The sequence below is a fragment of the Theropithecus gelada genome, chromosome 11, assembly GCF_003255815.1.
Source record: "Theropithecus gelada isolate Dixy chromosome 11, Tgel_1.0, whole genome shotgun sequence".
NCBI lineage: Eukaryota > Metazoa > Chordata > Mammalia > Primates > Cercopithecidae > Theropithecus > Theropithecus gelada.
In genome coordinates, this window is record NC_037679.1 from 26,267,944 (window position 1) to 26,340,032 (window position 72,089).

General features: G+C 38.4%; 1 protein-coding gene and 1 pseudogene across 4 annotated transcripts; one reads left to right on the plus strand and one right to left on the minus strand.

Moving 5' to 3' along the window:
• Positions 1-5,323: 5,323 nt before the first annotated feature.
• Positions 5,324-11,248, minus strand: LOC112634268 (annotated as a pseudogene).
• Positions 11,249-11,345: 97 nt separating this feature from the next.
• On the plus strand, positions 11,346-57,586 carry CAND1 (cullin associated and neddylation dissociated 1). Of its 4 annotated transcripts, none has more exons than XM_025401431.1 (16): positions 11,346-11,821; positions 15,818-15,945; positions 24,431-24,574; positions 35,348-35,502; positions 37,632-37,755; positions 40,307-40,563; positions 40,648-40,753; positions 41,847-41,992; positions 45,195-45,487; positions 47,458-47,599; positions 47,962-49,455; positions 50,258-50,353; positions 52,767-52,936; positions 53,018-53,182; positions 54,652-54,759; positions 55,562-57,586. In XM_025401431.1, exons 3-16 carry the CDS (start codon positions 24,435-24,437, stop codon positions 55,784-55,786), a joined length of 3,621 nt encoding a protein of 1,206 aa, XP_025257216.1. In that variant the 5' UTR covers positions 11,346-11,821; positions 15,818-15,945; positions 24,431-24,434; the 3' UTR covers positions 55,787-57,586. The 4 variants fall into 4 exon arrangements, with proteins under 4 accessions (XP_025257216.1, XP_025257217.1, XP_025257219.1 ...); XM_025401432.1 differs by having other exon boundaries at positions 15,824-15,945; XM_025401434.1 differs by lacking the exon at positions 15,818-15,945 and adding an exon at positions 34,228-34,337.
• The last annotated feature ends 14,503 nt before the right edge of the window (positions 57,587-72,089 follow it).

The window sequence follows — 72,089 nt, forward strand, 5'->3', positions numbered from 1 at the left end:
ACTACACTTGGCTAATTTTTTTTTCTTTTTATAGAGACGAGGTTTCCCCATGTTGCCCAGGCTGGTCTTAAATTCCTGGGCTCAAGCAATCTTCCCACCTCAGCCTCCCAAAGTGCTGAGATTACAGGGGCAAGCCATCATGCCTGGCCTTACGCCTTCTTCTAATCTAATTAACTCTTTAAATATTAAGTCCCTTAAAGTCCAAGAAAATAAATTTGACATTTAATGTATTAAAATTATACACAAAAAATTGTCAAGGATAAAATAGTGTTTGACTTTCTTCTTTAAGCTATAGTTATATAAATATATTGTCAATATATATTCCAAAACTATATAAAATTCCTATAATTGTTTCAATATATATCAATAATAATTATATGAACTTATTATATGCCACAAAAAAAACAAACTTTAACCATGATTATTTTAAAACTTTTGTCATCCATAATTCTTTTACTTTAATTATTTTCAAAACAATTTTATAATCAACTATAAAACTCTAATAAATATTCTTAAATACAAATATCTAATAACTTTAAAAATTATGCCAATAAAATAAAAAAAATCACGACTCCCATAAAACCTACTGTGTTCAAACATATCAAACAAAACAGAAATTAATTACATAAACTATACTACTCAAAAAACTTTGTATAACTTTTTATTTTGCAGTGAGCTGAGATCCGGCCATTGCACTCTAGCCTGGGCGACAGAGCGAGACTCTGTCTCAAAAAAAATAAAATAAAATAAAATAAAATAAAATAAAATAAAATAAAATAAAATAAAACACTGTTAATTCTTTTGTTTCACAAAATCCAAAAAACGTTTTCTTTTTAACTATTGACAACTTTCAATAGTCAGATAAAATACACTCCTACAAGGAAAATTTAAGACATATTTTTCTCTAATCTCTCCAAAATTTACAAACTATTTATAAATATACTTAATTTATAACAATATTATTATTTATATAAATTCAAAAAAATCTATTTTCTTTTATAACACAATTAAAAACACTATTTTACCAAAATTTTAATTTAAAAAACATACTTACAAACTACTTTAAAATACCAAAATTAACCTATAAAGCCAATAAAAGCCCCTTACAAAACTAACCTCATACTTTGTCTATACAGTCTCTGTACAAAATTCTTAACCTATAACAAATAAAAAGTGTCACTTTCTAACAGGCACTATAGCCCCAAGTTTTCTTGAGACCTCAAAATAAAAAATTTGCCCAATTAATACAAATATTTAAAGACACAAATAAACCCATGACTGGATCAAAACTTCAAAAGATCTAATCTAAAATTCCCTATAACAAAGTTCCAACAAAGCCAATTTTTTAAAAAGCCTATGTGACAAATAATTATTCTTACTGACTTTATACAAATAATCAAGCCAAATATAATAAAACAAACTTATTTTGCCTATAAATTTGTCCTATCATAATTTGTCTTTAATAAAAACAAAAATTTAAAGAAAGTTTCGGCTGGGCGCAGTGGCTCACGCCTGTAATCCCAGCACTTTGGGAGGCCGAGGTGGGCGGATCACGAGGTCAGGAGATCGAGACCATCCTGGCTAACACAGTGAAACCCCATCTCTACTAAAAATACAAAAAACTAGCCAGGCGTGGTGGCAGGCACCTGTAGTCCCAGCTACTCGGGAGGCTGAGGCAGGAGAATGGTGTGAACCTGGGAGGCGGAGCTTGCAGTGAGCCGAGATCCTGCTACTGCACTCCAGCCTGGGCGACAAAGTGAGACTCCGTCTCAAAAAAAAAAAAAAAAAAAGTTTCAAAAAAACCCAACTGTAGTACACCTGTAATTAAATTCTAGTCTTATCCACTGTTTCTGAGTTTTTATTATTTTCTATAATTTTAGCTAAATCCTAAATTCTTTCTAGACTACAAATTTCCAAACTAATACTTTCAATTTTTTTCTTTCATTTTTCTAACTTAAACTCAATAAAATTACTACTACCTCTTTCCTGAGGCCTTACAAACTTAAGCTTATTCCTTAAAACATGGACAAAGAAAAAGTCAAATTGCTACTGCCTTCCACCTCTATAACTAAAAGTACTTTAACATCTAAACAGTTTCCAACATTAATCTTTGCTTTTCTATTTCCATAAAAATGCCTCTTATTAAACTTTTTTCTGCCTTCATCACATAAAAAGGCCTAGCCCATGTTCAATACTACCTTTTAAATAAAACAACTAACTGAACTAATCCACCCTCAAAAACTAAACAAGACTTAAAGCCACCTTCATAAATATCCATATCCCTATTTATAGCCTATTAAATATGTATATTAGCCAACCTGTCATCACATCCAATTACAATTAACAATAAAAACCGTACATAATTAAAAATTCAAAAATGCCTCAAATAGCCCTACAAAATATACACCAAAAAATTACATCTACGTGCAACACTACATTGTCACTAAATCAATAGGGGACATTCTAATACAGGTCAGGACCATCTTAGTGACAAAAACTACTTATAACATTGGCCTGGCCAATAGGGGTAGACATATCCCTGTGTTATAAAACTTACTACTATTATACCCTCTATGTAAAACTATAAGACAGACTTTCCCCAAAACTTTCTAAACCTCAAACTATATCAGTCCAATCAATATTGTCTATAGGCCCAAATACTCATAAATATTTCCAAATCCAAATAAATCAATTCCATTTTAATACCCCCAAACTATGCCCCTTCTCAACAACAAAAAAATAGCCAAAACAATTATAGCACCCATTTTCCATACAAATAAAATAAAATTTGACAATAAAAATTACAACCAAACAGCTTAACTTCAAATTGCATTTTAAAACTTTTTTCCTTTCCAACTTTCTCCCCAGTCTCAAAATATAACTTGAAAATAAACCACAAATGTGTTTTACAACCTCAAAATGTTCTTTCCTCCCTTCTCCCAATCTCAAAATATAACTTTAGACAAACTATATATCTGCTTCCTTTCGCCTTAAAATACAGCCTCAAAATGTACTGCAAAGCGCCACTCCCCTTCTTTCCAATACTATACTCCCATGCCTTATGCATATTTATTTACTTACATCCTTGTTAAGTACATGCCATAGTCACATATCTAGTCATATATTTCCATCAAAATGTCAAAGGCCAAATCATAACACAAACCAGACACCTCCAAAATTCTCTCCCCAGTCAAAGCCAAAACTCACTCCCAGCTAAAAACTGACTACAGGCCAGATGCAAAGGCTCACACCTGTAATCCCAGCACTTTGTGAGGCCGTGGTGGGAGGACTGCCTGAGCCAGGAATTTGAGACCAGTCTGGGCAACATGGTGAAGCCCCGACTCTACCAAAAAAAATACAAAAAGTTAGCTGTGCTGGGTGGTGCATGCCTGTGGTCCCAGCCACTAGGGAGGCTGAGGTAGGAGAGGATCACCCGAGCCTGGGAGGTCGAGGCTGCATTGAGCCAAGATCACACCACTGCACTCCAGCCTGGGAGACAGAGTGAGACCCCATGTCCAAGAAAAAAAAAATTGACCACAAAATTGACTGCAATTAATATGTAACCCAATTAAGCCCAAAATGATACCAGGGCCTTCACCAAATCAAACAACAATTAACAATAAAGCCATTAAAACAAACCGTGCCTCCTCACACCCTCTTCCTCTCCTACATTCCAAACCCCTCTCTTCCTAAAAACCTCTATATTCCCTCCACAAAAGGAAGAGTGGAAATTTTAAAAAATTTCACCCATTCTTCCCCTTGCTAATACGAGTAGTAAAGTCTTGCTCTCTTTCTGTCACTTCTCATTATTATTTTGACTCCTTTCTATAAACAAATTGCCGAACTCTTTTGCCAGTTACACGTCCAGTTGTTACACTTCCATAGTGCAGATGGAAAATGAGAGGTTACTCTTTGATGTCAGCCCTCCAAGTTGGGGTATGAGGGGCACAGGAACCCTGAGGTCCAGACTAGCTAAGTGGTGGGACTAGCTGATGATCCATCGTCCTCTGATGAAGCCCACATTCTGGAAATGGAAGTCCTTGAAAACCTCTTCAATCCACTGCAGGCATTTGCCTTCTCTGACGGCATCTATATCTCCTCACCAAGGATCTGAAGACACAAGTTGCAGAGTCTGGTAGACTGAATACAACTTGGGCAAAACAAGAAGCATCTTCCATTCAAGTCCCTGCTGTTTGTCAGTCATGGGGTCTACCAGGCTGGAAATCACCCACACTGCCTCCCATTCAGTGCCTGGATCCATGATGTATTTAAGCACCAACCTCATGGCATGTGTTCCTGCAAGGTGGCACTGACCCCACAGTGATCAGCCCCTCTCTTGCACTCTCTCTTTGCTATTTCATGGCACTCATGTTGAGGCTTTGTTTTCACTTCATACCGAGCACCTTGGTTCATTCAGGTTCCCTGGGGCTCTGACCATGCACCATCATAATATCTACTGAGAATCTCCACCAAACTTTCACACAGAAACCAAATGACATCCTGATGAGAAAAGAATGGACTACAGATGGCCTGAAACAATCTGTTCTTGAAGTCTTTTGAGGATTGCCAAGGTAAACGGTGTCCTAATTGAAAGTTCTCCGGCTGCAAATCAACTCCATATTCTTTAGATCCATCAGAAACAGGAAAACATTGAAATCAAGGGAATAACCCCCTACAACATATCTCGCTGCCAACACTTCCCTTACCACCCTATTTTCTCCAGGATGTTATCTGACACATGTAGAGTGTTTGTGGGTTTTTTGTTTTTAGATGGAATTTCGCTTTTGTTGCCCAGGCTGGAGTGCAATGGTGCAATCTGGCTCACTACAACCTCTGCCTCCCAGGTTTAAGTGATTCTCCTGCCTCAGCCTCCTGAGTGGCTGGGATTACAGGTGGGCGCCACCATGCCCAGCTAATTTTTTATATTTTTAAGTAGAGATGGGGTTTCACCATGTTGGCCAAGCTGATCTCGAACTCCTGACCTCAGGTGATCCACCCGCCTTGGCCTCCCAAAGTACTAGGATTACAGGCATGAGCCACCACGCCTGGCCTGTTTCTGGCTTTGTCTTTGCCTATGACAAGTTCTTTCTGGTTTAGCTGATAGTATTTCCCCCAAATTCAGAATACATAAGAAATCACTGGGAATTTACATCTGATTACCATATATTCATCCTCTCATATTACAAGGCTCAAAGTTACAAGGAGAAATAGTATGTGATTGCGATGTTGGTGTTTCATTAATATTTTCTTAAAGTTGTTTTCTGAGGAAGTAGCCAGAATAATAATTCTCTCAAATTCAAAAAACTGTTGGCACAATTTGAAGTCAGTCATCATTTCTAACCAACGTATACTCTTTTTGCTGCCAAGATAGCTTGACAATTTTAATATCTGCATGATGGCCTATATGATAATCCCAGCAGCATTCTGGGAATAAGATCTTAGAGGGTACGTTGAGGAAAAAATACTTGTTTAGGTGGCTTTCATCATGCCACTCTGCTTCAATGTCATTTGTCCTGGAGGATTCCCTTAAAGCACTCCTGGGTGATGTTGAGAACTTGAATGGGTGTTCCACCAAAAATGGCTGCGTGATAATAAAAATCCCCCTGGCCGAATGGAATGTATGCCACCAACTCCTTCCGTCTCTCATAAGTATTCTCCTCAGGATGTTTCCCCTACCACCAGGCCTGTAGCTGAGCCACCGAGTGGCCCAGGGTCTCCACCCCAAAATTGTCTTCGAACACCTGGTCCACATCCATGCAGAAAAGGAAGTCAACTTCCTGTTGGATGTGGGCCAACATGTACTCCCTGATGGTCTTCATGCCCATCATGTTGATGACTTGCTACCTCTTCTCAGGCTTGATCTCAAACACTCTGAAGAAACACAGAGGACCCAGCTCTATCAACGGCATCCTGGAGATATTATCGGCCATGATGTAAAATATGACTTTGTGGCTGACCATAAAGTACCCATCAGCAGATGTTATGAACTCCTTCAAGTAATACTCTACATATCTTCCAACAGCAAAAACCGTCAAACCCACAGTAATTTTCTGTTTGGCATAAGAATTTTCTGGGATGTTCTAAGTGCCTTCCCACATAACCGGCGCATTCCAACTGGTCACGGTCAGCACCTCTGGGCGATTGTATGGATTAAACCAGTCCCATAGCTGAAGCTCTTTTTTTGTCATCTTCTTTTCTTTGTTCTTTCTCTTTTTCTTCGCCTATGTCTTCTTCTTCCCCTGCTTGAGGATTGTGGGTCCCATTGTTGGAGCAGCTTGGAAACCACCGGCCCTTCCGACCGCCGCTGTCAACAACTTCTGGGTGTTTTAAGTGATACATCCACAAGAGAGAGCCTTCTTGGGTGTTGATTTCCAAACCACAACAATCACAGTTGAGACAACCAGCATGGGAGGAATTACATTTCCTTTGACATTCACTATTTTCTCTTTATCATCTTTCAGCCCAGAGTAAAGGGCAAAACAACAAAGTTCTACTGAGCTCCCTTCTGCAGAAGGAAGGATTCAAGGAAGGGAAGATGCCGTGTTCCAACTCTTGACTGGCAGAACCCGGGCGCCGCCAAAGGCCGGCGTGTGGCGAGGGACCATAAGCAAGACTGTGCCTCCCTCCCCACCCAGGTGGCCCCTTAGCCGTGTCCGCCCCAGCCCGGCAAGGCATGCCGCGGAAACGCATCGGCTTTGACATTCAACTCAGAATTTTATTTCAGAAATTACCAACTAGTTGAATAAATATAGCTCTATTATTCCCTTTAACTCATTTACAACAAATGTAGAAATTGAGCACAGGCCACATGTACTTGGCAGAAGGCTGTTTTAAAAATGAACATCAAACTTATTTTCTGCCAAGACTCTCCTCCCCATCATCCATCCACTCAGCATTAGGTTCAGAAAAAACTACCTACAGAACAGTGGTTTTCAAATTATGTTTCATGGTCATGGTATTCTCATTTCTTGAGATTATACAGGTACAACTTTAAATTCTATGCTCAAATGTGTCAAGCAGCTGCATACTACATATTCCTCTTACACGCTGCCATATTAAATGTTCTGTGGGTCAGGCGCTGTGGCTGTAATCCCAGCACTTTGGGAGGCCGAGGCGGGTTGATCGTTTGAGATCGGCCTGGCCAACATGGTGAAACCCCTTTTCTACTAAAAATACAAAAATTAGCCAGGTGAGGGGGCGCACCTGTAATCCCAGCTACACAGGAGGCTGAGACAGGGAAATCACTTGAACCTGGGAGGTGAAGGTTGCAGTGAGCTGAGATTGCACCACTGCACACTCCAGCCTGGGTGACAGAGTAAGACTATGTCTCAAAAAAAAAAAAAGAAAGAAAAAAGTTCGGAGACATGGTACTATTAAGAAAACTGTTTCCTGCACTTTTTCTCTTAACCACAACCCTCCTCAGCAACAACACCCCCCTTCCCCAGCCAACACATAACCCAAGACCCAAAGAGTATTTGCTTCTACTATCAATGGAACTAGTGTTCCTAGGGTTCACAACTTGGGAAATCCTACAGCAGAGCTTCCTTGTAATAATAGGGTGGAAGAATGGAAAGCCATATAAAGCCCTGGAGGGTGTTTCTTCCCCTAAGAATTTTGATGTTTTCTTTATTTCACGCCATATCAGAATTGCTTTAGTGAAAATTTAGAGGGTTTTAATTCCATTTGCTTTTATTTCACATTCCTAGTCTCTAGTAGGAGTGACCTTTATCCAGTTACTTACCCTCTTTGTGCCTCTCATACTTAAAATGTGAAAAACACCAATCTCATAGGGCTGTTCTGAGGATTGAGTTAATACAATGCCTGACTCATAAATAAGTGCTCGGCAGGGCATGGTGGCTCACTCCTGTAATCCCAGCACTTTGGAAGGCTTAGGTGGGCAGATCACCTGAGGTCAGGAATTCAAGACTAGCCTGGCCAACATGGTGAAATCCTGCCGTCTCTATTAGAAATAAAAAAAAATTAGCCAGGTGTGGTGGCAGGCACCTGCAATCCCAGCTACTTGGGAGGCTGAGGCATGAGAATTACTTGAAGATGGGAGGCAGAGGTTGCAGTGAGCGGAGATTGTGCCACTGAACTCCAGCCTGGGCAACAGAGTGAGACTCCCTCTCAAGGAAGAAAAAAAAAAAATGCTCATAAAGGCCGGCGCAGTGGCTCACGCCTGTAATCCCAGAACTTTGGGAGGCTGAGGTGGGTGGATCACTGAGGTCAGGAGTTCATGACCAGCCTGGACAACATAGCGAATCCCTGTCTCTACCAAACATACAAAAATTAGCCGGGCGTGCTGGCGCATGCCTGAAAACCCAGATACTCTCGAGGCTGTGGCAGGAAGAATCGCTCGAACCCAGGAAGCAGAGATTGCAGTGAGCCGAGATTGCGCCATTGCACTCCAGCCTGGGCTACAGAGCAAGACTCTGTCTCAAAAAACTAAATAAATTTTAAAAATGCTCATAATTATAACAATTATTATTATATACAAGACCTTCTGTCTTTGAAGGACTCAAAACTTTAGTAGAAGCAATTTCTACATTAGAACAGTGACAGAAAGGTCAGAAAGAAAAGCTTAGGGACAAATGAAGGCCACCAACTACCAAAACATTTGGACTTTATTCTGTAATAGTCAGTCACTGAATGTTTTCAGTAAGTAAGCAGTACTGTAAAAACAATGTTTTGGACAGCTCTGAAGTGGTTGTGTAGAATGACTTGGGAATAGGGACAAATAAAAGATTAAAATAATGTGACGATAGCTAATGTTTATGCTTTTCTGGACCTTCGTTAAGTATGTAAGACATATTAGTTATAAATATTATTATGTTCTAGGAAATGTGCTAGGCACCTTATATAGGATATTTTATTTAACTCTTTTTTTTTTTTTTTGAGACGGAGTTTCGCTCTTGCTGCCCAGGCTGGAGTGCAATGGCACAATCTTGGCTTACTGCAACCTCGGCCTCCCGGGTTCAAGAGATGCTCCTTGCCTTAGCCTCCCAAGTAGCTGGGATTACAGGTGCCTGCCACGATGCCCAACTAATTTTTGTATTTTTAGTAGAGACAGTTTCACCACATTTGGCTGGGCTGGGCGTGGTGGCTCATGCCTGTAATCCCAGCACTTTGTGAAGCCGAGGCGGGTGGATCACCTGAGGTTAGGAATTATTTAACTCTTAAAACAACCCTGAGGTAATATCCTGATCATCATTTACCCATGAAGAAACTGAAGCTGAGAAAGATGAACATGAATTGCCTATGACACCAAGTAAGTGGCTGTAAACACGATGTATATTTAAGGAATCTGACTTCAAATATTATAGTTCAGCTGGAAATTCAAAAGTGAAAGAATTTACACACAGAAAAAGACAAACCATGATTTGCTTTCTGAGTGGACACAGGCTAAAGGAAAGTATTATTGATAATACCAAATGACTGAGGCCTTGAGGTCCACACATACAAAAAAAAGACCTGCTTCTTTGTGTGTGTGTGTGTGTGTGTGTGTGTGTTTTACATTAAATATGATGGAAAGGCTATTCAGAGCAAAAGGCAATTAATTGTGGCTGAAGCACTAAGGACAGTGCTTCATCACTTGATGAAAGATATATTAATCATGGCAGATGGGTAAAATAAAGAATATGGCATTACTGGGGAGAAAAAATATATTACATATATATTTATTATTATTATCATTTTAAAGACGTTGTCTCACTCTGTTGCCCAGGCTGGAGTGCGGTGGCACGATCTCGGCTCACTGCAACCTCTGCTTCCTGGGTTCAAGCAATTTTTCAGCCTCAGCTTCCTGAGTAGCTGGGACTACAGGCATGCGCCACCATGCCCAGTTAATTTTTGTATTTTTAGTAGAGATGGGGTTTCACCATATTGGCCAGGTTGGTCTCGAACTCCTGACCTCCTGATCTGCCCGCCTCGGCCTCCCAAAATGGTGGGGTTACAGGCATGAGCCACCACACCCGGCCTTTGTATTACATACATTTAAGTAAAAGGACACATGAGAGCAGATCAGAGGTATGTGTGAAATTTAGACACACATTATGAGGCTAAATCAAGTTTCATCTGTTTCATTAACTGCTATTGCCTGACTTTGAAGTACTCAGTAATAGTTGATGAATATAGAAAACAATGGTAAAGGTCAGGTAGATTTGATCAGATTTGAGGTATGTGCTAGTAGAGAGGTATTTCAAGGTTTGTTGTTGTTTTTAACAGGAGTGTCAAGTGAGATTGATTTTTCATCTCTTCACCAGGCTCTCTGTTCTTTTAGAAAGGCCTGTCAGCTGGCTCCACCCCTAACACTTTCAGGGATGTTGACCCCTACCTGGCAAAATTTGTGTTTAAAATCCCAAATATTAAGCAGATGAAAAACTTGGATAGTAAATACTTCGATAACTCCACGGATTTGTCTGTCTGACGGAACAATACACAGCTGCAGGTCTATCAAGGCTACAAAAGCTAACTACAGAGATAGTCTTTTAGCTACTTTGAAAACAGTAGGGCCTGACTACAGTCATCTGTCGCATACCCATTAGTCTTACTAAGGTCCTGTTGGCGTCAGAGAGGTGGCTCTACGATGAAGGAGTGTTGTCTGGCCAGAGAAGTGGGGAGGCTCAGCTGCCTTGAGAGGTGCAAGGAGTAGCGCTAGGAAGTCGCTGCTAGGCCTCTGGCAAGAACACCAACTGACCCGCAATGCGCCTGGCCAAACTGCGCAGCTTGCTCTACAAATAAATACCGCATAACAGAAAAACCCTGTATTGGAGAAAATAAGAATCCGCGGCAGAAACGGCGTGCGCGGCGATTCAAAGGTTTTTATCTAGCACTGCTCCCCTTCAGACTACATATCCCAGCATTCAGTCCTTCCGGGGGGGGCCAATGAGTAAGCTACAAGTTCCCGCAGCCAATCACATTATTAGCCAGTGTATCACCCGACTGAATTCTGGGATTTGTGGTTTTCACGTGGCAACATTACCCCATGGTGGTTAAGGCAATGCAGGCCACGCGTCTGATCCCAAACGAAAGCTCCCTGTTATAATTCTTATGTTGGTTCCGCAAGCTAACTCCTTAATTGTCGTTACTCCTAGGCTTTCTCTTTCTCAAAGCTCGTAATCTTTTTCTCTTAATGTCATTAAATAATCAAATTATTTTCAGATTACGGCCCACTTGCTCCACTCGTCTCCTGTCCTTTAACCGTTGCTTTAAAGTCTCGCGAGAACAGCCCCTTTTTTGTCGTTGTCATGCCTCTAAAAGGCGGGTCACGCGAAAACTGACATAGCCTTCAGCCAACCGAATTGTCTTTTAACTCTCGTCTTCATAGCGTGCGCGGGGAGGCCTCCGTGAACTCTGACCTTAGTTTTCCGTAGCGTCCCGCGTCTGCCGACCCCGCCCCCGGAGCGAGGGAGGCGGGCTTTGGCCTTTTGCCCTAGGGAGCGAGTGCGGAGCGAGTGGGAGCGAGACGGCCCTGAGTGGAAGTGTCTGGCTTCCCGTCCCGCCGCCCATGAGCTCGTTCTCCAGCGAACAGCGCCGTCGTTAGGCTGGCCCTGTAGCCTCGGCTTACCACGGGACAGGCCCACGCCTCGCCGGGGAGGGGGCAGCCCGTCGAGGCGCCTCCCTAGTCAGCGTCGGCGTCGCGCTGCGACCCTGGAAGCGGGAGCCGCCGCGAGCGAGAGGAGGAGCTCCAGTGGCGGCGGCGGCAGCGGGCAGCAGCTCCAGCAGCGCCAGCGGGCGGGATCGAGGCCGTCAACATGGCGAGCGCCTCGTACCACATTTCCAATTTGCTGGAAAAAATGACATCCAGCGACAAGGACTTTAGGTGAGGCCGAGATCCAACCCTCACCCCACCTCGGGGTTCTCGCTGCCGCGGCCCTGGCCGTCACGCAGGCCTTGCCCCACCCCTTCGGCCGTAGCCGGTAGCTTCGCTACCCCGAGGTCTCCAGCGCACCGGTCCGCTGGCCTCCCGATCCCTCCCGAGCCCCTTTCCTCTCCCCTCTTGCAACCCCACCCCCCCATTCTTTCTCCTAGGCAGTTGTCCGCCGCAATCTCTAGGCCCCGTTTGCGTCTCTAAGTGCCCCCACATCCTTCCCTGCCCCACTGGGAGGCGATTCTCGCGTCTCAGGTAGCGCGAAGGGGCGAAACCACCCACCATTGTGGAGAAGGGAGTTGCTCTAGGCCGGGAGACCGGGCGCCTGGCCTACTCTCTTGCCATCCTGCGTCGCTAGGCCGCCCTGCTCGCTGGGGCCCAAGCTGCTGCCCACTCGGGGACCCGGCGGCCTTCTCTCTGCCCGCAGGTGCGCGTGGGCCTTGCTGCATTCGGGTGGAATGGTGAACTTTTGAGCTCTTGGCTGATATATACTTCTTTTTTTGGATTATTTCTTTTCGTGAAGGTGGGAAGAAGGGGGAGGGGAGCCAGGATGGAGGAAACTTCGCTCGTAGGGTTTTCCCGCCAGCATCACTGTCAGTTCCCCTTGTCAGGTAAAACCCGCTTAGGAACTCGGGGTTTCAGTCTCATGTCCTCATATCGAAAATCACTGCCAAAGGGATGGATTGCTGGATCTTGATCATAGCAGACGGATCTTCTTCAAAAGGAAGAGATGTTTAATACGGAGCTTGTGAATATGAAGCTTTATTACAGCAGTTCTGTTCAGGAGATCTGTACTGTTGGTTCCAAATTGTTGTAATATGCGTAGTCAGGATTTGTTATATTTTTACAGGTTATCTTTGTTTTTTGTTTTTTTTTACTTGCACGCTACGGTGATTGTTGCATTCTTTCCCGCCTCCCATCGCTTCACAAATAAGTTCTCAATCTTAAAAAAAAAAAAAAAAAGGTTGCTTATTTCCTTATGCCTGTTTTGTTCTCTAATGCTTTAGTGGTTGTAATTTGGGTGCATTTTAAAGGAAAGAACAAATAGTCGTCAACTAAAATTGTGACTAAAGAGCTTGTTTGCTTGTTTCGTATGAACAATATGTGTTAACACCTGAAAATGTGTCCAAACCGTGTGGACTGGGAAGAACGTTTAGGGTTTGTGAAAGGAGAGAGCCGTGAAAAAGTAGTAATTGTGTTTCTGATTAAATTGATGTACTGGCTTATTAAAATAGTCAATGACCACAAAACCATATATTACTTAAAAAAATATTTCTACTTAGGCAGCTTTTAAGTGTTGTATTTAAAGCTTAAAAATCAGTTTGCTAATGGTAAAAATTTTAGTATTGTAACTTTTTTGAGGTGACATAAGTTTGTTTTGTGTATTTTAGATTTGTGTAGTTCTAGCGCCAAAATTAAGAATCTTGGGGGAAATAAAAGTTTTGTGTTGTTTAACGGATTGGAATGCCTTTTGATTTTGGGGGCTTTGCTTGCTTTCAATTCAAGTAATGGATAAGGTGTGTCGTGTGATTTCCTCCCCATTGCTGTCAGTTTGGCTCATCTGTAAAGGTAGTACATTTTATTCTGATTGTGGTCAATTTCAGTCTGAAGATAGCACTTTGTAATAATACAATTTTGTTCAGCTAGTCAGACTTCTGTATGGGTATAAGTTTAGAAAGGCTAAATAAATTATGTGGTGATACCATACATGTGATTATTTTTGAGATGGAGTCTCGCTCTGTTGCCCACGCTGGAGTGCAGTGGCATGATCTCCGCTCACTGCAAGCTCCGCCTCCCGGGTTCACGCCATTCTTCTGCCTCAGCCTCCCGAGTAGCTGGGACTACAGGCGTCCACCACACCGGGCTAATTTTTTGTATTTTTAGCAGAGATGGGACTTCACCGTGTTAGCCAGAATGGTCTTGATCTCCTGACCTTGTGATCCACCCGCCTCGGCCTCCCTAAGTGCTAGGATTACAGGCGTGAGCCACCACGCCCAGCCTAAAGCTTGCTTTCTTAAATTTCCTGTGAAAGAAAGATAACATATACATATCAAGGTTTTTTTTTTTTTTAAACAAAGTTAAATGAAAGAATAATGCTCTGATACTAAATGACAGTCACTGCTGAATTTGATAAAGATTATGAATTTTGGTTGTACTGAATCAAAACATTGCCTGGAGGATTAGTGTAATATTGGTATACCCCTAATAGTTGGTGAATGCTAGGTAGGATATGTTTAGGACCAGTATGTGATTTCCAGTAATTTGACATCATTAAGATATTTTTATTAACTGTCTTCTAAAAAACATTTTTATAATGCGCTGTAGCCATCTGGTTAATAGGTCTTTGGAACTAAAGCACTTTATATGTTCAGTTTAAACAGACATTTAATAATTAGAGTTTGGAGTCAAGAATTTTGAAATTTTTCCTGCATATTTTTAGTATAGGTATTTATTTTAATTTGTTCTTTTTTTAAAAATGATGCTTTGTTCTCATTAGAAGTTTATTTATTTTGGCTGAAATACCAAGAATTGTGGCTACATATTTTAAAATACCTAGCACTAGAAGGATCTTGAGGGCAAGGTTAATTAACATTATGAAATGACCAACATTTGCAAAGCACTCTGCCTGAACTAAGGACAAGAGAAGAAAACAGTGCTCCAACATGAAGAGCAAATTTTATTCTCCTCATGGTAGAATCCAAAGAGAATTTGACCTAATCACAAGATCTGGGTTCTAATCATGTGTGATTCTTTGTTATGAACTGTAAGATCTTGTGCAAGCTACTTAATTTGAGATTACATTTTCACTTCTGAGAGTCGTGGACATGACTAATTACAAAAGGTTGCTTATAGGTATAAAATTTCAGGTCTATGTAGATAATTATATAGTCCATTAATACAGAGAAGGTACAGGAATGAATGCAGGCTTAAAACTTTGGAAATGTCAGCATTTTAAAAGAATCTTTTTGTAGGACTTAATCGGCTCAATTTATTGAAAAATTGTATAATATTTGTTTTGTGTTTTAGTATTGTGCATTATTTAAAAATGGGATATTAAGACTTAGGAGAAATGGGGAAGCATTAGGATGAGAAATGCCGATGTTAGGAACTCTGATGCCATATGCAGAGTTGTTGTTGTTGTTGTTGTTGTTGTTTTTTTGAGACGGAGGCAGAGTGTTTGTCGCCAGACCTGGAGTGCAGTGGCGCCATCTCAGCTCACTCCAACCTCCGCCTCCCAGGTTCAAGCGACTCCCCTGCCTCAGCCTCCCAAGTAACTGGGATTTACAGGCACCCACCACCACGCCTGGCTAATTTTTTGTATTTTAGTCGAGATGGGGTTTCACCATGTTGGCCAAGATGGTCTCGATCTTCTGACCTTGTGATCCGCCTGCCTTGGCCTCCCAAAGTGCTAGGATTACAGGCAAGAGCCACCGTGCCCGCCCATGCAGGTTTTTTTTTTTTTTTTTAAACCCTTAAAAAAAAAAAAAAAAAGAAGACTAGGAGCTCTTTTATAAAAAAAGGAGGAGGCATTTGTGTGTCTTAATTACTAGGATATTGCCTGTTACATACTAGCCTCGGTTTAGTGAAAAGTTATTAATGAATGCTGATTCAAATAAAACCTTCAGAAGAAAAATGAAGAAACATTCCTTGGGACAGTACCTTAGAACAGTGCTTCTCATCACTTCCTCCCTAAAAAAAAAACACTTCTGGAGTGTACTGAGACTTTTATACCAGGGTATATAGTTATTTTAAGGACCTCTAGGGATGCATGTTCTATAAAGGAATAAAGAGTAAACGTTATAATTTAACCAATAGATAGGGGATTCGGTAGATACCAGAGCGAAAGCTTTAATGTGGATGAACCATGTGACACTCCATTTGTGAATATTAATATTAAATATTCGGTGGGTTGAGGTAATTAAGTTTTCTTTTTCTTTTTTTTTTTAGAGATAGGGTCTCGCTCTGTCACCCACACTGGAGTGCAGTGAGTGGCACCATCTCAGCTCACTACAGCCTCAACCTCCTGGGCTCAAGCAATCTTCCCACCTCAGCCCCCAGAGTAGCTGGGACTACAGGTGTGCACCACCACACTCGGCTAATTTTTTTTTTATAGAGACAGGCGTCACCATGTTTCCCAGGCTGGTCTCAGTTCCGGCAGTCTGCCCACCTTGGCCTCCCAAAGTGCTGGGATTACAGGCTTGAGCCACTGTGCCCAGCCAGTTCTTTTATTTTCATATGCTTCAACCACCAGTTGATTTAAAATATTCCAAAGACTCAGAACTAAAGAAAATATCATTGTCTTTCTATGTATAATAGTTAATATAAATGCTTACTGTGAGCTTGATTTTTATTTATCCTTACAACTTTAGTAAAAGAGGATAACAACAATCTCATTTACAGTTGAAGAAACTGAGATTTGGAGAGATGAAGTACTTGTTTAAGGTCAGTTAGATAGTAGGTCTGGGATTTATAGGATCTCTTTACCCCCAAAGCATGAACTCTTAACTACCCAGCTATGTCACTTCTCCAGGGTTTAGACTAGGAGATATTAAGATTCAAGCCTTAAATTTCATTTCCCTCTAAAATTAGGGTTATAAAATATTTCATGCTAGAAGATACTTTTAATAATTCCTGAGAAGAACTACAAAAAGTTTAAGATCTAGTGCTTACTTTCCCTAAATCTACATGCTTGTTGAATAGTTAAGACACTATTATAAAAAGATGAATAACCCGGGGCCGTATGTAATTGTCAGGCATTAAGTGGCAGAGAACATTAAAGAAAGAAGATTCCTGTCCATGGAGAGATCTAAGCCAGGTGTTGAAAATGAAACTCTAGGTAGAAAGAGAAAATGTAAAGCACACGATATAAAATTTCACTGGGGAAGAGGAAATAGATAACTGACTGTAGCTGGATGGATATTGTCCGCAGAACTGCTTAAGAATAGGGACCTTGTCTCACTAAACGGAATCCTTCGCTTTGTCTGGCTCTGGGCCATGTGGGTTCTCAGTAGGTGCTTGTTTAAGTAGAATTGGATTTTAGTTCGATTATATGGGATTTTAGGAACCTTCAGGAAACCATTGTAAAGTCAACTAAACTTTGTTTAAATACCACCTGATAGAATCTTCCTAAAATAATTCACTACATATAGAATGCAAGTTTTTCCCTATTTGATAAAGGTTTATATTACCAGATTTATTTATTTAAGTGTTTTGGATATTGGACGATATTTTCTTTTGGAAACTGTTTAAAATGCTTATTTAAAAAATCTCAAACCTTTTAAGGAATCATAGGTTTTCAGAGCTGGAAGGAACCTTACAGATCCTATCATATAGCTAAAAGTACGGTGTGGGCATTTACAATAACATAACAGCAAACAGTGAAATTATCTTAAGTACTTGTGCTTGAAGAAAAGCAGGCTTAATTAGAAGAAATAGATATGCAGAGATTAAGAAGGTGATTTCTGGGCACTTTTAAAATACTTAGCAGATTGATGGCAGTAACTTTCTTGATTTTACTTAGATGTTTTTATCTTGATATATACTGTACTAACTGGTTATCAGCAGTGGTTAGGGCTCACCAGTGAGAAAGAGGAAGAAGGTACCTCACAGATAAAACTGGGAAGAAAGATTAATAAAAATTAGATTTCTTTACATGAACAATATCAAGACTATTCCAATTTAGGCCTTGTGCGGTGGCTCATGCCTATAATTCTAGCACTCTGGGAGGCCAAGGCAGGCAGATCATCTGAGGTCAGGAGTTCATGACCAGCCTGGACAACATGGTGAAACCCCGTCTCTACTAAAAATACAAAAATTTGCCGAGCATGGTGGTGCACACCTGTTACTCACGAGGCTGAGGCAGAATCGCTTGAACCCGGGAGGCGGAGGTCTCCGTGAGCCAAGATTGCAGCACTGTACTCTGGCCTGGGCGACAGGGGGACTCTGTCTCAAAAAACAAAACAAAACAAAACAAAACTATTCCAATTAAATTCATAGCACTCTAAGGAATAACTGAGGAAAAATGATATAGCAGTGGTGTATGTGCAGGATCTCTGAAAGGTAATTGGTGTACTGAGTGATAAAATTGACCATATCAACTAGATTTCTGGTTGGAAACAAGAGTAAAATTGTGTTTATGTATGATGGGAGAGGCTGTGGTGAGAGTTATTGTGAGTGCAAGGTATCTATCCATCTAGTGCATACCTAGATCTAGCGTAAGTTCCAGACTTACGTGTTCCTCATCATTATGTTTGCAGAGTAGAGTTCCTTATGTTGGTGCCCTCAAAATACTTGTTGAATAAAGGAATGAGATGGCACTGCCTGCAGGTCGTATCAACCTGGAAATTCCATTGAAGTCTGAAATGTAACCATTTATCTTTTTCTTTTCCCATCTTAACGCCTTCTTTATCCTTATTTTGGCCTGTTAAATTACCATCCACTGAAAGTCACAAGCAGAAAACCTTTGATACCACTCTTCTGCTGTCTGTCTTCTTTGGTCTCCTGATGAATATTTCTCAAATTAATCTTGCTGTCTCAGGCCTCTTCCTAACCCATTGTGTTCCCTCTGGCCATTAGAATTTTCTTTCTATATACTGCAGCTGATCATTGTCTCCCTCACTGATTTCCTTTGACTACAAGATAAACTCCAGATTTCTTAGCTGTTGCCCATCTGAATTCGTAGAGACTGCTCTCCTAAAATCCCTAACAGTCTCCCTAGTCTCCTAATGTAACTCATTTAGCGGATATTTTCTTTGCTCATCTATTTGGTATATATATATTTTTTAACCACTTTTTCCTTCTTGTAATTCTGTTTTATGGGCATCCTGACACAAGTTGGGTTTTTTGTCTGTAATAATCAGGGAGAACACACACTTCAGGGTATCAAAGGATTTTAGAAGGAACCTATTCATTTGGGTAATCTGGGAAAGAGTCTAAGGAAGTGAAGCTTTGCTTTAGATTGAATGTTGTCAGAAAGAGAGGTCAATTCTATGATTTGGCCTTTTAATAAATTTTATAGGGAGGGCTGACCTAAGCAGGGGGAAAGCTGTAATTGGTAAAGAAGTACCAGTCACTCATTTAACTGGAGAGGGGAATGTTTGGTATTTTGTGTTGCTCGGTGACCTTGTCCAAAATGGATGTTCTGTGAGATTGTTTATATCCAAGGAAACAATATGCTTTAGCTGTTAAGCATCAGATCAGTTGGTAGTAACACTGAGGTTTAGGTATGAGTCTCAGATAAGTTTCTGGAATGTGGAGGCTGCTGTTTTTTTCTTTATCAGCGCCCACTTTTGGCCAAGGGCAGACAGAGTTGGGCTGCAGGACATTAATTTTTTATTTTCACATCTTCACTATGGCAGAGATTTTGTTGTTTAAGATCAGAGGAATATCCTTTCCATGTAGTTTGCAGTTTAACCAAAGGTAATCCTTTTTTCTATTGTAAGATGAGCAGTTTATTCATCTGATGTGATGGTGGCTGCAGGGTAACATTAAGAGTCTGGACAAGGATACATCAGCTGACTGCAATACCCAGTCTTGTGGTTTTCGTTTTACTTCTTTCCTCCTAGCTCATCCTTACCATCCCTACGTCTAATCCGTTTTGAAGAACTATTAATTTTAGTTTGTAAAATTCAAACCAACTATTCTCAGTATTTGTAATATGTTTTGTAACATTATCACAAACACTGAGTTAGCAAGTACTGAACCATTGCTTCTGAGGGAATTATGGAATTAGTTTCTATGAGTCCTGAGTCACATTATTTTAATCAGTTGATGAGTTTGTAACCTTGTTTTACGAGTGTTCCTTTTAAAGATGTGTTAATATATATTGCTGATTCGTTAACATTGAATTCACAGCCAGTAAAGAAGCTTATCTAACACATATGTTTTTTTCAGAAGGCACATTATAGCCTTCTTGCACTTAGGAGTGGTTGACAGCATTTTAGCACTGTGCTTGGAGGCCATATTAAACAACAAGAGCACCAACAAAAAGCACAAACATGTGAAAAACATGGGCTGAAACAGGCCAAGAAGAAGATGCTTGTTTACAGCATGAGAGCTAGAGCTAGAAGGCAGAGTGTTATTTTGTCCCACCACAGCTGGGAATGTATGTGTTGCATTACTCAAATTTTTCACCATTTGACACTCATCATCATCATCTGCAAATGACTGTGAAATAGGAAGCATTAATTTTGGCTTTACAAATAAATGTTAATAAGTAGGTGAATTTGCAAATATGGAACCTGGGAATAATGAGAATCAACTGTATGTCATTTTTTTTCCATCTTCATTGATTGCCATAACCCTAACTCAGGCTATCATAATTTCTCACTTAGTCATTTTCCTAACTAGTCTCCATTGGTATGGCCAAATGAAGATTGGTTCTCTCCAAAGTATGGTCCACAGTATAGCTGGAGTACTGTTTCTGAAATGTAAATCTGATCGTTGCATTTATTCCCCATCTATAACCCAGCTGTTTTTCAGTAGCTTCCCATTGCTCTTAGAATAAAGGCTAAAATCCTGATATGGTCTACAAATTCTTTAACTTTCTGGCCCTTGCTTACCTGGCACAAATTTTCCCTTGCTTCACCATAATTCTGCCCACTCTTTATTTTTAAGATAGAGTGTCACTCTGTTGCTCAGGCTGGGGTGCCGTGGCGTGATCTTGACTCACTGCAACCTTCACCTCCTGGGTTCAAGTGACTGCCTCCCAGGTTCAAGCATTTCCCCTGCCTCAGCCTCCCAAATAGCTGGGATTACAGGCATGTACCACCACGCCTGGCTCATTTTGTATTTTTGGTAGAGATGGGATTTCACCATGTTGACCAGGCTGGTCTCGAAATCCTGACCTCAAGTGATCCACCTGCCTAGGTCTCCCAAAGTGCTGGGATTACAGATGTGAGCCACTATGCCCAACCCCTACTCTTTAGATCAATCTTTCCTGACACAACCCCCAATTCAGTCTAGGTCATGTTACTTTGTTTATACGATAGTGTTTTCTTGTTTTGAGATGAGTCTCACTCTGTCACCCAGGCTGGAGTGCGGTGGTGCAATCTCAGCTCACTGCAACCTCTGTCTCTCAGGTTCAAGTGATTCTCCTGCATTAGCCTCCCAAGTAGCTGGGATTACAGGCGTGCACCACCACACCCAGCTAATTTTTGTAATTTTAGTAGAGACGGGATTTCACTATGTTGGCCAGGCTGGTCTCGAACTCCTGACCTCAGGAGATCTGCCTGCCTCGGCATCCCAAAGTGCTGGCATTACAGGCGTGAGCCACTGGCACCCAGCCCCGTAGTATTTTCTTGATAACACTTTCCTTCATAGCATTTATCTTAGTTCTTAGTTCTACAGGTGCTTACTCATATATGCAATTTAAAAAGTTAACATACCTCTTACTAGACTGTGATATAAGCTCCAAGACAGCAAGAATTGTGTGTGCTTTAGTTAGCCCTTCTGTCAGCAACAACTAGAACAGTACCAGATATGTAGTAGCTTCTTATTACATAGCGTATGAGTATATAACACCCTTCCCATCTTGACCTCAGCCTATATTCCCATCATCTTCCTATTAGGTTTCTGTGCTCCACATACTGAACTGTTTCCTTAGGCCTTTACTCTGAGGTGCTCTGTCCTTCCCCACCACCAAAAAAAAAAAAAAAAAAAAGTAATTTAAATCCCAAACCAATTTTTCCCACACAAACCCTCATTCATCCTTTGAGATCCTACCTAACAGTCAACTCTTTGGTGTGATAATTTCTGTATGCTCTTGAGTAGTGTTTTATAAAATGTATTGAGATTTGTGCCCTTAGCACCACACCTAAAAGAGTAAATGCTGAAGAGACATGGACATGCCATGGACAGCTTTTAAACTGGTCAACTTCCTTAATAAGATTAATAATGTAAATTTTTAATATCACATTTACAGAAGGAATAAATTATTCCCAGAACTTTGTGATTTCAGGGTCACCATTTAAAAGTAACTCTTTGTGGCCGGGCGCGGTGACTCACGCCTGTAATCCCAGCACTTTGGGAGGCCGAGGCGGTGGATCACGAGGTCAAGAGATATCCTGGCTAACATGGTGAAACCCCGTCTCTACTAAAAATACAAAGAATTAGCTGGGCGTGGTGGCGGGCACCTGTAGTCCCAGCTACTTGGGAGGCTGAGGCAGGAGAATCACTTGAGCTCGGGAGGCGGAGGTTGCAGTGAGCCGAGATCGCGCCACTGCACTCAAGCCTGGCGACAGAGTGAGACTCCATCTCAAAAAAAAAAAAAAAAAAAAAAACTCTTGGTATTATAATAATCTACTTTTTCTGCTTTTTAAAAATATCTATTGCTAATTTTGACAGTGCTCATTTTAACTTTTTAAAGTATTTAACCATTAATCATAGATTTTTGAAAATCAGTAGGCTTCTTTATTACAATATAAGCTTCTTGATGTTAGGGGGGCCAAAGTGTATTCACCTTTTATCTGTCCTTATTTCTTAGTCCAGGGTTTCTTACATAATAGACAGTGAATAAATAAACAATAAGTAAAGAATGAATTTGTGCCGGTAGAACCATACCGGACCAAAAAACAACTTTTTACTTGGAATTATGTTTTTGTGCTTAAATTGATGATCATTGTTTTCTCTGGAAGCAGATAACTGGCATTGCAGTGGTTCTTAGAGGTAATAACTATTATGATTATTTAATGGATTTTATTTAAGTAAAATGGTTAAGGTGTTTTCAGTGCTTTGTGTGCAGGAGTGCCTGCATTAATGTGTTATGCAGTTTTTTCGCTTTCCGGAATATTAATGAAAATCATGTCGTTTTAATTTTGTTTTGTCACATTATAAAATGGGTGAGGGGCTTCCAGTTAGGAGAGCTGTGTCCATTTTTTAAAAGTACATGCTTAATTGATCTTATATTGCGCCAGTGTAAATATAAGCTTTTTAAAAAATAAGCAGTTTTACAGAACGTGGTAAGAATTAAACTATTAGGTTGGTGCAAAAGTAATTGTGGTTTTTGTCATAATACATACTTGCATGTAGTGTAAAACTTTGTCAGATCAGCATTAAGCGAACATACTAGTTATTGGAGTTATCCTTAAAATTACCTTAATGTAATGCATTTCTAAATTATTAAGTTGTTTTGCCAGCTTTTATCACATAGTTTATTACCCCTGTTGCGGACTGTCTCCATAGCTGTTTATCAGTTCGGCTCCAATAGTTGTTTTTTTATTTAAACGTGGATTTTGACATTTCTCTGTAGTGTACAAAATAATATATTTTTACTAAAACTGAATCTGGTTCAAATAAAAGAAAAGAATGCTAACTAGTTATCTTAGTTGGATTGCTTCCATAAGTGGAGGGGAGCCAAGAATTATGGGACAAGTTCATTTGGCTTTTAAGGAGGTCTTAGGGCTTTATTTAAATGTGATTATCTCATATTCTGAGAAATCACTTTTAAAACAATGAATTGTTTGGTAAGGCATGTGGAGAAGAAAATCTGAGACTGTGTTTATACCTTATTGTACCTGAGACTCTATTTATCTTGTCCACTATTCACTCCTTTCATTTAAAGCGAGATTAGATGATTAATCACTCTGGGTTTTTGCCAGGCTGTTCCTTCCTTGGGCAGTGGTTCTTAAGGAGAGGGGAGGTGGGAGATGTCAGGGGGAGCTACTTTCTAGAATCACCTCTTCACTATTTTGAAAATAAGCCTGGTGGCTGGGCACGGTGGCTCATGCTTGTAATCCTAGCACTGTGGGAGGCCGAGGCAGGTGGATTACCTGTGGTCAGAAGTTCGAGACCAGCCTGGGCAACATGATGAAACCCTGTCTCTACTAAAAATACAAAAATTAGCCGGTTTGGTGACAGGCGCCTGTAATCTCAGCTACTTGAGAGGCTGAGGCAGGAAAATAGCTTGAACCTGGGAGGCAGAGGTTGCTGTCAGCTGAGATCCTGCCATTGCACCCCAGCCTGGGTGACAGAGCAAGACTCCCTCTACAAAAAAAAAATGAAAAAAAAAATAGGCCTATACCTAGTGATGGGTATTTTGGAAAATTTCCGGTAATATGTGACCACCCCCCGCAATGCAACATACTTGTTTTGAAAGTGTTTTTAATGTTTGGAAGGTGTTCTTAATGTTTGTGGTTAAGGACTTCCTAGATAGAATTCAAATCCCATGTAAAGAAAAAGTAAAGAGGAACTTTTCTTACCTAAAAGCAGTGATGCAGTTAATTTGAATGAAAGAGTGCTCACTGTAGAGTCCTGTTAGTCAGTTTGAGGTTAAGACTGACCCGGGGAAAATAATTTTGGATAATGGTACCTCATATAAAAGCATATCAGTACTTAAAAACTCTCTCACCCTCTCTCTGGATGCAATAAATTTTAAGTACATTATTGCTCTTTTTCTTGGTAGCTTTTAGATTAAATTTATGATGACTTTTTTAAAAAAGTGAATGAGTTTTATAATAAAAGATGTTCCTGTTGAGTGAATGGTATAGCACTGGATTTGAAAAATCATTATCTTTTCAAATTAATGCTCTAAAATTTTGAAATTAACAAATTTTTTTTTGATAGGTTTATGGCTACAAATGATTTGATGACGGAACTGCAGAAAGATTCCATCAAGTTGGATGATGATAGTGAAAGGAAAGTAGTGAAAATGATTTTGAAGTTACTGGAAGATAAAAATGGAGAGGTACAGAATTTAGCTGTCAAATGGTAAGTTGTTTTTTACTGGTTGAGTCTTTCTTCCTGCTCCCCCAACCCTGTTTTTAAAAACTCCATGATAAGTAGTAAATTATCTTAGCCTTGTACTATCTCTTTCTAGTGTTTGTGTTTAGAATTCTTAGGTGACTAATGTTTAGTGTTTGTATATGGTATATATAGTATATTTCCTTACAGCATATAAGTTACTAAATGGTATTTTCTTTTAATTGTTAGGAAGTACATGTAGGGTACTCCAAAAACAATGATTCTCTCATTTGTTTGACTATAGCCTACATTTTTAGCTGAGTTAAAGCCCTACTTGCTTCTGTATATCTCTGTATTCCAGTGGGGATGAAATGAAAATGAAATGATTAAGGAAAATTAAAAACTAATAATAACAACATTCTTTTTTTTTTAAGGCAGGGTCTCACCCTGTCTCCCAGGTAAGAGTGCAGTGGTGTGATGACAGCTCACTGCAGCCTTGACCTCCTGAGCTAAAATCCTCCTGCCTCATTTTTTAAAATTTTCTTGTAGTGTGGCCCAGGCTGGTCTCGAACTCCTGGACTCAAGCGATCCTCCCACCTTGGCCTCCCAAAGTGCTGGGATTATAGGCATGAGCCACCATGCCCAGCCAAAAAACTAATAATAATAAAATTCTTAATGAAGAATAGCAGCAGTTAAACCATAGTTAAAACAACACTGATGATACAATATGTATATTTTATCATCATCAGTTGATGCAATATACATATGATACAATAGTTACAGAGAGTCTTTTCTAAGAATTACGGAGATTCTGATTGTGTGTACAATGCAGTGGGGGCTTCTTGCTATGCATGACGTTGGCAGTTTGGTTTCTTATTTTTGGTAGGGTAAATAATTTGATTTCTGAATAAATTCCATTAACATACTGATTTAGTTTATGAATGTCAACTTTTAGAAATCCTTAATTTACATATTTATTAGTATAACTTTTAGCCTCATAAAAATTATGGAATTATGTCTTTTTTTTACATCATTATTTTTGGTATCGATTTAAATAAAGCATTATTCCACTGTTACTTCTTTTTAAAGGATTTTAAATTTCTTTTAGCCTAAACTTTTACATATCCCTTGTAAGAGTAAATAAAAATATGAGAACTAATTAGCATAAAATTTCCAGACATGCAATACAAATTTCTTTAACTTGGGACATTTGCAAGCTTAAAATAAAATGGGTCTTTCAAAAAATGGTGTTGTATGGGAGTGGTGGCACACACCTGTAATTCCAGCACTTTGGGAGGCCGAGGCAAGTGGATCACCTGAGGTCAGGAGTTCGAGACCAGCCTGGGCAACATGTAGAAACCCTATCTCTACTAAAATACAAAAATTAGCCAGGCATGGTGGCGCACGCCTGTAATCCCTGCTACTTGGGAGGCTGAGGCAGAATCGCTTGAACCTGTAAGGTGGAGGTTGCAGGGAGCCAAGATTGTGCCACTGCATGCCAGCATGGGCGACAGAGCAAGACTGTGTCTCAAAAAAAAAAAAGGTGTTGTAGAATAATACAGATGAGTCAGTAATTTCACTTTAATTCTTTATCTTTTAATATTTTTTTGCCATGTGCCTAGTAAACAAAATTAAGCTTTGTTCAAAATATATCCTGAATATTTCTCAACCTTTTAAAAAAATAAGTCTTTAAAAAAGTAGTCTTTGTCCCAAATTGAGAGTTGGGAGGTATGTCACTTTAGTATGTATCTTAGTTCTTAGTCACTTGAGTATGTATCTTTACTCATTAGGAACCTGAGTTTCTTGATCTTTTGTTGATATTTTACATTTATAATTAGAGGAGTTGGGGAGAAATAACGTATATTCAAGAAAATAAAGGAATTAGGATATAAATAGAGTAGAAGATAAAATGATAATTAGTAAATAGTCTAAGAGCTGGGTCTTGGAGGATGGAAAATCCCAATTATTATTAAGCAGCCATATCAAAAAATTGGAAAAATTGAACAAAAACTTTCAATTTTTGGAAAAATTGAACAAAGAATTCATCACCCAAAAGAAAGATCCAGAAATATTTCACAGCGTCTTTAAAACCTCAAAAAAACAGATAATTCCAGTACAGAGAGTTGTAGTACTATTTCAGAACATAGGGTAAGTATGAAAACCTTCCAGACTTTTATTTAAATTACATACTGATAACAGATCCTGACTAATGATAATACTTTAAAAAAAAAAAGAAAGAAAATTATAGACTAGCTTCATTTAAATGTTCAAAATAAAATATAGCAGTGTATTATTAGTAACATACTGTGACTAAGATTTTAAGGGGCAGTTCAGTATTATATGCTTTATTAATAGTTATTTCATAATGTTAATAGGTCAAAGGGAGAAAAAAACTGGCTAGTTGTCAAGACACTGGTAAGAGTCAACACTGACTCTTGATTAAAACAAAACAGGCCGGGCGTGGTGGCTCACGCCTGTAATCCCAGCACTTTGGGAGGCCGAGGCAGGCGGATCACGAGGTCAAGAGATCGAGACCATCCTGGCTAACACGGTGAAACCCCGTCTCTACTAAAAATACAAAAATTAGCCGGGTGTGGTGGCGGGCGCCTGTAGTCCCAGCTGCTTGGGAGGCTGAGGCAGGAGAACAGCGTGAACCCGGGAGGCAGAGCTTGCAGTGAGCCGAGATCGTGCCACCGCACTCCAGCCTGGGCAACAAAGCGAGACTCCATCTCAAAAAAAAAAAAAAAGCACTTAGTTTACTTCGTATAATTAGAGAGGTGAAGAACTTTCAAAAACTAGCATCATACCTGATTTGTCATTAGAGTGAAGAATAGGTTGAAAATGTATTATCCCACTTGACAGAATTCATCATCTGTTCCAGGTAGAACATGTAACAACATAGGAATTGATAGGTCCTTCTTTAACATTAAAAGTGTACACATGCATGTACACACACACACACACACACACACACACACACAGACTTTCTTCAGCCCACGCACATTCAGTGCCCTACGAACATACACACAGTTATTTCAGCCCAAAAGTTATAAAATACCAGATAGATTCACCCTAAAGTCAGGGACAAGGCAAATATGTGTATCTCTCTGCCGTTTCTTTTGAGGGTATTAACCACTTTTAAGACAGAGGGTTGGGAAGAAAATTAGAGGCATAAGAATTGAAAAGTGTATGTGGGAAAAACAAGTCAGTTAAGAAAAATTGAATTTATAAAAAGAATTCAGTGAGGTAGGATGTAAAATTTATAAAATTAGTAGCTTTTATATAAGCTTTTGATAACTAGCTTTTCATGTGGGCAATTAGAAGATAATAGAAATGAATACCCATTTATTATAGCAACAGAAAGACAAAATAAATAGGAATAAATGTAACAAGAAATGTTACAATGGTGACTTGGATTGCAGTGTTGTGTGGTATAAGGTAAGATTACAGTTTTCTGTTGTTCCAAATTTATGAGAGAAACATTTTAAAATACTTTAAGATACAAAAATGTACTTGAACAAGCAGAGAGAAATCTCATGTCCTTGGATGGGATAACTTCACATCATAAAGTTTTTGGTTCTCTTCAGGTTACTTTTATGCTAAATTAATTATAAAAATCATTAATTTTTTTTCCAGAAACTAGACAAACTGACTGAAATATATTAGAGTTGAGAGTGAGCATGTGCTGAAGATAGTCAAGAAAACTCTGAACAGGAAGAACAATTGCTGAAGGTAGAGAGGTGTTGGTTAGCCCTATAAAAATTTTTTTTTTTTTTTTTTTGAAACGGAGTCTCGCTCTGTCCCCCAGGCTGGAGTGCAGTGGCGCGATCTTGGCTCACTGCAAGCTCTGTCTCCCGGGTTCACGCCATTCTCCTGCCTCAGCGTCCGGACTAGCTGGGGCTACAGGTGCCCGCCACAGTGCCTGGTTAATTTTTTATATGTTTAGTAGAGACGGCGTTTCACTGTGGTCTCGATCTCCTGACCTTGTGATCCGCCCGCCTCGGCCTCCCAAAGTGCTGGGATTACAGGCGTGAGCCACCGCGCCCGGCCAGCCCTATAAATATTATGTCTCTATAATCAAAGCAGTGAGGTAGTGGGGCATTACTAGACCAGTGATGTAAAATAGGATGTAAATATGTTATGAAGGTGGCGTCACTGGGAAAAAGATGGACCTTTTTCAAATGACTGGATAATCATTTGACAAAATTGTATAATTTTATCATACAACATATCCAATCACGGTCACCATTATTCAGATTTTATTTACCATAAATTAGTTTTGCCTGTTACAAAACTTCATATAAATGGAATTATGTAGTATGTGCTCTTGTGTCTGGCTCTTTTTGCTCTCATGATACCAGAAGTTCATCCATGTTGTGTATATTAGTAGTTCATGCCTTTTTATTAATGATTAGTAGTCCATTGATTGTTTATTCATTTGATTTCTTTCACGGATTTGACTACTGTGAATAAATATACAGTGAACGTTTGTGTGCAAGTCCCGTTTAGGACGTGTGTCTTTATCTTTTACTGATACCCAAGAGTGAAACTGCTCTTGTTCACTTAGCTTTTTATGAAAACGCCAAATTGTTTCTCAAAGTCTATCTACCATTTATGTGAAAGTACTAGTTGCTCCACATTCTCACCAGCCATTTGGTTGTGTCAGTTTTTAATTTTAGCCACCTCAGTAGGTGTGTAAGTGTGGTTTTAATTTCTATTTCCGTGGTAACTAATGATGTCAAGCACTGTTTCATGTGTTTTTTGGCCATTTGGTTTTTTTTGTGCATGGACTTTTTATTATCAAGTTGTAGTTCTTCTCTGAATTTGATGAGCTTAAGTTTTTAATTTTGGTTTTGAATTTATTTCAGTTTGATTTTATTTGTAAGTTAATTTAAAATTTTCTTTTATGGTTATTGTTTTCTGTGTCCTAAGAAATCTTTGTTTACCTTAGGTTGTAAAGGTTTTCTCCAAATAAGATTTCTAATTTTAGCTTTACTTTTAGTTCTATGATCTATCTTGAATTTATTTTTGCAAAGGATATGAAGTAGGAATTAACGTTTTCTTTTTTTCTCTAAATGGATATCCAGTTGATGCAGCACCATTTATTGAAAAGACCTTCCTTCCCTACTGAATTACTTTGGCATCATTGTCAAAAAATCAATTGACTATAAAAGTGTGGGTCTATTTATAGATGCTGTTTTGTTCCATTGGTTTATTTGTCTATACTTATACCAGTACAACACTTGCATTCATTTTAGCTCAGGGTTTATCAGCTTTGGCATTACTGACTCTTTGGGCCAGGTAATTCTTTTTTGTTGTTGGAAGCTATGTATGCTGTGTACTGTAGAGTGTTTAGCAGCATCCCTGGCCTTTACTCAGTATTTGCTGATAGCATTCCCACCTCTCCCAGTTGTGACAATCACAGATGTCTCCAGGCATTGCCACATGTCTCTTGGAGAGCAAAAATTGTCCTGTTGAGAAACATGGGTGTAGATAGTAAATGTAAAGTAAAAGGTAGTTTAAGTTCTCTGGCTTCATTCTTCGTTTTTCAAGAGTAGTTTCGTTTTTTTAGGTCCTTTATATTTCCATGTAAATTTTAGAGTTGTCAACTTGTGTTCTTAAAAGTAAGCTTGCTTAAATTTTGATTAAAATTGTGTTGAAGCTTTAGGAGTGTTTGAGAAGAATTCATGTATTAACAATAATACATAAACCATAAACCATAGTATCTCATACTTGTTAAAGTCGTTTTTGCTGAGTCCTCAGGATTTTCTACCTAAACAATCATGTCATCAGTGAATATCCCTTTCTTTCAATCCTGATTTTGATAATTTGTGTTCCTTTTTTTTTAATCATCAATTAATTGAATCAAATCAGGAACTTACCAGGTTTACTAATCTTAATTAAAGACCTGACTTGTAGGTTTATTAATTTTGTCTGTTTGTTGTCTGTTTCATTGATTTCTTCTGTGATTATTGCTTTCCTAATGGCTTTCTTTCTAATTTAAATGTATAAAGGTATATATTTTCCTCTTAGTTTGTCTTTAGCTACATCCTACAAATTTTGGTATATTCATTATCATTCAGTTTGAAATATTTTTAATTTTTGATGTAATTTTTTTTAATCCATTGGTTATTTAGAAGCAGTTTCCAAATAATTTGGAGGTTATTTTTTTACAGGTTTATAATTTAATTCTACTGTGGTCAGGGTACTTTCTTTTAACATTTATTGAGATTTGTTTTGTGGTGTACCAAATGGTAGGTCGTGGCAAATGTTCTATATATGCTTGAAAGTATATTCTGCAGTTGTTGGGTAAAGTGTTTTATAAGTGTCAGGTCAAGGTATTTGATAGTGTTCAGATGATTATTATTATTATTATTATTTAGACTCCAGTCTGTCACCCAGGCTGGAGTGCAGTGGTATGATCTTTGCTCACTGCAACCTCCACTGCCCAGGTTCATGCGATTCTCAGACTGCCTCAGCCTCCCAAGTAACTGGGGTTACAGACGCACACCATCACACTCAGCTAATTTTTGTATTTTTAGTAGAGATAGGGTTTCACCATGTTGGCCTGGCTGGTCTCGAACTCCTGACCTCAAGTACTCTACCCACCTCGGCCTCCCAAAGAGCTGGTATTTTAGGCATAAGCCACCACGCCCGGCTGTCCTTTCTGATTTTTTTGTTTAGTTGATCTGTTGACTGTTGAGAAGGATGATTTTAAAACTGTATAATATTAAAGACAGAATTGTTCTGACATTTGTTTAAACAGTAAGAAATACTTTAATCAGGACTATTGTGATAGGTGTAAAGACTATTACAATAGGAGAGAGAGATTGGTCTCAACTTCAAATACTACGAAAGTGGAAATTTATAGCCAAAAAGCGGAAATAGTCAGAGATGGAACATTACATAAAAACAAACATCAAGGGTGGTGATATTCTCGCTACAATTGGGGTAGGCCTGGCAAGGACAGGGGCCCAGGGTCAAGAACTGCTTGTTGAGAAGAGTGCTCAGATGTGGCTTAGTAAAGTTTGGTCAGAGTCTTTGTCAATGACTAGGTACATACACATTTATAATAGTGATGTCTTCTTGATGTATGACCCTTTTATGAGTATAAGACATTTCTCTCTATCTCTGGTAATACACCTTACCTTGAAATATATTTTCACTAATGTTAGTTATATAGCCACTCCCATTTGTTTCAAGATTGGTTTTTGTGCATATGTATCTTTTTTATTTCTTGTTTTATCTGTTTTTTTAAAATTGTTTTTTGTAGATAGCAGGTAGTTAAGTCTTGTTTTTTCTTTTATTCAGTTTTATAATTACTGCCCTTTATTTTTTATTGTTTTTAAATACAGCATTTCAATTTTTTTATGATTTTTATTTTATTTTATTTGTTTGAGATGGAGTTTTGCTCTTGTTGCCTATGCTGGAGTGCAGTGGTGCAATCTCAGCTCACCACAACCTCTGCCTCCTGGTTTCAAGTGATTCTCCTGCCTCAGCCTCCCGAGTAGCTGGGATTACAGGCATGCACTACCATGTCCAGCTAACTGATAATAACATTGTCTTTTTTTAAGGCAGGGTCTCACCCTGTCACCCAGGTGAGAGTGCAGTGCTGTGATCACAGCTCACTGCAGCCTTGACTTACTAGGTTCCAGTGATCCTCACCTCAGCCTCCCTAGTAGCTGGGACCACAGGTGTATGCCACCACAACCAGCTAATTTTAGTATTTTTGGTAGAGATGGGGTTTTGCCTTGTTGCCCAGGCTGGGCAAGCTCAAGGAGCCCACTTGCCTCAGTCTCCCAAAGTACTGGGATTACAGTCGTGACTCGCCACTATTCTGCTGAAAGCTAGAACTCTTTAAATTCATTTTTTGAGTTCCTTTTAACTCCGCTTCCAATTTTTATTGTTTTATATTTGGTCTCTTCGTGTATCTGCCATGTTTCCGTTAGCACTGCCTTCATTTTGGATTAGGCTGTATTTAACCTTTCAGTTTTTTTATTTTTATCGTTTAAATCACCAAATTGCCCTGCCTTCTACTTCTCTGGTCAAGCAGTCAGCAGTCATCAATTGAGCATCTATTTGAGACACTGATCTGAGCATTTATCAAATTAAATTTTCATGATGTCACTTATGCTTCAAAAAATGTGTTGGCTTCCAATTTTATCACATTTAAAGTCATTGACCAGACTTTAAGAGTTCTCTATAATATCATAGGCGATTACTTTTCCTATGGTGTTTTCCATCTGCCTTTTGTATCAAGCAGTTCTTTTTACTCCTAATTTCTTTCAATATACATTCTACTTGTTTTCGTTTCTGGTCTTTACAAGAGCTTGTTTCCTCATTTGAAATGCTCTTCTTTTCTAACTACCTCATGAAAGCTCAGTACCAGCCTGGCATGGTGGCTTATGCCTGTAATCCCAGCACTTTGGGAGGCCACGGCAGGTGGATCACTTGAGGTCAGGAGTTCAAGACCAGCCTAGTCAACATGGTGAAACCCCGTCTCTACTGAAAATACAGAAATTAATGGGGCATGTTGGTATACACCTGTAGTCCCAGCTACTTGGGAGGCTGAGGCATGAGAATCGCTTGAACCTCGGAGGCTGAGGTCACAGTGTGCCAACATCACACCACTGCATTCCAGCCTGGCGACAGAGCAAGACTGTCTCTCAAAAAAAAAAAAAAAAAAATTAATACCTAAAAATCTGACTGTTAATGTTCAGTCTTTTACCCTGTAAATGCTGACATTGCATTTAAAAGGTTTTTTTTAAATTTGTTTTTAATCATGACAGGGTAGTGAATGCCTTCTTTATTTCATAAATAGTTATGTGAGTTCCATAGTTCATCAACCAGATGGTTAAGTTTTTGAAGATAGGGGGCCATACTGTCTTTGTTATTCAATAATTTTGAATACAGTGACTTCTTAATATAGGGATCCTTAAACCCTGGGCCATGGACCCATACAGATCCTTGGCCTGTTGGGAACTGGGCTGCACAGCAGGAGGAGAGCAGAGGGTGAGCCAGCCTTACTGCCTGAGCTTTGCCTCCTGTCGGATCAGCGGTGGAATTCAATTCTTATAGGAGCACGAACCCTGTTGTAAACTGTGCATGCAGGGGATCTAGGTTGCGGGCTCCTTATGAGAATCTAATGCCTGATGATCCGAGGTCGAACAGTTCATCCTGAAACCGCCTCCTCTGCAAATCCGTGGAAATTGTCTTCCACAAAATCGGTCCCTGCTGCCAAAATTGTTGGGAGCTGCTGTCTTAATGATACTCATGTACCAAACTTACTACTAAAATCTATGAGAAGAACACAAAAGAAGGACTTTCCTCCATCCTCAAGAAGTGGTTCAATTGGTGAACATAATGCAAACTTGTAACAACATCCATAATAGTAATGAGAAAAGTATATGCAAGGTGCTTTGGGAGCACAGGGTAGTGTAGTATTCACTTGTTTTCATCTTTACAACCAGTTACTTTTTGCTTTTAACATTTAGACAAGAATATAAAAGGCACATTGTTTTATAAATTAAGATTCAAGGGCAGTGGAAATTCTTTTGGTTCATGAGGTGGTGTTTGGTGATAGGAAGAAAGGGTCAAAGTTGGCAAAGTGATGCAGATTTAGTGTCCTTTATCTGAAATGCTTGTGACCAGAGTGTGTTTCATATTTTGTATTTTTCCAGATTTTGGAATATTTGCATATACAAAATGAGATAACTTGGGGATGGAACCCAAGTCTAAACATGAAATTCATTTATGTTTCATATATATCTCTTATACACATAGCCCGAAGGTAATTTTATATGATATTTTTAGTAATTCTGTACATTGAGGATAGGAATGGAAAAAAATAATTCTGTGCATGAAACAAAGCTTTGACTGACCAGCACATGAGGTCAGGTGTGGAATTTTCCACCATGGCACTCAAAGAGTTTTGAATTTTTAGATGAGGGATGCTAAATCTTTATGTTAGATGGAACTTCCATTGTAGGAAAAACTTCTCGTCAGGAGCAGACTCCTAATTCACCTATTGATTGATTGATTGACTGATTGAGACAGAGTCTCCTCTGGCCCAGGCTAGAGTGCAGTGGTGCAATCTCGGCTCACTGTAACCTCCACCTCCTGAGTTTAAGCAATTCTTGTGCCTCAGCTTCCCAAGTAGCTGGGACTACAGGCACATACCAGCATGCCCAGCTAATTTTTTTTTTTTTTTGTATTTTTAGTAGGCATGGGGTTTCACTATGTTGGCCAGGCTGGTCTCGAACTCCTGGCCTCAAGTGATCCACCCACCTTGGCCTCCAAAAGTGCTGGGATTACAGGTGTGAGCCACTGCATCCGGTCTCACCTTTTTATTATTAAAAGGTTTTGTGCCAGTCATGGTGGTGTGTCCTTGTAGTCCTAGTTACTCAGGAGACTGAAGTGGGAGGATTGCTTGAACCCAGGAGTTCAAGGCCAGTGTGAACAACAGTGAGAACCTGTCTCTTAAAAAAATAAGAAATAAGTTTTCTCTGTATTTGTCAACTAATTAGCTTTAGGGGTATGACATGGGGTATGATATGGAAAGCAGCTTCGGTTTCATGATACGAGGATGGAAATCAATGAGAAAAACGTGGAAACCAACTGCAAAAATCTTAACCAATCACAATTTTCTTATGTCGTTATTTGTATACTATTTATGATACAGACATGGTATATACTTTATCTTGAAAGTTCTAGGCAGAAAGGTTAACATTTCTACTTATGTATTTTCCTGTTTTTGTGCTTATCTAGATTTTTTAAAATAATTTCTTCTTTGTATTACAGTCTTGGCCCTTTAGTGAGTAAAGTGAAAGAATACCAAGTAGAGACAATTGTAGATACCCTCTGCACTAACATGCTTTCTGATAAAGAACAACTTCGAGACATTTCAAGTATTGGTCTTAAAACAGTAATTGGAGAACTTCCTCCAGCTTCCAGTGGTAAGCAAGAGCACATTTTTCTTCCTGTTTGTTTTTATGTGGAGGTATTTCTCCCCACCTTTTTTTCCCCTTCTGGCCAAGGAGGGAGGGAGGTGGCTGTCCTTACAGATCTTCGTAGGAATCCCTTTGGACAATTAAGAAAATTAAAGCTTGAAGCCTTATTTTTCTTAGAAGTAAATTAACTGGTAAAGGAATATTTTGATTGAACTTGTTTGTAGTATGTATTTTGGTGAAGGATTTTTATATGTTGGAGCAAGATTTTATACTGTGTGTACCATGACTGCAGACTAGAATTATGCCAACCTATGCAGTGAGGGAAGAGATAACCAAAATCTATTTCCAGTATTAATTTCACTTTGCGTCATATTTGCTATGTAAAATTTAACACCATTCAGACGTAACTGTGAAATAGTTCAGTTTACTGGTAGCTTTAATGAAAGCTGAGCCTTTTACAGCTACTTGGTAATTAAACAAATTTAAAACTATGATTAATGTATTTGTCAACTAATTTAGCTTTTGACCTTTGACAGAAATGTGTAGGTAATATAAATTTTAGAATTGGTCTTGACTACTAAACTATTGCTAAAATTAGCAGGCTAAAAGTTATTGTCTCATCTGCAAAAGGTGAGATTATCATCTTTTGATGAGTTTATCATCTTGAGATGAGTTATTGTCTCATCTGCAAAAGGTGAGATTATCTCTCCTAAAAATACAAAATTAGCCGGGCGTGGTGGTGCATGCCTATAATCCCAGCTACTTGGGAGGCTGAGCCAGGAGAATCACTTTAACTCAGGAGGCAGAGGTCGCGGTGAGCCAAGATGGTGCCATTGCACTCCAGCCTGGGGAACAAGAGCGAAACTCCATCTCAAAAAATAAAAATAAAAAAATCAAAAGAATAAATAATGTACTCTGGGTATGTTATTTTCACTCATTTACTTAAATCATTCATTGTGCTAGTTTTCATGCTAAAGGCTGCATACGTAAACTAGTCTAAACATCAATCATATACGAGGTCTTACTATTCCTTCTAGTTTGTAGATGGGGGAACTGAAATTCAGAGAGATTAGGTTAATTCACCCAAAGTTGGGTGAGTAATTGGGTAAAGATTCAAAACCATTATCTTTTAATCCAAAAAGGGTGCTTTCTTCAATGTATCATACCAGTGTTATTTTACCCTTATTAAATAGTTACTTATTTCAGTAAAACATTTCAACAACTCAGAGGTATGTTATTTATAATTGTATTAGCTATGTATATATTTTTAAATTGTTTTTCTCTCATTGAAATATGTTTGCATTGAGCCAATTTCCGGTTTTTGTAAGAATTTTTTTAACCATTCAGATTCTTTCAGAGTGACTTGTTCTTTTTTTTCTCTCATCACTAACGACATGTTAAGTAGTAACAATTCTGATTTATGAGTCCTGGAATGAAGTTTCTACTTTATAATGAAGTTACGGAATATTTGAGTTGGAAAGGACCTTATTAAAAGTTACGGCTGATTTTTTTTTTTTAAGAAGCTGCTAAGCATTGGAGCTCAGAATATATGCTTTTTATTTCACTGAAGTTTAAAAGGCTAGTCTACTAGAAGAGACTCAAAAAGAGAAAACTCTCCTTGCAGCTTTAGGGGTGCAAGCACTGCAGCTACTACTGGCTCCATAGCTAGCATTCATACCAATGCATACAGATTATCCAGTAGATAGAATAGTTATCTATCTACTATTACTAGTTATCTATAATATCTATTGGTATCCAGTAGAAAGAATCTGCTGACATCTGTATTTTCCCTGTGTCCTTTACCCCTTATGAAGTTGTCATCCCTAATTCTCATTTATGTCTAATAAGTTATTATAGAAAAACAGCCTGTTCTGAAAGATGTGTTTTTCTGCCACAGATCTCCTGTGTCTCATGATCAAGTGTGGAGTTGTTAAAGATTTGGTCTAATTCTTGTTTATTTCTATTAAGTTATTTTATTGAAAAGCAGCCTGTTTTGAGAGATGTGTTTTTCTGCCCTGGTCTCTTGTGTCTCATGATCAAGTGTGGAGTTGTTAAATATTTGGTAACTACCATGAATATAAGAGGGAATTCAACATGCTTGCTTTGAAATTATTATTGCCTTCTTATTCATGCAGGCTCTGCATTAGCTGCTAATGTATGTAAAAAGATTACTGGACGTCTTACCAGTGCAATAGCAAAACAGGAAGATGTCTCTGTTCAGCTAGAAGCCTTGGATATTATGGCTGATATGCTGAGCAGGTAAGTGTGCCTGTTTATTTCCATTACTTGTAATACAGATACTACATTGATTTACTAAAAACCCTTTCTAGTAAATACAATAAAACTTAGTGAAAAATTATTCATATTTAAATGGTGACTTTTATCAATTTGTGTGATTGGGAGTGAGGGGGAAATAAGCTAATTACACTAATGTATAAGTATATAATATTGTATAGTAAACATTTTATAGTTCTTTAATAAAACTTGTGATTTTAAATTTTTTAGCACAGTTCATGTTTTGTTTTACTTATATATTCTTGCATTCAGTGATGTATTTAGATAAGGAGATGTGCTGGTAGTTGTGGATTTTCCAGTTAAAAGAATGCTGGTAATCTTCAGTAACCATATTAATAGTCCATATTTTAGGGGAGGGAGGACCTTGGCTTTTATATATTTGTTGCTTTTTCACTTTCCTTTGGAAGTCAGATGTTAGAACATAGACCTAAGCAACTCCTAGGAGAAAATACCTTAAAGGACCTGTCAATTTCTGATTCTCATAATCATTATAGGCCACCATTATTTGTGTGTATGTTTTTTGTGGCAAATTCATTTCAACTTAAAAACAATCAAGTGCCTTCATGTGGGTGTGTGGATGTGTGTGTATAAAGTGAGGAGCTATCATCCTGGCACTGAAAGAGCTTGTATTTTACGATAGGATATAAGAACACAAATGGCTACAGGACAGAATGGGACTAAAGACTAACTGGGAGCATAGTGTGTTTGGGGTTTTAAAATGGAAGGATTCAAGAAAATTGTTTTTATGGAAAGTGGCATTTGAATTGGGTTTTGAAGAATGGGTAGCGCTTCAATAGTTAGATGTGCCCAGGTGTAGAATACTTAAGTAGTATATGAATGGGGAAGTGTATTCTAGTTTTCTAGAATATAGAATGAATAGAAAAGCAGTAGGAAATCATTCTGATAAATTGGGGTCATGTCGTGGTGGATGAGGAATTTATGTTTAATTTGATAAACTGAAAATTCAGACTTTTTGTCCTATGTGTGATTTAATCACGAACAGTGATTGTTCTGGCATAGGTTTGGGTAGTAGTGACTCATTGAACTATATATTTGCGATGCTTTGGAAGAAGGGTGTTGGAACAACAGGAACAATGAAACTATATATAGAGGAAAGCCAATAAGGGAGAGGGAGAACTCAAGAGAAGCTCAATTTTTTAGTGTTATGAATCCCCCGCTTAAAAAAGCAATACAGAAAGTCAGAATACAGAAAACCATTTAGAGACCTTTTTTTTTTTTTTTGAGATGGAGTCTCACTCCAGTGAGTCTCACTCACCCAGGCTGGAGTGCAGTTCCTTGATCTCAGCTTACTGCAACCTCCGCCTCCTGGGTTCAAGTGATTCTTGTGCCTCAGCTTCCTGAGTAGCTGGGATTATAGATGCCCACCACCTCGCCTGGCTAATTTTTGTAATTTTAGTAGAGACAGGGTTTTACCTTGTTGGCCAGGGTAGTCTCGAACGCCTAACCTCAAGGTATCCACCCACCTTGGCCTCCCAAAGTGCTGGGATTATAGGCATGAGCCACCGTGCCTGGCACAAAAAATCATTTAGAGATTTTGGAAGGACAAAGTGACAAGATTATTGTGTGGTTTTGGTGGTGGTGGTTTGTGTTTGGTTTTGAGACAGGTTTTGGCCCAGGCTAGAGTGCATTAGCATGATCATGACTCATTGCAGCCTCAATTTACCAGGCTCAGGTGATCCTTCCACTTCAGCCTCCTGAGCAGCTGGGACTACAGGGATGCACCACCATACGCAGCTAATTTTTGTGTTTTTTGTAGAGATGAGGTTTTGCCATGTTGCTCAGGCTGGTCTCAAATTTCTGGGCTCAAGCAATCTGCCTTTCTCAGCCTCCCAAAGTGCTGGGATTACAGGTGTGAGCCATCATGCCTAGCCTTGTTTTGTTTTTTTAAAAAATACTTTCCCAGGCCGGGCGCGGTGGCTCAAGCCTGTAATCCCAGCACTTTGGGAGGCCGAGACGGGCGGATCACGAGGTCAGGAGATCGAGACCATCCTGGCTAACACGGTGAAACCCCGTCTCTATTAAGAAATACAAAAAACTAGCCGGGCGAGGTGGCGGGCGCCTGTAGTCCCAGCTACTCGGGAGGCTGAGGCCGGAGAATGGCGTGAACCCGGGAGGCAGAGCTTGCAGTGAGCTGAGATCCGGCCACTGCACTCCAGCCTGGGCGACAGAGCGAGACTCCGTCTCAAAAAAAAAAAAAAAAAAAAAATACTTTCCCAAGCCAATTGATTAGATAACCTATAATTGGGGATTTAGGTCTAGATTCCCGGAGTCAGTTTGGCAATGTAAATTTCAATGCCGCATTCACTTGGCTCAGGTTTCAGTTGCATTTTAGATAAAGTAAGAATTTAATTTTCCTTTCACTCTGAATTTGAATTAGTCTCAACTAAATTTGTGTTCTGAATATTTACATTGAGGTCAGAGGCCAGACATTTAGTAGTGGCCAGGCATCTTGAATTCATTTGTTGTTTTCTTTCTTTTTTTATTTTATTTTAAGGCAAGGAGGACTTCTTGTTAATTTCCATCCTTCAATTCTGACCTGTCTGCTTCCCCAGTTGACCAGCCCTAGACTTGCAGTGAGGAAAAGAACTATTATCGCTCTTGGCCATCTGGTTATGAGCTGTGGAAATATAGTTTTTGTAGATCTTATTGAACATCTGTTGTCAGAGTTGTCCAAAAATGATTCTATGTCAACAACAAGAACCTACATACAATGTATTGCTGCTATTAGTAGGCAAGCTGGTCATAGAATAGGTAAGAAATCTTTAAAAGTTTTAAACTTTTCTTTAATTAAAAACATTCATGCATGTTTTTAAAGAACTATTATGCTTTTCTTAGGTGAATACCTTGAGAAGATAATTCCTTTGGTGGTAAAATTTTGCAATGTAGATGATGATGAATTGAGAGAGTACTGTATTCAAGCCTTTGAATCATTTGTAAGAAGGTAAGTTTTTAAGATCTCTATTTTTTACAAAAAACTTTTCCTTAAGAATAGAATCATAAGATCTACATTAGGTGTGTGAGGAGAAGTGGCCTATTGGATTTCAGTTATAACAGACAATACAGTATTTGAAATTAATGTCATCTTGCTATTATAAAATGTGGTCATCACATTTATTTTGAAAATTTTTCGTGTCATTGTTAGGACTTCAAAGAATTTGGGAAAGGTATTTATAATTATTTTGGGTTTACTTTAGAAGGGAAGAAATGCCAGTGTAATAATGTAGTCTGTACTGAAAGCCCAGCAGGATAAATTATTTGTCAGAAATAAATAGTGAATTGTCTTTTCAACAATTTCTTAGGTCACATCCATTTAGCTAGGTCAGTGATTCTCAATTTGGAAACTGATTCTAATATATTTTTTAAAAGCTTAGTAAAAATTGTATATTTGTGTACTGGAAGGCAATACAAGATAAGTAACAGAATTTTTGCTCTTGACTAATGCAGTAGCATGGTGTCTTGAGGCCTTACTGGTTGTTTTCTGCATTTATCCCTTGACACTTCTGGTTTTGTGAAGTGGCTTTTAATCATATCATATTATGAAAATCAGAAATTGTTGGATTCATTTTTGTTCCTTTAGTTGACAAACACAAAGTATTCTTTTATTTGCTGGCCCTGTGGGCATTTATATGTTCTGTCCTCTCATTACATCACTAGAAGACCAAACCTAATTGAATATGCACTGGCGTTTCCACAAATAATCCTGGTTACTGAAGAGCACATTCATCTGGGTTTGGTTTTTCTAATAACATGTTGAGTATATACCGATTTCTGTCTATACTGCCACACATTAACCATAACATAGTTAAAATGGGGATTAAGGGAGTTCATCTTAAAATTGATTAAATAAGTAAAATTTGAAAGGTAAACCTTTTAAAATCGTAAGTCCATGGGAGAGAAACAGCAAGAATCATTGGTGCTAGATAGTATGGGAACTACTCTCCTATGTTATTGCTGGTGATAAAGCAAACTGTGGCAGGTAATGAATCAAGGAGAAAAGTACAGCTCTTCAAGGCAGCTTTTGTTTTTGCCTTTAGATGTCCTAAGGAAGTATATCCTCATGTTTCTACCATTATAAATATTTGTCTTAAATATCTTACCTATGATCCAAATTATAATTATGATGATGAAGATGAAGATGAAAATGCAATGGATGCTGATGGTGGTGATGACGATGATCAAGGTATTTCAAATTAAATAGAATCTTTTAAATTTTTGTGAAAGACAGTGTTATAAATGGAGATGATTCTTAGTGCAAATTGTACTGTTTGTTTTATTTAGTTATAATAGTGAAAAGGGAAATGATCTCAATATTTGACAATAGCAGATTAAGTTAGAGGGCATCTATGTATTAAACTGTTATGCAACACATTAAAAAATCATGTCTAAAAATCATTCATTAATGTTCTCAATAAGGTGAGTGAAAAGTATGTAGCAAAAATTGCTCACCATGTCCCAATTTTATTTCTTTAAGTACACAGAAAAAAATCTGTATATTTACAACTAGTACCATTACCACTTGTTTTCTCTTGGCTAGCAACTATATATGATTTCTGGTTTTAAGTACTATTCAAATTTTCTACAAAGCATTTTTGTAAGGAGATAAATCGAGGTTTTAGAAAGAATTGAATCTGTAGATATACATATTTAGGGCAGCTTGGTTTGAAAGAATATTAGTTTGTTTGTTCATAGTTCAGGAAAAATTCTTAATACCGTTTGAGGCCCCATTTAACGTTCATTAATAGCTTACAACGTTTCTGAGGCTCCTAAGATTGATGCCATCACATGATGATTTATGATATTTACTCTGGAAAGGAGTAGCAGCACTTCAAGGACATAGGGGTTGCTCATGTTCAGTTGTTTCTGTTCATATTGGAAGAATCATAGTAACAAATATTTAAGTTGGTAAGTTACTAGGTAAACAGGTTGGTGGATTTTTTGTTGTTTTTGAGAATACTGTTTAGTTTGATTCTTTGAAGGAATTTATGTAACAACTTTCCTAAGTGAGTAATTTCACCCATCTTTAAAAAACAACTACCAAAAAAATTTCTTAACACCATATACACCTCAAGCAGCTGCTGCCTAGTTTCTCTCCTCCGCAACAGAACTCCTCAGTGCAGTTCAGTTTCTTTCTTTCCATTCTCTCTTGAATCCACTCCTCCAGTGATGCACAAGATTGCAAATGTTTGACTCTGCCTATTGTATTACTCAGTCTCAGCAACATTTCTTTATTTAGCTTCTGGGATACCATTCTAGCCTGGATGTAGTCTTACCATTTTGATTACTCCAATCTTCCATGCTGGTTCTTCTTCTTCACCCTGACCACTGTACTTAGAGTATCCCAAGGCTCAGTCCTTGAACTTACCTGTTATACTCTTGATTTATTTGTTGATCTCATCTAGTTTCCTGGCTTTAATATCAGTATGCTGGCAACCCAGATCCTATCTTTAATCCAGATCTCGCTTGTGAATACAGATTCATATGCAACTGCTTAATTAATATTGCTGCTAGGATATCTAAAATATCTTTTCCCTACCCCTTCCCCATCTCCCACCTAACCTGTTCTTCTTTAGCCTTTTCCATCTCAGAATGGTACCTCCATTCTTCTTAGTTGATCAGACCAAAAATCTTGCAGTCATACCTGATTCCTTTTTCACACATCCCTCATGTAGTCTTCCACCTCAGAACTCTTTCATTTTGTTGTTTTTATTTTGTTTATCACACTTAGTTACTTTCTGACATACTGTAATTGATGGTCTCCTACCTATTAGAATGTAAGTTTCATGAAGGTTCAACATTTTAATCTCTTGATTGACTGCTTTATTCCAGTGCCTAGGACAGTGCCTGACACACAGGCAATCAATAAATGGGTTGTATTAATGAAGGGAAAACTTAGCTTATATTTTAATATGAATATCTTTTGAAAAAATCAGTAGCAATGTGTATTCCAGGTTTTGAATGTTGGTCTTTTGTGCGCTGTATAACAAACAGGTACTTCACCTGCTTTATCAGTTAATATGAATTATACCCATTAAATGACTTTCTACCATGGTGTTTTTGTGATTTATAAAATCAACATAATTTTAGTGAATTGGGACATGTTAATTTTTTATAATCTTGTTTTTAATAAAGCTTATATTTCTGGGATGCAATTCATAGTGTATGGACATGGAAAAAACTTTTACGTGCTCTTAACTTGATAGTATATTTTGGCAGTATCTTTTAACTTTATTTAAATAGATATTGGTAAATAAGCAAATGCCTCGCATTTAGTGGTATTTGGTTGTATTTTCCTATAATGTGCTAAGGTGAATTTTAAGCTTTTGAGTTGGAAAATTTTATTATTTTATTATATATTGTAGAATCTTCTAAGGCCTAGCTGGCTACCTTTGACTGTCACTAAGCTAATTGGAATAAAAGCCAGTAAAAAGATATCACTCCTCTCAGTTATTTCAAGGCTATGTATAGTTTTGTCTAAGAATCACGAAATTATTGTGAGATAATTTTAGACTATCATGATAACTGCTAGTATTTCTGCCACCTTTCTGACTTCATATTACCCAACTAATTAAACCTGATGGTGTTAGAAAGAAAGAGTTGCTGGAGATTTCACACACATGTTATCTATCAAGTATAGATAAGTGAGATACAATTCTTAGTGCTTCTGCTTTGAATGTTTAAGGTTTAGCATTAGGGGAAAAATGGTTCTCTGTTAAGTTTGCAGCATTTTCTTGTTATAATTAAGCAAAAATAGTTTTGTTTTAAAGTACATTAAGACAAAATTGTGAAAGGTTTAGAATATACATGTTTGTTCCTCATAGCTTATCAACAAGTCGAGTGAAAAGCCTTGTAGTCACAAAGCTGATATCAACCTTCTTTTTGTTCCCAGAAAATTAGTTCTACAGTGTTTTGGGATTGGTAACCATTCATTTTATCACCTACTCTATTACCTCAAATCCATTTCATGGTTTTTCTTAGAAATTCCCTGATAGTTTGCTTGATTCTATGCTGTTAAGTAAGTTCTTTGAATTTTGTTTCAAAAGCTGGGAAATTTATGACTATAAATATTTATATTCTAAAGAAGTTGAATGTGTTAATTGATGATTTTAAAGTGTTATAACTAAGCACAGTTCATTACAAAATAAATGAGAAAATGTTTAAAAATACAATTATGTTTGTTTTTTAAGTTTAATTTATGTGCAGACTTATAGAAGTAACAAGCTCTTTGTTCAAGTTCCAGTTCTATTGAAACCTACCTGTTGCTGTATATGTTACCGGAAAGTTAGATTAACTGATTTGTTTAAAAATATCAATTCATTTTCTGTTTAAAATAATATACTTCTCTTGTCATTAATAGCCTGTTTACATTAAAACTTACCCTTTAGGGAGTGATGATGAATACAGTGATGATGATGACATGAGTTGGAAAGTGAGACGTGCAGCTGCGAAGTGCTTGGATGCTGTAGTTAGCACAAGGCATGAAATGCTTCCAGAATTCTACAAGACCGTCTCTCCTGCACTAATATCCAGATTTAAAGAGCGTGAAGAGAATGTAAAGGCAGATGTTTTTCACGCATACCTTTCTCTTTTGAAGCAAACTCGTCCTGTACAAAGTTGGCTATGTGACCCTGATGCGATGGAACAGGGAGAAACACCTTTAACAATGCTTCAGAGTCAGGTGGGTTTTAAAGTACAGTTTACAAAATCATGATAGTAAATGCAATGCTTTTAAAATTGTCTTTGTATGGAAATGTGAGTTCCAGAATATCTATAGAGAAGCAGAAAGTTCTGGGATATGTTTATATAGTTAATGCATGTTCATATTATGTTACTTGTAAACTATTCTGATTGAAGTATTCTTGGTTTTACTTGATAAACAATATTTAAATAATTTTAAGATTCAGTAAAGTAGTCTTTATCTTTGATGTTAATAGAGATGTCTTATAGCTGTGTAGTCATACTACTTGTGATCACGTAACTGACTTCACTTCTAATTTAGGTGTGTGATCTTGGGCAAGTTAGTTGGTCACTTTATTAAACCTCACTTTTCTTATTTGTAATAAGAGTGTATTTAGAAATGCCTACCTGTGGTTGTGAGAACTGGATGATCTGTATAGAGCATTCAGTGTAGTGCCTACTACATATATACTTACTAATAAAATACACTTTTTTTTTTCACTTGAAGGCATTTTTTTCTAAGGTCCTAAACATTAGAGCTATTATATTGCTCCCATTTATTGAATATAACATACCAGGCATTCTCCTATCTTATATGTAATCTCTACAGCAGCCCTATGGGATGCACAAATACTAAATCAATTTTTATAGATTACAAAAGAGATATTGACAGTGATTAAACCAGTGGAGAGGATGGGACACACATATGGTCTCTATCTTGTTTTCAAGTAGTACAAATAAATACATTTTTGTGGTGAACTTACTCATAAAGGTGAATGTTGAAGATTAATTGTAGAAGGAAATAAGATAAAGTGTATGGAGGATATATGTGAGTGAGTGAGTATGTAGAAGTCAGGTATTGCTCAGTAGAGTTGCCAGGAATTTCGACAATGCTATGGAAAGTTAGACAATTTTTTTGTTTTGTCTAGTTCTTAGATCATTGTGTAATTATGGTGTGTATCCTTGTAGTTGTTGGGATTTTTCTTGGCTTTGTTTTTATTTTTAATCTCTACTTGCTTTGCTGTTGAGGTATTCTAGAAGCTCCGTTTATAGCTTTGCATCCATAAGATTTGTTAGTAGAGACCCTATTTGTTTTACTGACTAACCAAACATTAGAAAGTTTAGAGCAGATATCTTTTAATCATAGCCCTGCTGCTTGTAGCTACATTTGAAGTGAGGTTGATTCCTTGTAACAGCAAATGGAAAGTAAGAAAAGGACCTGTTCAGTGGTTGCTTTTCCATAATTTATCTTGTTTCCTTTGACTTTTATCTGTGCTTTTGTCATTCAAAATACCATTTATGAATTAACCTCCTAAATTTTTTATTGAAAATATTATTTGTTTATTTCTTTTCTTTTTTTTTTTTTTTTTTTTTTGAGGTGGAGTCTCGCTGTGTTGCCAGCCTGGAGTGCAGTGGTGCTATCTCAGCTCACTGCAACCTCCGCCTCCTGGGTTCAAGCGATTCCCCTGCCTCAGCCTCCCAAGTAGCTGGGACTACAGGTGCACACCACCACACCCAGCTAATTTTTGTATTTTTAATAGAGACGGAGTTTCACCATGTTGGCCAAGATGGTCTTGATCTCTTGACCTTGTCATCTGCCTGCCTCAGCCTCCCAAAGTGCTAGGATTACAGGCGTGAGCCACTGCGCCCAGCCTATTAATTTCTTTATAGTCATGTATGTTTCACAATTAAAAATTAAGTAGGGAAGACTGTTTTGTTGCTCCCTTGAAAGCTAAATGATAGCTTTTCGTAATTTATCAGTATCAAGCAAATGGAGTTATAAGAGAACATATATAATACATATAACAAACTTGATCTTGTTAGTGTTAGCAATAGCAGTAGATAGTTGAATTAGGAATTTAACAAAAAAAGATAAACTCTTCCCTTTATCCTCATTCTCCGTAATTCATGTTAAGTGTACTGAGGAAATACCAACAGCTGAACCATCTAATGAGTATATGATAATTGCAGGTTCCCAACATTGTTAAAGCTCTGCACAAACAGATGAAAGAAAAAAGTGTGAAGACCCGACAGTGTTGTTTTAACATGTTAACTGAGCTAGTAAATGTATTACCTGGAGCCCTAACACAACACATTCCTGTACTTGTACCAGGTATGAAAGAAACATAAATCTCTTTGGGGACTTATTATAGGGCGTAGCCTTTTTGTTAGGATTTAAATAAGCTTAAATAATGATTTCCTTTTAAAGGAATATTTGTGACAACTTAATATGCACGTAGAGCTAACTTTTTAATCTAACCATCTTGAATACCTGAAGTTAGAAATTTGTAAATAAAAAGTTAAGTCTTACCCTAAAATATTTGGCTGTAGTATTTATTATAGATGGTGAAAATTTCTACTTATAGAAATAATATAATGAAGTGGGAACATTAGCAGTACTCTAGGGGTTGATATTTCATTTTTCTTTCTTAAAAGTCTGCACAGCAATGATTGGATTTTTTGTTGGCTTTTTAGGAATCATTTTCTCACTGAATGATAAATCAAGCTCATCGAATTTGAAGATTGATGCTTTGTCATGTCTATACGTAATCCTCTGTAACCATTCTCCTCAAGTCTTCCATCCTCACGTTCAGGCTTTGGTTCCTCCAGTGGTGGCTTGTGTTGGAGACCCATTTTACAAAATTACATCTGAAGCACTTCTTGTTACTCAACAGCTTGTCAAAGTAATTCGTCCTTTAGATCAGCCTTCCTCGTTTGATGCAACTCCTTATATCAAAGATCTATTTACCTGTACCATTAAGAGATTAAAAGCAGCTGACATTGATCAGGAAGTCAAGGAAAGGGCTATTTCCTGTATGGGACAAATTATTTGCAACCTTGGAGACAATTTGGGTTCTGACTTGCCTAATACACTTCAGATTTTCTTGGAGAGACTAAAGAATGAAATTACCAGGTTAACTACAGTAAAGGCATTGACACTGATTGCTGGGTCACCTTTGAAGATAGATTTGAGGCCTGTTCTGGGAGAAGGGGTTCCTATCCTTGCTTCATTTCTTAGAAAAAACCAGAGAGCTTTGAAACTGGGTACTCTTTCTGCCCTTGATATTCTAATAAAAAACTATAGTGACAGCTTGACAGCTGCCATGATTGATGCAGTTCTAGATGAGCTCCCACCTCTTATCAGCGAAAGTGATATGCATGTTTCACAAATGGCTATCAGTTTTCTTACCACTTTGGCAAAAGTGTATCCCTCCTCCCTTTCAAAGATAAGTGGATCCATTCTCAATGAACTTATTGGACTTGTGAGATCACCCTTATTGCAGGGGGGAGCTCTTAGTGCCATGCTAGATTTTTTCCAAGCTCTGGTTGTCACTGGAACAAATAATTTAGGATACATGGATTTGCTGCGCATGCTGACTGGTCCAGTTTACTCTCAGAGCACAGCTCTTACTCATAAGCAGTCTTATTATTCCATTGCCAAATGTGTAGCTGCCCTTACTCGAGCATGCCCTAAAGAGGGACCAGCTGTAGTAGGTCAGTTTATTCAAGATGTCAAGAACTCAAGGTCAACAGATTCCATTCGTCTCTTAGCTCTACTTTCTCTTGGAGAAGTTGGGCATCATATTGACTTAAGTGGACAGTTGGAACTAAAATCTGTAATACTAGAAGCTTTCTCATCTCCTAGTGAAGAAGTCAAATCAGCTGCATCCTATGCATTAGGCAGCATTAGTGTGGGCAACCTTCCTGAATATCTGCCATTTGTCCTACAAGAAATAACCAGTCAGCCCAAAAGGCAGTATCTTTTACTTCATTCCTTGAAGGAAATTATTAGCTCTGCATCAGTGGTGGGCCTTAAACCATATGTTGAAAACATCTGGGCCTTATTACTAAAGCACTGTGAGTGTGCAGAGGAAGGAACCAGAAATGTTGTTGCTGAATGTCTAGGAAAACTCACTCTAATTGATCCAGAAACTCTCCTTCCACGGCTTAAGGGGTACTTGATATCAGGTAGGTATCTAGATTTTCTTCCTTAAAAAATTTTTTGTTGATAGTTGGTTGCCTTAAAAGATGCCTAATAAAGAAGTTAAGCCATGTCTATATTTTCTTAAACCTAAAAGCTAAGTATATGATGAAAAAAAAACCTGTCTTTTGTAGTATAGAGTGATATTCAAATGACATTTTGTTGTTTTAAAAGATAGAGTGGTAATTAGATAATGGTTAAATGTGTTCTCATTCCTCATAATGACTACATTTTAATGTTGCTATGTTATGTTAAAATGTGGAAAAGACGTATCTCATGAATTAACATAATCTAAAGAGCTTGCTGATACTAGTTACAATAAATAAAATTGGTGAAAGTACTTTTTTCGAATGAAAGATCCTGGAAGAGTTTTCAGATTTACCAGTGTCATCCTGATTAGAACAAGTAGAAGGTAATAACATTAATAGCAGTAATAGCCATTCATTCTTAGGCATTGCTTTCTTTTTTAGTAAAAAATTTGAAGATTTTTGAGCGGTTTTGGATTTAGCTAGTTCTCTTTTGTGAGGGTGAGATTCTCCACTGCTGCTTCAGGTCCCTCCTTCCCAGAAGGAATTGTTTCTTTTGAAATCTAACAGGATTTTGTTTTATGCTCATAAGTGAGTAAACTTGGCTCCTTTGGATTCATGCATGCAATAAAAAATACCCTTCTTGGCCAAGGAAAATTCTAAGGAATTGAAGACACTGGTATTATTTGAAGTGGTTTAAAAATGATGTCCGTGAGTTTTAGTGGACTACATACCAATAGACTTGCAATTTATTTTTAACTAGGCTCATCATATGCCCGAAGCTCAGTGGTTACAGCTGTGAAATTTACAATTTCTGACCATCCACAACCTATTGATCCACTGTTAAAGAACTGCATAGGTAAGTGGAAACAAAGATAAACATACTGATTTTTGGATTTTAGAATTCTCAAACTCTTGAATTTAGTAACTAGAAATATCAAGGAATTAAAATAATTGTTTAAAATAAAATTGATATGATCTTATAACTTTAACAAATTGCATTTGCCTATATTGTTTGTAATTATTCCTAGATGATTTTGCACACATAAATGAAGTTATAATATACCAGCATGTCTTTAGAGTCAACTACATACTTGATAACCATGTTTTTGGGGTGACTTAAGATAAGATAGCTTTAGTGGATAGAGCAGAAAGGTACTAGATTTATGTGGCCAGTCTGAAGTTTCTCCCTAGATGTAAATGAGTCTCATTTGAACTATTAAGGCCTCAGATTTCAATTATTACGTCTAACACCGAAGGAGATCTATGGAGATTTCCATATTTAAGGTCAAAATAACCTAAGAATAAAAAATAAAGTGGGGGAGAGCTAATTCGCAGAAGAACTAAGAGGAGATAACCCAAGAAAAACTAGGGCTTTCTCTATTTCTGTGAAGACAAGAATTAGCTTTTGGGATTATTTCTGATTTTTATAACCTCCGTGCATTTTGTTTTTATCATTGGTTTTCCTAGAGTTTGATAGTAGCCAAAAACCCCTCAGAATTTAGTTTGTTGCTTTCTTGAGGACGGGATAATGGAGATAACCATCCGGGAGGACTGAGGGATTTGGCAAAGAAGCTTTGTAGCTTTGTGCCATTCTGCAGTGTGCCAGAAAGAAAAAAAAAAACACAATATAAAATTTGAGCTGTATAGAAAGGGATTGCCAGTTCAGAATAAGGAAGGCAGAGGCACAAATAGGTTCTATTGCTGGGGCCTAGAAATTATTTAAAGTCTATATGAGAAACTTCTTACTGGCATTTCCCCCACCCATTTTCTGCTTTGATATATTTATTGAGCACTTTGGTATTATGCAAAACAGGACAGAGGAAGAGGCCCATGCCATATCTCTAGAAATATCTTCCCATGTTGACAGCAGTCAACCAGTATGCATTGTTGATATAGTTACTCAACCAGGTAGTTAGCATTCTAATTGAATTATGATCTAGTTCGATATTCATGACTGTTTGAACATCAGAACCACCTAGGAAACTTTTTAAAAATTGAAATTGCTAGTTCATGGCACCATTTTGTCCATAATAGCAATATTTTAGATGCTTTCCTGAAAGCAGATATATACTCTATTGTAATTATTCTTCTAATCTACCAGTTTAGTATGCAAATAAAGGGAAGGGGAAGTTAGTTTGGTACATTTATATTGTTTTTGAAACCACGCTATCTCTCAGACGTTTTTTTTTTAAGTCAGTGCTGGAACTTTCTTGGATATCAACATTGAGTTTGCCAATCTGCAGTATCTGAAGTCTCTCTTTCCTCCCGTATTTTCAAATTGCTGGTTTTTCAAGTTGGCATTCAAGTCTTTTGTTACCTCTCCTGCATTTCCCTGTGTATTCTAAAAGATTGCTGATGATAGAGTTGAGATCATATAATGATGAATAATAGCTACATGTGAATACTTAGTGTGTACTAGACATTGTCTTCAACAATATATGTGCCGTTTATTCTGCTCTGTATAGCTCTAAAAGATTTATAATCCTCATTTTATTGAGTGAGAAACTGAGGTGAGAAACAGGTTCTTGCCTAAAGTAACTTGCACAAAATCATACATTTAACAAGTAAAATGGTTTGAACCATCATCCATGTGACTCCAAAGCATTATACTTTCTTTCCCACATTTGCAAGAATAAGCAGACTTTTAAAGTACCTAGATGCCTTCTCTGGCTTTTGTCCTATGTTAGCTTTCAATTTTCTCCCTTTATATTATTTTCCTGTGAATTCATGTATTTCTTATTGAAGACAGAAATAAAGTAGGGCTTTTGGAGGCACGTTTCTCTTTCCTTTGATGAATTGTATATCCGCTAATAGTACTCCATCTTTATTAAGCAGTGGGTCTGTCTTCACCTCATTTTTTTATTCTTATTTTGAACTTAGTTTAAAAATATTTTTTTGCTGCTTTTAGTGAACTCCAAGGAGAATCATGCATGTTATTAGTCTTTTTAGCTGTTATCTCTGTCATATCTTGTATTTATGAAAGTGATATTGAGGAACTTTATGGACTCTTCTTCCATACCCTCTGCATTATAGGTGCTGAGAGTGGATTATCAGTTGAAAATATATTCACCTTCAGAAATGATAGTTGCCTTGCTGCTGAAAGAAACTTTATGGTTCACTTAGTATTTCATCAGGTTCTTCCCTGACCTTCGCTGAAGAAATAACAATGACACCAGCAAAAATAAATTATATCAACTTAGAGAAAATATAATGTATATTATATTTCAAGTTTACCATGTCTGTCTGTTGCTTTTCTTGTAATATTTCAGGTGATTTCTTAAAAACTTTGGAAGACCCGGATTTGAATGTGAGAAGAGTGGCCTTGGTCACATTTAATTCAGCAGCACATAACAAGCCATCATTAATAAGGGACCTATTGGATACTGTTCTTCCACATCTTTACAATGAAACGAAAGTTAGAAAGGAGCTTATAAGAGAGGTAAGTTAGATCACGCTGTTTATCTGAGCTTGTCTTTAACTTCAGTATTATATATCCACACATTCTTTTTTGCTTTAACAGGTAGAAATGGGTCCCTTTAAACATACAGTTGATGATGGTCTGGATATTAGAAAGGCAGCTTTTGAGTGTATGTACACACTTCTAGACAGTTGTCTTGATAGACTTGATATCTTTGAATTTCTAAATCATGTTGAAGATGGTTTGAAGGACCATTATGATATTAAGGTAAGATGTTTGTGCCTATTTATACAATGTTTTAGAAGAAGACTTTGCTAGAGCAACTTTCACCCTTGTAATTTACTCATGTGTCTGAGAAAATCAGGTTGTCTGTCAAGATTTTGATAAGCATGTTGTAAACTATAAAGTGCAAAAGTAATAGGCAGTGTAACACCAGTTGACATGTAAGAAAGATCCAGAACCCTTTTTATTGGAGGAGGAAGTGGCAGTGGATGCAAAATGCTCTGTGCCCACTTGCTTAGTGAATCCCGACAGATTTTGCTGTTTAAAGTATAAATCTGTAAGTTTTTGGCCTGACTTAACACTGGACCATAGTTGCTACCCATGGAGGGTTTTCTTAGCATTGTCTTGATTAATTCTCCTGAGCTACCTTTGGGGCTAGTCTGAATTGTAACTGTATTATTTACCTGAAGGAGGAATTTTTGTTTTCCAATATAATATACTGTGTTTAATACCAAGAATTTTGTTAGAGGACATGGAACTTTTCAGATATACAAAGCAATCTGTAGAAGCAACTTGAGAGAAATCATACTGCATCTTATGTTTGGATAATGAATTTTGCGTATAAGTGTTCTTTGTTTTCCTGTGATGAAATGAACATCTCCATTTAAAATGTGAACAGTAAAAGAGTGATTTGAAAAATAAAAAATGCATGCATTGTGTCTTTTTCATCTACTCTTCCATTTAGGGCTTTTGGCCAAGCATGGCAGAAGTGGTAACTCAGTGGTAATTCAGCCATACTACCCAAACTCCTACTCTTAGGTTTCCATGTGTGGTAGTGACCTGAGCCTCTCAAAGTTTAATAAAGAGAGCCCCCCAACCAAGAATTAAAAGGACGTGCTTGTTTAATTCTATGAGTTTATAGTCCAAGAGAAAAAGGTTTATGGGTTATCAGGTTTTGCATGGATTAATCTGAATAACTGGTCAACTCTGTTATGATAGTGGAAACTTATTTCGAAACTTGTGTTCCAGCTCAGTAATATTCCAGTTCAGTGATTCTCAATTCTGGTGCACATGAGCTTTTCAAAAAACAAACAAACAAACAGAGTCTGTGGCCGTATTCTGACAGGTTCAGTAAAACTCTGGGGATGGGACTTGAAGAATGGGTATGTTTCTGAAGCTCTCTGGATGATTCTAATGTGCAACCAAGATTGAAAACCACTTTTCTGGTTCTCGTATCTGTTTGAGACAGATGTCTCAAACTTTATCTGAGTTAAGTGCTAAAGAGTCCTCACCTATAATATGCTGCTCAAGAGACCTCACCTAAAATACAATCTGGTGAGGTCTCTTTAGCACTTAGATAAGGTCTGAGACAAATCTGTCTGATTCTGATTGGCAGATTACATAAAAAGGAAGCTTTACTTTGCATGGTATTTTCCTTTAAAGGATATGTCAGAATTTAGAATTTTGTTTTTAGAAAATGATGTCAAATCTAAATTCTTTTTTATTCCTAATAGATGCTGACATTTTTAATGTTGGTGAGACTGTCTACCCTTTGTCCAAGTGCAGTGCTGCAGAGGTTGGACCGACTTGTTGAGCCATTACGTGCAACATGTACAACTAAGGTAAGAAATGATAAGTATCAACCTAGGTCAGACTTGGTGTATTGGGGATTCCTAGCCAATTCTTTTCTCTAGCTTTCCAAATATAAGTATTCCAGTGCTCTATGTAGCAGTTGGTTTAAAAAGTTGACCTATTGAATACTGATGTTTTATAAAACTTAGCACTGTTAACTGCTATTCTTAAAAGTTTTTGTTTATTGCTATATCAATATAACATTTTGAAGTACTGATATATGTATTTGAAGTACTGATATGGGATAAAATGTGATCAGGCAACAAAAGAGGAAGTTTTTAATTCTGATTGGAAGGGGAGTCATAGAAGGCTTCATATTAGGGTGACAACATTTGCAGTGAACCTTGAAAAATCCAGATTTTTTTTTTTAGACCAAGAAGATGAAACAGGCTTTGAATAAAGACCTGGAGATGTCATCATATGTTGTGTTTGAAAAAGTGTCTAATAGAATATAGCAAAGAATAGGGTAGCTAGAGTAGTACTTTCTTGATGGGGGCCAAAGCGTGGGACTTGCTAAGCAGATAGTTGAAAAAAGAGTGTCCTGCTCTCTTTGTTACAGTCATGTGGGTCTAGATTTTCTGTTGTTATAATGGTGCTTTGTGTAAAATATTCCCTTAAAAGAAAAGGAGACAACTTCTTTAAAAATAAGTTTAAAAACAGTTGTGCTTAGAATATAATATGCCTTATGGACCTACGAGAGTAACTTTTACCAGGAAGATCTTACATGCTTAAATTTGTTCATGTAAGAGTTGTCTTTTATAGCATGTAATCTAAGTTTACTCCATGTTACAGGTAAAGGCAAACTCAGTAAAGCAGGAGTTTGAAAAACAAGATGAATTAAAGCGATCTGCCATGAGAGCAGTAGCAGCACTGCTAACCATTCCAGAAGCAGAGAAGAGTCCACTGATGAGTGAATTCCAGTCACAGATCAGTTCTAACCCTGAGCTGGCGGCTATCTTTGAAAGTATCCAGAAAGATTCATCATCTACTAACTTAGAATCAATGGACACTAGTTAGATGTTTGATCACCATGGGGACCATTACAGATGACCATACAATGCACTGAATTGACAGGTTAATCATAAGACATGGAAAGAGAAGTGTCTAAAAGCTTCAAAATGTTCCACTTTTTTTTCCTTCGTGGAGACTGTTTGTTTGGCTTTCTTCCATTGTTGTTTTTGTAGCATTTATTTCAGAAATGTGTATTTCCATAATCCAGAGGTTGTAAAACCACTAGTGTTTTAGTGGTTACAGCAACATTTGAAATGGAAACTAAAAGTTAGGATTTTATGGAGTATGGAGATAAGGTCCAGTATCTATTTACCCTGTAATGTTTAGGATTAAAATGTTGAAATTTTGTGACCATGAATTTCTTTCTTTTATAAATTTTCTCGTTTAAAAATCAAAAATCTTGCAAAACAAAAACCATGTTTCTTTTTCTTGTACAACTTTTTGTTTTCCGCAACACAAATTGATTTTTAGCTGGCAGACAAGAATATCCATATAAGATTTGTTACCATTTCAGAGGGTTTGGCAATTTTTAAAAGATAATAAGGTATCATTTTAAAGTATGAAAATTAACAATATCCCTGTTGCGCACACTAATTTTGCATGAGCAAGTTTACAAATATGTATTGTCTGTAAAGCAGCATGTGCAGATTATTCATAATATAGAAGTTAAAATAAGTATTATTAGTGCAATTTTCAGATATTTATTTTTGCACAGAAAACACATTATCTGGAGAGAAAGAAAGGAGAATTTTCGAGACTTTGGTTTTCTTAATGCCAGTGTGAATTTGCAGATGTTTTCAGCAAATCGAGTCACAATAACAATTTGCCACTTTTTTCTATTATAAATCTTCTTACTTAAATTTTGAGTATTTTAAGTGCTCAGTTTTTCTCAGTTACCCATTTGTGTGCGTGTGTTTCCACTTAGAAATTCTTAAAACCAGATTTTTCTTTCATTCCCTTTGGATGTCTACATTCCTTATCAAAGGATATAAATACTGTGTATGCTTTTGAATTTTATTTTTAGGAAAATTCTGAAGCCAGCTATCACAGCTTTGTTAGCTAATAATAGTATTTTCTTTTAGTTGAGTTAGGTTTTTCCCCATCTCCTGTAGAGCTAATTTACATATTGTATTTGCTAAGTGTTAACTACTTTTCCTGATTAAGGGATCTGTGCTGGGGAACAAAGCTTTTGCAGTACCTTATATTGTAGTTAAAATTTTATTTAACATATCCTTCAGTGAGCTCATTTCACACTGTAGCCTCTTCCTTCAAATTTGTGGTGCTCCTGTAACAGTAAGAACTAATTCTGAAATAAAAGACATCTCCTAATGCTGTGCAAACATAGTTTACATGTATTGAAGGAGGCAGTTGTTAAATTGAGTGACCAATTTTAAGCAATCAGATATTTGAAAACTGCACCCTTTATTTTTGAAACTGTGAATTAGAAACACTTCCTGCTGTATTACTACCTGCTTTAACATCCAAATATACAGTGATTTTAAATGATAACATACTGTGGTTATTAGATTAACAGCTTGATTTTGAATGTTCAGATGATAATGCAGAAGACATCACTACTAGTAAGGATTTTGACTAGTGCATTGATGTTGAAGTTGGTGCCATTTCAAAATGTGGCAGGTGATAATCTTATACCATAATTTGCATAAAACTGTAATAGAAGTTTATTTTGAGATGTTAGTATATTATGTACTATGCATTTCTGTGGTATAGATGTTGTGGATATATTTAAGTATTTGGTTACATGGTTTCACAATAAATTACAATACTGCAGGCTCTAGGACTGAATAGGAGACTGACATGCATATGTTGTGTGAATGAATGTCTTAGTTGGGTAAAGTTAAATCCAAATACTTCAACCGGCTTTTTCTTCAGTTTGTTTGTTTTTAACTTTCAAGATGCATGTTTTGTTTTGTTTTCCTTTGTTTTTGTTTTGCAAGCCAGCTCATTTTTCTAACAGTTGAAATTCTTTTAATACTAAAGAAACAGATACTACTCTCTTATGGCTTTAGTGTTTATATACCTGTTTATATGCATACATTAACAAAATTAGTAATAGCAGTGCTTAGAATTTCAATGCTGAGTCATACTGATGATTAACTCCATACTCCTAGTGGTGATGTGGTCCAGATACTGGAATGGAAGTGGCAGGGTGTGGAGTCCAGACATAGTCTACCACTCATGCTACTTACTAGTAATATTAAGGTGTTGTACTTAGCAATTCTTCACATGTGGGTTCCTGAGGAGATCTAAAAGTTAATACAAAACCAAGCTGTTTATTGATTTTCATGAGAAAACTTAGTTTAGGTCTACCTGATTTATTTTAAAAGAAGGCAGAAAGGAAATTTGGTATGGCAGGGTTTAACCTAAAAGGTTATTTATAAAATCAATAGCACTGAATGATAATTTTTTTAATGATGGTCATATATTTTATTAATGATATCTGAAAGTTGCTTAACCATTAGAAATTAGAATTATTTAAGGGTTGGAGTATGATGATTTCATCAAATGTTTGAATATTTAAATAATTTTTATGTAACCATAATTAAACCAAATTAGTCTTTTTTTCTTCATACTTTTCTTTGGTAGTGAAGAAATAACATAGGGGCATATCTAATTAACCAGTTCCAGTGGGTATTGCGATATCTTTATATCTAGTTCAGTCTCAAATGTATGAATATGATTATATAGTCATGATTGAAGTTCAAAATGAGGAAACATACAAAATCCTCAGCCATTGAAAAATTCAGTTAACTTGTTTATACTCCTGTAAGCTGTAATTAGTCACAAGACAAAGTATATAGTAATACTTTGTAATGAAGTAACATTTTCTGCCCACATTAATTTTACTAAAGACCTAAATTGTTAAAATTAGTTGGCAGTCTCTAGATTATGCTTAGTAAGTGTTTTGAAATTAAAGACTTTAAACATTTCAGCAAGTAAATAATTGGATTCTAGCTCTGTTTTAAATTGAATCCTAATTTTCAAACCACTGCTACCCCAGATTCATACCTGTTTTTGAAATCTTGTTTATGGAATGGAAAATTGACAGTATGGTAATAGTTTATTTACTGATTGGACAAAGGATATTCTGGTTTTAACTGACTTTTCCATTTAAATAAAATTCATTTGATAATTTTGGTTGCAAAAATGGAACACAGTGGAAGTATTTGGCTACAGGCTACCACAGTCTCATCAGATAAGACTGTTTTCTAAAAGGAAATGCAAAATGAAATCATACATTTTCCTTTTCCAATACAGTAAGTTGCTTGTTTTCCTATTAATACTAGAAAATATTTTGTAAACACCTTTGCTGTAGTTTCAGGCAAGATCTCTCAGCAACATGTTTTTTGCTCTTTTTAACTTGGAAAGTTAGCTCTGAATCAGAAAACTACTGAAGGGAGTAACGCATATAATTTTACTTTGTTGGACCCTATAATGCCAGTGCGTCACGTTTCAGAAGGATTTTTAGTAGACAGAAATGCCTACTTTTGTTTTTGGAGTCTTAATACCCTGTCCTCTTCATACCTTATTGGTGGTGATTTTAGCAAGTTTAATTATTTTGCTGAGGTCTTAGAGAAAGCTTATGCTATATGAAATGACATTGTTTCCAGATTAGGAAGTATTGGATTAATTTGCTATTGCCAGTAAGTAATGGTAGATGGATATTGAGTGATTTTAGTCTAGAATACTCTCACAAAAATAGTAAAGAATTGTACTTCAGGGCCGGATGGCAGCTCACGCCTGTAATCTCAGCACTTTGGGAGGCCAAGGTGGGGATCACTTGAAGACGGGAGTTGGAGACCAGCCCTAGGCAACATAGTGAGATCCTGTCTCTACCAAAAAAAAAAAAAAAAAGAAATCAACAAAATGCAACCAAAAGAATGGATGAGATGGCCCTAAAAGAATGAGGATTACATTTAGTGAGAAGACATGTGGGATGAAATACCTAGTGAACAATATTTAAGGGAAACTGAAGTGCAAATACCCTCACAGGTTTGTTTTTGTGTTTGAAACAAGGTCTCACTGTTGCCTAGGCTGGAGTACATTAGCACGAACATGGTTCACTGCAGCCTCAGCTTCCTGGGCACAAGTGATTCTCCCACCTCAGCCTCCCGAGTAACTGGGAGTATAGGTGTGTGCCACCACATCCAGCTAATTTTTTTATTTCTTTATAGAGATGGGGTCTCATGACCTTGTCCAGGGTGATCTTGAGCTCCTGGGCTCAAGCAATTCTCCTGTGTTGGCCTCCTAAATTGCTGAGATAATTGCAAGTGCCTCCTTGCCCAGCTGTGTGTTGTTGATTTCTTTTTTTTTTTTCTTTTTCTGAGATGGAGGCTTGCTTTGTCTCCCAGGCTGGAGTGCAGTGGTGCAATACCGCCTCACTGCAACCTCTGCCTCCTGGGTTCCAGCGATTCTCCTGCCTCAGCCTCCCAAGTAGCTGGGATTACAGGCTAGTGCCACCATGCCCAGCTAATTTTTGTATTTTTAGTAGAGATGAGGTTTTGCCATGTTGGCCAGGCTGGTCTCAAACTCCTGATCTTAGGTGTTTCACCCGCCTTGGCCTCCCACAGTGCTGGGATTACAGGTGTGAACCACGTCGCCCAGCCAGCTTCTTAATTTATACATCTAGCCCAGTCCATGCCCCTGTTTCAGACTATTACATCCAACCACCTGCTGTACATCTCATAAAGGTATCTCAAACACAGCATGTCTAAAGCTGAAGTCATCATCTTTCCCTGGTTTTTCCTGTCTCTTTGCTGATGGCATCCCATTTACCTAACCATTCAAACTGGAAATCTAAAAGGCTCACTTAGCATGAGTTTGGAGGCAGAATATGATAAAGAACAAGGACTCTGGGAGGCCAAGGTGGGTGGATCACTTGAGGTCAAGAGTTCGAGACCAACCTGGCCAACATGGCAAAACCCCGTCTGCTAGAAAAAAAAAAACACAAAGAAATTAGCCGGACGTGGTGGCACATGCCTGTAGTCCCAGTTATGCGGGAGGCTGAGACAGGAGAATTGCTTGAACCTGGGAGGTGGAGGTTGCAGTGACCCAAGATTGCATGCACCACTGCACTCCAGCCTGGGTGACAGAGCGAGACCCTGTCTCAAGAAAAAAAGAACAAGGACTCTACAGACAGACATCATATATTAGTTTGAATCGTGGCTGACTGTTAGCTGTTGGACTTGGGTAAATTATTTAACCTCAACTTTTCCTGTCTATAAAATGAGAATTAAAAATTGTAGAACTTTATAGGGTTTTTGTGAGAATTAAATAGGAACATTTGTATAAAGCACTTAAAACAGTACCTGGCACATACTACGTGTAATATATAATTGTTAACTCTTATTAGCATTCTGTCCCTTTTATTTCCTAAATATCTCTCATGCCCATCTCTGTTATTCTTTAGGCTTAAGACCTCATTTCCTGCTTATCTATTGACTGGACTGTGGCAAATGCCTGCTAATTGTTATTTTTGTGTTCATTCATTTAGCAAGCCAATTTTATTGTGCGCGTAGGGTGCTGCCAGCGCTACAAAAGCTATTGAGACTGTACTTGATATCAAGAAGCTTCCTGATTATCATGGGAAGACTGACATAAGGAAGCACCATAAAATTCTGCTGTATGAGAGGTATACACAGGGGTTACTGGGGGTTGACAATTGAGGGTATGGTCCATTCAACATGAGTGGGATAGAAACAATTCATAAAGGAGATGAAATGTCTTGAGGAATGAGCTCTTCCTTAGAAGAATGGTTTTCAAATGAGTGTGCATCACAATCACCTGTAGGACTTGTTAAAACAAATCGCTGGGCCCTACACCCAGAGGCTGTGGTTCAGTAGGTTGTAGTAAACCAATAATTTTTTGCTGCTTCCCAAGGCCACACCTTGGAAGCGACTGCACTAAAGAAGGCATTATTTCCCAGTCCTTCCTCTACACAGCTGTCAAAACAAGGGTCCTGACCATTTCATCTTTGCACTACATCCTTCCCTGTCTCTCTTTTGCCCATAGGATAAGTACAAACTAGATCTGGTTACTGCCTGCCGCACCAGCCTCAGCATCTCTCACACCTGGGACTAAACTTGTCTTCTGACGACTATAAAATATTTCCCTCAGCCACCATGCTATTCCTTGCCTTCTCAAGTTTGCTGTAGGTCAAGTTAAACTTTTTGCCTGGAATGACTTGCCTTCTTTTTTGTTTTACTTAGCTGGCTGCTTTTCATCTTGTAGGTTAGGTCAAGGACTCCAGGAAGTCTTCCCTGGACAAGTAATGAAGAGGGGATAATCTAGGGACAAACTCCCATGTTTGGAACCTGACTCCATTTTCAGGCACGTAACGTCAAATTCCTTTTAAAAGCACCTCTCTGTTAACGGTGCAGGTAATGCTATTCCCCTCCTCTACTCCATACCATTGCTGACGGTTACTGAGTGGGCTAAGGTATGGGAAGGGCCAACTAGTCCAGCTGTTCACAAACAGCCCTTTATGTCAAACTGAATACTGCCAACCTAGTTCCACTTTCTGTATCTAAAGACTCAGCTTGGAGTCCTTTCTGGGACTTGGCTGGACTAAAAGTAACCCCGCCTTGTCTGGTTTGTGACTTTCTCTACTCTGATGCCCCTGGCTTTCTGCCTTCTAGAAATTTGTCAGAATTTCTGAAATTCTTGGGCCTTCCCTCTTGCTCTATATATGGTTTGGGATTCATTCCTTTTAAAAAATATTTACTGTCATTTCAGTAGAATTTTGACACAATAAATATAAGCACATCAGATTTTTTGCCATCTCGAAGCTTCTGTTATTTCTTGGTCTTTGGTAGTGCTTTACTGAGAAACATTATAATTCAGTTGTAAAAGCTCAGGCTCTAAACCTGGGTTTAAATCTGGTTCTACCACTTCTTGGGAGTGGGACTTTGGGCAAAGTATTAATGTATCTAGTGTTACCGGTGGAGGGGCTTGACTACGAGTTGTCCAGGTCCTGGGCATTTTGAACAAAGAACTGAACAAAATGCACACAGTGGCAAGGAATGAAATGCAGGAATGAAGCAGCAAAAGCAGGAATTTATGAAAGCGAGAACGCACTCTGCTGGGTGGGAGTGGGCCTGAGCAAGTGGCTCAAGGGCCCAGTTACAAAGTTTTCTGGGCTTTAAGTATCCCATTTGAGGTTCTTATCATCTACCCCTTATCTGGATGAAGGATTTGGTCTGTGGCTGGTTAAAGGCTGAGGTGAATTGGCACCCAATGCACATGAAGGGATGGTTCTGTGTGGCCCTCAGCCAATCCAGGGCACTCTTCCTTTCCATCTGAGATATGTTGGGGTGGGAGGGTTGTAGGAAGAGTAGCCCTTGATCTTTCATTACTTGGCTGGGGGAGATGGGGTTTTTCCCTTTTGATTTAGCTTTAGGAAGTTTGTGTTAATTGGCCTTAGGATTCCTGCGCCCAGACCCAGGTATTTTCCTTTAGATCCAGCTTTGAGAAGTCAGCGTGATTTGGCCTTAGATTTCCTGCCCCCAGACCCTGGTGTTTTCTCTTTTAAAAAGTTAGCACAAATTGCCCTTAAGTTCCCTGTCTGCAGACCCTATTCTTCTGCCTCACTAGCTCTATTTCCTCCTTAGTCAAATTGAGTTATATGTACTAGTCTGAAAGAAGAGTTTCCCCCAACATACTAAGAAGGTTAACACACACACCATATAGTACAACACACATGAGATAGGGCAGGGACTCCTCTTAGGGGCCTGCTGGATCTTCCCAAGCATTGAAATTAAGGAAAACTCCTGAGTCTCTTCAAGGAAAATTCCAAGCACCTAGCTAGCCTTGAGTAGTAAATGAGCAACTTGATAAGCAAGAAGGTAATAATAGCTTAAATAGCCAAGTAAGTTCGAGTCACAAGATGTTTGGTTCCCATAGAAACTAAAAATAACATCTTGACACTTGTCCTTGAGCTGTTTTTCAGAAACCTGAACCCCCACCTGATGGAAAATGCTGACCTGTCATGTAAACCTCAGATAAGGAGGAACTGAGGGCTGAACTTCTTTGTTCTAAATTTCTATCTGAGGGGCCTGCAGTCATACCCTCAGGCCAACCCTTCACACTTCTTTCTGCTGACCCCAAGTTTTTATACAAAGCCTCGCTTCCTTAACCAATGCTGAATTAAAGAATCTCTGTATCCTATCATCTGTAAACCTCTGCTTCAAAATATCTCACCTTTTAGGGCCAAACCAATGTATAACCTCCACGTATTGATTTATGACTGCCTATAAACTTTGCCTCACCACCTTTAAAAGCCTTTGCATGTAGGGTACTGGGGAATTTGAGTCTAACGCTTATTAGCTGCCCAATTCTTCTTGCTTGGTGCCCTGCAATGAATGCCTACTTTCTCTCACTGTAGATCTTAGTGTTGGTGTTGACTTTGCTGTGCCAGGTGGATGGACCTAAGTTTGGTTCAGTAACACATAGTAATTACTCAAAAAAAATATTTTTAAAAATATATGTATTCATAAATGACTGACTATAGAAGCTTAATGTCCACTCATGGATTCTTCATATGTTCCTCCCATTTTCTGAGGGAGGGAAAGGGATGTTATGAAATGTATTTTGAGGGGAGTATTTTACTCTATATTTTGAGAATCCTATGATGGCTCAATATTAGAAAATATATCAATGTAAAACTATTAGTGAAGTAGTAAAACTATAAGGACTAGTTATCAGAAACCAATAATAAATAGTATCCTAAACAGTGAAACATTAAAACAACTTTATTTAAAGTCAGAAGATAAACTACTAGTATCATTATATAGCATTATTGTATAACATGGTCTTGGAGGTTTCCAAAAAATGAAATAAAGCAAGAAAATATAATGAATAATGTGGGTTAGAAAATAAATAAAGCTATCGTTTTCGTGTATGACATAACCACATACCTAGGAAACCAAGAGAATCTAGCAAGAAAAAAGCTTAAAATTGATAAAATGTGCTGAAGTGGATTCTTTCAAAGGAAGAACCCTGGTATAAATTGAAGATGGCGGAAGAGAAACAGGTAGCGTGCATGGCTCTCATGGAGAGGAATGAGAAGGGTGACTAAATACGGCATCTTCAACTGAAACATCCAGGTACTTGCAATGTATCTAATCAAGGAAACAGCTTGACCCACAGAGAACAAAGAAAAGCAAAGCAGGACAACAGCCCACTTGGGAGTGACAGGAGCCAGGGGAACCTTCCCCACCCAGGGGAGTGGTGAATGAATGGGTGACCCTGGGAACCCTCGCTTCTCCCATGGATCACTGCAAGGCGGGGTCAGGAGATCTCATGAACCCACTCCACCAGGGCCTTCAGTCTGACAGAGCTACATAGAGTCTTAGCAGAGCAGCCGCTCAGGTATGGGTGGAGACCCAGGAGCTTCAGAAAATCAAGCTTCCCAGCAAAGTAACTGCAACTCCTGCAAAGCGGGAGATTAGATCCCTGTATATACCTGTAGGAAAGAGGCTGAATCCTCGAGGCTGCGCAGTGACAGTCTGCAGGCCCCATTTCCACAGCATCTCAGGAGAAGACCCACAGGCTTGGAAATCCAACCAGCCACTGGTAGCAGCCTTGCGCCTCCCTGAAACGGAGCTCCCTGGGGGAGGGGTGAGCCGCCACCTCTGCTGCTGTTGGGGCAATTTAGCCACACCAGCCTTCAGGCTGTGGAGAGTCCAAGCCAACTGGGGGTGGGAGGGATTTCCCAGTATAGCACAGCTGCTCTACAAAAATGTGGCCAGACTGCTTCTTTAAGCAGGTACCGCAATCTCATTCCTTCTCACTGATTGGGACCTCCCATCCGCGGCCTCCAGCCACCCCTGCCAGTGTTCTCCAGCTGACAGAGAGACTTGAATTCTCCCTGGGATGGAGCTCCCAGAGGGAGGGACAGGCTGCCATCATTGCTGTTTGGGCGAATTAACTGTTCCAGCCTTTGGGTTTTGGAGAGACTGAGTCAACCGGGAGTGGAAAGGGTACCCCAGCACAGCACAGCTGATCCACCAAAATGTGGCCATGCTTCTTCAAGTAGGTCCCTGATCCTATTCCTCCTCACTGGGTAGGACCTCCCAACCAGGGTCTCCAGCCACCTTCTACACGTGTGTTTGGGCCAGCAACAGGTCCATGCCTCCCTGGAACAAAGCTCCCAGAGGGAAGGGCAGGCCACCATCTTTGATGTTTCACCGCCTTCTCTGGATCAGGTACTAGAAAATCTGCAGCAACTAAGGACTAGAGTGGGTCCCCAGCACACTGCAACAGCCTGACAGAAAAGTGGTCACATTGTTACATGGGTGCCCATTTCCATATCTCTGTGAGGCAGGTCCTCCAGACCTGGGCCTCTTGCCAACCCCTGCCAGGGCTGTTGAGCCAGTAGCAACTCAGGAACTCCCTGAACAGAGCCTCCAGGGGCAACTGAAGGCCTCTCTGCCACTGCCTCTGCAGTGGAACTGCCCTTGCTACCCTCAGATTAATGAAGGAGCAAAGACCCTAAGTGCTTTATCCACCCCTCCAACAATCTGCAGTCAACCCAAGGAGAGGAGGCCAGTCTGTCTTACACGGGTCCCACACCGCGCTCCACCCCCGCCACACCCGCCGCAACTGCTCATCACCAAACAGGGAACCCTTGGATTGTGCCCACAGCACAGATGCTGTATCCTGCGTTGATTCCACTGAGATACTGCTGACCTGCATCTCTCTAGGGTGGAGCCTCAAGGAAACAAGCAAAAGACCCTTGGCCACAATCACTACTAAGGTCCCTTCTTCATCTGCCTCCAAGTTGGGGAAGGAATATAAACACAGATTGCCTCAGAGCTGCATGGGCATCCCAGGAGTGCCAAGCCACAATCTACAGCCAACACTCAAGGGGGAGAGGAACCCACATTTTCATGGCATTGAGAGGGAACGTGACTGCAACTATGAGGAAACATAGGGGAGTCATACAACTGACCAAGAGTCTACCAACTGACCAATAATCCTGAATATCACCTGCTGGATCACACTCCAAAGTGTCGACACCATAAATACCTCACTAACTTACCCCACTCTGAAACCAGAGACAAGAAGCCAGCTTCAAATAAAGACCCTGCCCAAAGCCTCAGCCTGGTGAAAACATCCAGAAAAGAAGTCAATTGACTGTACTCAATCCACACCACAGCTAAAGGAACACCCACATGCAGAGATGAGAAAGAATGGACACAAGCAGTCCCATAACTCAAATGGCCAGAGTGTTGTATATCCTCCAAATGACTAACAATTCTCCAACAAGAGTTCTTAACCAGGCTGAACTGTCGGAAATGACAGAAATAGAATTCAGCGTATGGATAGGAATGAATATCATTGAGATTCAGGAGGATGGCAAAACCCAATCCAAGAAAAATAAAAATTACAATAAAGCAACATGGGAGCTGAAAAATGAAACAGCCAGTATGAAAAAGGACCTAAGTGAGTTTGACAGAGCTGAATAACACAATAGGGGAATTTCCCAATGCAATCACAAGTATTAACAGCAGAATAAACCAAGCTGAGGAAAGAATCTCAGAATTGAAGATTGGTTCTCTGAAATAAGATAGACAAAAATAGATAAAAGAATAAAAAGAAATAAACAAACCTCTGAGAAGTTGGGATTATGAAAAGAGGCCAAATCTATAAGTCATTGGCATCCTTGAAAGGACCTGGGAGAAAGCAAACAACTTGGAAAACATCTCAGGAAATCGTCCATGAAAACTTCCCCAACCTTGCCAGAGAGGCCAACAGTGAAATTCAGGAAATACAGAGAACTCCTGCAAGATTTTACACAAAAACATCATCCCCAAGACACATAATTGTCAGACTTTCCAAGGTCTAAATGAAAGAAAGAATGTTAAAGGCAGAGAGAAGGGGCAGGTCACTTACAAAGGGAACCTCATAAGGATAACAGTGGACCTCTCAGCTAAAACCCTACAAGCCAGAAGAGATTGGGTATCTATATTCAACATTCTTAAAGAAAAAAAAAGTCTGCAACCAAGAATTTCATATCCAGCCAAACTAAGCTTCCTAATTGAAGGAGAAATAAGATTCTTTTCAGATAGGTAAATGTTGAGGGAATTCATTACCACCAGACCTACCTTACAAGTGATCTTGAAAGGAGCACTAAATATAGAAAAGAAAGACTGCTACCAGCTAGTATAAACACACAGACCAGTGTCACTATAAAGCAACCACACAAACAGGCCAATAAAATAACCTGCACAACAAACCCCTGTGACACAAGTTTACTTAAACTATGTTTCCCCGAAGCTAAAATAAAAGCTAAAAAAAGAGGAAGAATCCCTTTCCAGAAGAGTCTCTTTAAGAGATGGCAGCAAATGGAGGTAGTGCCTGGGGCTCTTCACTCTAGAACTCATACTTTCTGGTTTCCCTAAACTCACTAGCTGGGATATAAACAAGGGTCTGACATTGACTTCTCACTCAACACCCGCATCTGAAGAGAACAGCCGATCTTTCTAGGGGAACACAACCTACAGACCAAAATAACTTGAAAACTGAAAAGTGGTAAGAGTTCTTGCCTTCTTCATCTTCCAAAGTTAGCCAAATGTCTGTGTTCTGCATCTGAGTTTTCTTACCTCAAGTACTCATAAGATTTGTGTTTCATGGCTGAAAATAGGCACTACCGTGGGCCTTAAAGACAAACAAATGAAATCCAGTTTTTGTTTGGAAGGAGAATGTTTGGCAAAAGAGATGAAGAGAGGTGGGATATAGGAGTATGTCAAGGGAAACCCAAGGTGGTAGGGAGTTGAGGAAAGAATGAGATTCTCTGTGACTGGGAAAAATGGGAGTGGGGCACATATGTACAACTGTCAGGGAAAGATCTGTGTGCCCACACAGTGCTGAAGATTTTGAATGGGACTGCTGTCTGCTTTATGGATTCCATAGCTTACAGGCCCTTGGAAAAAGAGTTCCTCAGGAGAATGGGACACATGGGCTTGGAAACCAAGCATCTCAGTGGTGAAGAACAGAAGGCCCTCATCCCATTCCTTGGTCCCTGGAGCTATTGCCTGTCTCACTTCTATTCAAAGAATTGTATGCCACTTTGAATAGTGAGATTCTAAGATAGATTTAATTTGGTTTAAAACAAATTTCAAAATGCTTCAGTTCCCTGAGCAGATGCCATGTGTTTGGTAGAAGATTTAGCATTGAAGAGAAGAAACCTGCAGCCTTGAGAAAATTTGCTGAAGGGGTTAATTTCTTTATGATTCCATAAAGAAATAGCAAGAAAGTAAGGGACTAGGAAGCGGGGAGGGGTAAAAAATTATTGAAGTGTAACATATACAGAGCAAAGAACACAATTCATAAACGTATGGCTCAATGAGTTATCAAAACGTTAATATACCCATGTAACTATGTAACTGTCACCCTGGTCAAGAAAAAGAACATCATCAGCATCCTTCTTGGTCATCTTTATTGTTGCTCCTCTTCTTGACTTGCTAACATTGGGGGTACCCCAAGACTAAGATGTTGGGTCTCTTCTCCTTATCTACATTCACTCCCTAGGGGACTCATCATCTCCTATGGAGTTATATACCATCCCTACTGACACCTCTCAAATTAATATCTCCAATCAGAACGTCTCCCCTGAACTCAAGCCCTGTATATATAACTATAGCTTCTTGACATCTCTACTTGGATGTCTAAGTAGCTTCCCAAACTTGACAGATCCAGAACTGAACTCCCAACTCTCCACCTCACAAATTCTCTGCCTGTAGTGCCCTTAATTGTAGTAATATCTCATCCTTCCAGCTACTCAAGCCAGAAGGCTGCAAGTCATTCTTGATTCCTCCTTTTCTTTCACACACTATATACAACCTATTAGGAAATCCTGTTTGTTCTGCTTTCAAAATGTGTCTGTGGCTCTGATCACCACTCAGCATTTTTATAGTACCAGCCTAGTGTAGTTTATCGTAATCTCTGGCTTGTCTGGGTTGTTGTAATTGTCTCCCAACTATCCTTGATGCTTCCTCACTTGCCCTCCTCCAATCTAGTCTCAAAAGAGCAATTATAGTGGTCCTGTACAAAAGTAAATCTCACGACACCATTCCATAGCTCAAAAGCCTCCACTGGCCTTCCATTTAATTCAAAAAAAAGTCAAACACCTTATTACACACAGCCTACAAGGCCCTCCATGATATTATAACCCTCGTTGCTTCTCTCACTGCATCTCTAGCTACTTTATCCCTTGTTCACTCCACTAAAGCTACCCTAGCCTCCTTGCTGTTGACTGATCATGCCAGGTGCATGACATTTACATTGGCTCTTCCTTCTGCCCAGAACACTGTCCCCAGAGTGCTGTGTTAATGCCAGATATCCACATGGCTCACTCCTTCCGCTTTTGCAAGTGTTTACCTAAGTGTCACCAATCCTGCCTTTCTCAATCTCTATTACCCTTTTTTTCCCCATACAATAGCATTTATCACCTTGAAATGTACAATATAACCTATGGATCGTATATTCCTTAACTGTCTCTCTGCATAGAACATAAGCTCCATGTAGGCAGGGATTTTGTCTATTGATTTATTATCTCACTAATGTATAATAAGCACATGGTATATACATAAATGATGGAATAAATAACTTCCACATTTCAAGATATTCCAGGTGGTGGTGCCAAGCATATAATGTTTGGAAATAATGATTTTAGTGTCAGGAACATTGTGATAGCTCCACTTGAGGCTGCTGTTTTTACATGGAGAAATTTTTAAGTATTAATTACTCTTTTGAATCAGTATTATAAGCATGGTAGAAAATTCAATATATTTTTAAAGGTATATATTAAAAAGCAAATACCGGCTGGGCACAGTGGCTCACGGCTGTAGTCCCAGCACTTTGGGAGGCTGAGGCAGCCGGATCACTTGAGGTCAGGAATTCGAGACCAGCCTGGGCAACATGGTGAAATCCCATCTCTACTAAAAATACAAAAATTAGCCAGGCATGGTGTCACACGCCTGTAGTCCCAGTTGCTTGGGAGGCTGAGGCAGTAGAATCACTTGAGCCCAGGAGGCAGAGGTTGCAGTGAACCGAGATCACACCACTGCACTCCAGCCTAGGTGACAGAGCAAAACTCTGTTTAAAAAGAAAAAAAAAGCTCCTAGAGTCTCTTCTTTGAGGCATTGCTCTTAAGTTTCTTGTATAGTATTCCACAAACTGTTTAAGCATATATGAACATATTTATAGACATTCTTTTTTTACCCAGATAGTAGCATACTGCCCCTGGCCCTTTTTTCTTCATTTAACAATATAACTTGGAGAACCTTCCATGTTAGTAGAAATAAAAATGTTTCATTCTTTTAAAGTGCTCCATAATACTCTATTGTACAAATTTCTCATAATCTATGTAGCAATTCCTATATTGAAGTTGTTTCCAACATATTACTATTTCAAACATGCTACAATGAACATTCTTGTACTATTGGCACGAAGACATTTTGATGTGATCAAAACAAACCGAAAAGAATGAAAAGAAAACATTTTTATTTATTTACTTATTTTTATTTTAGATTCGGGGGTGCATGTGCAGGTGTGTTACATGGATATGTTGCATGATGCTCTGAGCTTCAATCGAATCTATCACCCAGGCAGTGAACATAGTATCCAATAGGTAATTTTTCTCCTTTTGTCCCCCTCCCTCCTCTCTCCTTTTGGAGTCACTGGTGTCTATTGTTCCCATCTTTATGTCCATGTATAGCCAATGTTTGGCTTCCACTTATAAGTGAGAATATTTGGTTTGCTTAATTTGTTAATTTCCTTAGGATGATGGCCTCCAGCGGCATCTGTGTTGCTGCAAAAGACATTATTTTGCTCTTTTTTATGGCTGTGTAGTATTTCATGGTGTATATGTACCACAGTGTCTTAATCCAACTCACTATTAATGGACACCTGAGTTTATCCTGTGTCTTTGCTACTGTGAATAGTGCTGTCATAAACATTCAAGTGCAGGTGTCTTTTTGGTAAAATGATTTATTCGCCTTTGGGAATATACCTACTAGTGTGATCACTAGGTCACATAGTAATTCATGGTAATTCTTTTTGGTTCTTTGAGAAATCTCCAAACTGCCAAGAAAACATATTTTAACTTCTAGGTTAAATTTTTTTTAAAATTATTAACTAATTTGTATATGAGATGCTCTTTTCTTTCCTTTTTGGTTGATTTTGGCCATATTAAAATGCCATTATAAGTACAAAATATTGGACCTTACCACATCATAAACTACTAACCCTGGAGTGTGACAGGATCAATCTGAGTTAAATGGTC

Excerpts from the sequence above, each read along its gene's own strand:
- CAND1 (XM_025401430.1), top strand. The coding sequence starts at position 11,754 with ATGGCGAGCGCCTCGTACCACATTTCCAATTTGCTGGAAAAAATGACA. Across the intron at positions 24,575-35,347 it reads CAGAATTTAGCTGTCAAATG|TCTTGGCCCTTTAGTGAGTA; the intron begins GTAAGTTGTTTT and ends TTTGTATTACAG. Across the intron at positions 50,354-52,766 it reads ACTGTTAAAGAACTGCATAG|GTGATTTCTTAAAAACTTTG; the intron begins GTAAGTGGAAAC and ends GTAATATTTCAG.